At 39.5% G+C, this 72,089-nt stretch overlaps 1 protein-coding gene across 1 annotated transcript; it reads right to left on the minus strand.

Annotated features, from left to right (window-relative positions):
* Positions 1–22,344: 22,344 nt before the first annotated feature.
* On the minus strand, positions 22,345–23,810 carry LOC104089649 (homeobox-leucine zipper protein HAT22). Its single transcript, XM_009594594.4, has 3 exons — positions 23,161–23,810; positions 22,964–23,043; positions 22,345–22,876 (listed from the first exon to the last, which is right to left on the minus strand). The coding sequence occupies exons 1-3, from the start codon at positions 23,617–23,619 to the stop codon at positions 22,597–22,599; spliced, it is 819 nt and encodes a 272-aa protein (XP_009592889.1). The 5' UTR covers positions 23,620–23,810; the 3' UTR covers positions 22,345–22,596.
* Between the last annotated feature and the right edge of the window lie 48,279 nt (positions 23,811–72,089).

A 72,089-nucleotide genomic window follows, 5' to 3' on the forward strand; every position in this document is an offset into this window, starting at 1 on the left:
CTCGCCTGACGGGTGGTGATAGCTGGGTGCCAGTCACGTTTAGGGGGTAATTTGGGACGTGACAGGATCGCCATAGCTGTTACGTGCTTTAAAATTCTGGTGATCGAGAAAAATTCTAGTAAGCAAATTTTAAAATTATGATGGGGCTTTTTCTCCAAACTTTTATTAATGAGATAAAATAAAAAAAATCAATAGTGGTACCAAAATATCCTATTTCCGTCACTCTCCCTTAATCCAATTTGTTGAGCCCAAACAATTCTAAAAGCCAATGTAACCCAAGTTAACAAGACTCAATATAAACCCATTAGTAGGTGGTACTTTTTCTCAGAGCATTAATTCATCTCTTTCATATTGTATACAAGTTTGCATTTGCAAATTTGGTCAACTTTTAGAATCTACAACAGACGCAGGATAGTTTTTCCTCTAGTGCATCGGTAGATGATCAATTAACTTTGACCCTAAACTAAAACAAATCAAAGAGTACCCGCGAGCGAAATTTCAGTGAGGGGTGTGCAACCTTGTTTATTGAGGAGAAGTGCATCTTAGTTCTTACAAGTGAATCAAAAAAGTTACCATTTCATCTAAAGGTCTAAGTTATTAAATAGAAAGCACTTCTAATTAAAGTCGTTAAAATGGACTTGGCCCGTGAGGCCAGCCCAACTCAGCTCCCTACTTGGGTAGGGTTGGGTTAGGATTTTTTGAGTCTATTTAAAACTGAAACTTATAAGCCCGGCCCAAGAAAGCCTGCTGGTCCTTAAAAATTGACCGAGACTGGCCTTGGGCCAGCCCGTGGGCTAAAAATTAATTAAATTTAAATTAATTAACTATTAGATATTTATAAATAAAAAAAGCTAAAAAAACTATTAACTATAATTTCCATTCCCCAACCCTATATTGCTCATTTACCCTTCCATATCAACTAGGATTTAAATTTTTGACATGCATGTAATATGACAAAATTAGTTTTTCTTTCGCTTAATTAATAATGAACTCAAAAAGTTTGAGGTGGTCAATAATAATATGTTTACAAAGAAAATATTACTTTAAGCGGCCAATGATTGGTTTGGATTACTTTAATATATTATTAATATTTAAACTTCTCTTCAGTATAGAAAAAGATCAATTTTAAATACACACAAAAAAACAATTAACCACTAGTAAATTTTACGAATTTTAAAAGTTTTATGGACTATAATGATGAAATCAGCAAATGATGTTAATCCTAAATTTAAAAACCTCAGTATATAAACTTATTGAAGCAATCTCTGAATCTGAGAAGAATGAAAGAAAAGTATTAAGAAAATACTCATGTAACTTTAAAAAAGAAGAGCTAGAGATATATAGAATTTGCATTTCAATTACGAGATTTCTCGTCAAATATCAAGCTTTTTGTACGCCATCAGGAGAAACAATGAAGGATAATAAGCCAGCTCAACGTACTCTTTGTTTTTGTGATAGCTAATTGGTTTTTATATACCGATGGGATTGTTACATAAATAGTCGGTCAGATTCAGTATTTACTTTTTTCTAGCCGATATACATAAATTATATATTGAGTATGCGCATTTATAAATATATAATACATGAATTATATGTATATTAGTAAATTTGTCCGCGCTTCGCGCGGTTATAAAAGTTCTTATTAAATATATGACATAATTGTTTTAATTTTGGATATTAAAAAAAATTTCTAACACTTAGAGTTTTTCTCTATTAATTTTAAAATTCTTAATCTTATAGAGATACTTGTTTTTGTATAATCTATGACTGCTAAACTTTAATTGCAAATCCTCATGTGGTAAAACTATTTTAATAATCATTGGTTAAAATCTATTTATTACCGAGAACACAATACTGACCAAAAAATAAAAGTTGATGAACATCTCGTTTCAATAATTCACATAGTGCACCTGACATTATTTTTACCACACAAACCTTTCTTGACCCTTTCAACCTTTTGCTCCTTTAGTTAGCTAGCCTTCGATGAATTAATAAGATTCACCAGTTAAAAGGAGTATCAATTAAAACGAATTGGAAAATAAATATCAAAATCAAATACAGTCGATTTATTTTCCAGATATGTCCAAGAGAATAAAATCCAGACATGTCCCTTCATTAGTCCCATGTCTCGACAAAATATAAGAACCAATATCCTTTTGTGAAAGTTCTCACTGAGTTGCTCAAAAATCAATCTTATTAATTTGTGGAACACAACTTGATGTGAATAAAGTTTTATATGAAAATATCATCTAAACAATGAATTGACATTTTGAATAAAAGGTTTAAATATACATGAAAAATAAGAACTTTTTTCATCTGAAAATATTATAAATTATTTTAAATAGAGTATGTCGAATTAGTGCACACTGCACATTAATAGGGGGAACATAAATTTGTTTTGGGTTGGCATAGATGACCTGCTCCGAAAAATAATACTCACATTGCATCATATAGTCATCCTTTGTAAGAATTCTCCCAATCTCTAATCAGGGCCGGCTCTAACAGTATATGGGGTAAGGCAAGTGCCTTAGGCCCCCAATATTGGAGGGCCTTGGGGGCCTAAGGCACTTGCCTTATCCCATATACTGTTAGAATATATATATATATATATATATATATATATATATATATATAGTTTTCAATTTGATTTGATTTGACAATTCTACATTTTACTCTTCCCGAGTAAATCCCAACGTTACAATTTCATTTCACTCCTCATATATGATATTCCATATATTAGACATACCTTTTTCCTTCCTCTTTATTTATGCTCATATTCTTTCTACAATTCTACTAGATTTCTTTCTTTCTCCTACAAGCCAACAATTAGATATTTTGAAATCAAAGTCTTCAAACTTCTTGAATCAGGGTAATATCATTCTAACTTTCTAGTATTATTTTCATTTATTATTTATTATTTTATTAATTTTACTCCATACATATTGTTTAATTTTTTTTAGAATATAAATATGTCAACAAGAAAATATGAATCTGGTTATTCAAAAATCCAAAAGAAAAAAAAAGTTAAAAATTTAATAAAATCTCAAAAGGGAACTCTTGACAAATTTTTGACAAATAATAAAAAAAACTAAATCCCAAAATGGAGGAGAATGTTCTGTAGATGAACAAATCACTAACTTAGTTGAGTTAGACGATAACAATAATGATTGCAGAATGTTGAGAGTAAATAATAATAATTAAAAAAATTAAGGCATCACTTTTTATTTTCGCCTTAGGCCCCATATTATGTCGAGCCGCCCCTGTCTCTAATCAACTTTTATGACTATATTGAATAAATTGGAATTCATTCCTTTTTTCTTTCTTTTTTTTGTTTAAGTTGAATTCATGCACCTTGATTGACCTTTTCCTTGAAGGTAACTTGAAGTTCACACGCAAAAATTCGGGGTTTTCTACAAATCATGAGAGTCGAGAGTGCTGTTATATATTCTCAAGTATGTCTTCCTAACAATATTTCTATGCTTCACTTCTATTATTCTTTCTTCCATCCCTTATATATATATAACCAATCAGAATAGTCGAAAGAAGGAAAATGTCAATCTAAGGGATGAAAGGAAGAATAATAGAAGGGAAGCATAGAAATATTGTTAGGAAGACATACTTGAGAATATATAACAGCACTCTCGACTCTCATAATTTGTAGAAAACCCCGAGTTTTTGCGTGTGAACTTCAAGTTTCCTTCATACAGTTTTCTGTCACAAGTGGGTATTCTAATATAAAGAGAAGCAACATGATTCCTAGTCCTCCAAAAAGAGAGGAGATGAAAAGAAGTTGGTAGTTATTCTAAAGGGGCGGAATGGATTATAAAACGTTACAGATAGAGAATAAGAATTAAAACGGTGGCAATGGATCTGCAACCGTTACAAAAAGTGAGTAAGGCGTGCACTAAGACTTTAAAGGCGTGTCTTTTTCTTCTTCTTAATATAGCAAATAAATAAACTAAATGAGGAAAAGGGCAAAAATTCAGGAAAAAAGATAAATATGATTGTTGGCCAAATAGAGGTGCCAACTCATCTCTTATTGGCTCTCTTTTATATAGAGAGAGAGATTATATATTCCCCTGTTATTTTTAGTTTAAAAGATTAATTGAACGACTACTTAGTTTAAAATATCAGTTAATTTTAACATGTGATACTATGTTAGTTATTCTTTTTATCATATTACAATTAATCTTCATTAAGAAATTTATCTATAATTGTCTAATAGATGATTTAATTGTGAAAATATTTTTTACACCATCAGTGTATAGAAGTTAAACTCTAATATTAGTAGTCTAGGTTTTTTCTACATTTGAGAATGACTTTTCAATTTTTTCTTTTTTTACATTTCAAGCAATATCTCGGTGTTTGCTTTCTAAATTCCATTGGCTTTACTGTGTTTATTCTTGTGGGTATTTCAAAGTCTCAAGACAAGGTTGATAAGCTTCTTGCAGTTGTGGTGGTTGATTGTCCATTTGGTAGGAAGATCAAGATGGAATGACCAAGACCTCGAAACTCCATTAAAACTAGATCAGGCCTTCTATAGTTAGTACTGGGCTGTATACTTTCAACTGGGCTCTCAATTTGGGCTGGCTCAGAACCTTTATTATTGGGTTATTCAGCAGGCATGTTGCCCTGACATTCTTGTACTAATAGCACGAACTAGCCACTTTATAGCCATATAATTGAAAATTTGGCATTGTCATATAGTTTCAAATTACCAGGGTTGAAAAGTTGCTACAGGTAGAAGACTTCATAGTGTGAGCAAAACTATTTTAAAAAAATGTCTTTTTGCCGCAGAACAGATTTTTGTGTCATTTAGTTTGTTAGGACATATTAATTGATCTTAAAACTTAAATTTATTATCATCTGAATCTGAATAGTCAATATACAATAATATTATGCACTACACCAGGATAATTATGCTTGCCCAACATAAGTTTCAAATTGACTATTTATGGAGGAACAAAACATTTAATTATCAGTATGATAATGAACCGAACATACCACAAAGTTAGAAAGGTATCTTTGAACTTCCAGCAAGGGTTGCCGAGTGGGGTAGGATTAAATAGTGGGAAGGGAAAAGGAAAAGGAAAAGGAGAAGAAGCAAGGTTTGAGTAGATCATAGAAATATTACACCACTTTAAATACATTATTTTGCTACAACTGTTAAACTACAATTAGAATTGAGAGACCGATGCAGTTGCTTGGGAAAGTAGAAGAAAACAAGTGTAACCAAATTGCGTAATACAGAAGTTAGATTTCCAAATCCGAATAAACATTAATTACGTAATGGGATTTTTCTCCAACGTGTGGGGCATTGCCTTTGGATGTAAAGATCACTCACCTCAGAGCTCAGATCTCTGTCTGTCTATCAATCAAGATGACAAAAGCCTCACATATATGCACTCGTAAAGTTACGGAAATTTCCTATGGAAAAATTAACCTTCGCATGCATGCCATACACTGATGAGTGATGATGCAATTAATTGAATGTGTAAAATCCTCTATCTTCTGATGGTCAATAATGGAGAAAGATTATGACTAATCGATTCCACTTTAATTTATTAGTTACAGTGAACGAAATTGAGTGATCACGTCTAAGCTTTCTTGAAAAAAAGAATTCCACCAGGACAAAAGAAGACATTCTCATGTTACTCCTCATGTGAAACCTTATTATTGTACTCCACGTATTATATTTTAGGATGTGGACTGTTCAAGAAATGGTGGTGAACTGACGTAGATTAATTATTTCTTCTAAAATTGGTATAACTTATTGTGTATAAAACAGAAACAGTAAATGATTGGCCCCTTATCTAAGGCAAGAAATTACTAACAATACAGTACCTTCAGAAAAAGAAAGAAAAATCAAAATTGAACAAAATAATGAGACAAAAGATGTGGAGGGTCCCCATAATTTGTTGCATATATCGAACGTCCGATCCAGTTCAAAATGTGGACACTAGGAAAGCTACTGAATAAGAATCAGTTCTCATGTCGACACAAATCTTCTTAATTCTGTTACGTACGGCTGTTTGTGATTAGCATGTAAGTGTTCCTTGAACTTACCTATCCTCTTATCTACTCCTCCTCCACCCTTTTCCATACACTAACTCCTCAAGGTTTTATCTCCGACTTTTGACAGTCTCCTGATCTTTCCAAAAAGAGTAACCTTTTGATTTCTGGTTAATTTCCTCTTTCATACCTCATGAACAACCTTTAACAAATTACTCAACGGAGAATCCTGGTACATAGTTCAGTAATTAGTTGACAACTTGAACTTCTACCTTATTGATAGAGGTTCGATTCCTTACTTTGTAATTGCTTTCCCCATTTCCTTACAAATAAATAGTAAATTACTTATCTTTTCTACTTACTACTTTTTTTTTGGTAAACCATTTTTTTTTATTTTCCTCTTTTGCATGAAAGATGACAAGTCATGCAACTAGAAGCCGAGAAAAGCTCTCCCAACAGAATAACTTCAAATCAATGATGAGCTGTACTACCAATAATGAGGAACCAACTAATAATAATGATCGAAACAACATTGATTATGACGGCAACAGAATGACGAATCAGAGTTCGCTGCTTGTTACTGAATTTGGATTTGTAAGACCTGCCTTAAAATTAATAACGCCACTGCTAATCGGAGTCTTATAATTAGAATTTAGAGTAACAGAAGTCTTTATATCCCTCCTAAGCGTGGACAGTTAACAGCAACCGAAAATTATAAACTTAGATAATGGCAGACCCAACGATCGATCACTGTTCAATAGAACTCAATATTACGAGACTTATTTATATATGTGTGTGGGTGGAAAAAAGTTTAGAAAGAATTAATAGTTCACTTCAGTTCCACTTTTGTAACTCAAAACTCATAACAATTGAATTCTGAATCTGCCATAACCGAAGTAAAAACTTATCACTTCTAGATTAATTATTGGTGACTGAGTATTGTTCATTTATTTAAAGCCAGGCGGAGAGTCTTCATTAGTGATAGGGATGCTCCAAAACCAAGAAGAAGATCATCAAAATATGGTTATGGTCCCCCATAAATGTTCTTACAATAGTTGCTTTAATTATAGATTTATTCTCCACCTTTAAGATTTACACATCCGTGGACCTCCAATTGATTGATAGTACTTTTGACTATATATCTCAAGCTATTTTAATAAATAATTTTTAGGATGATGCTTTACATGAACAGCTGATTATGGAGAAGTTGACATTGGAGCAACAATTACAAGGCCTTATAGCACATTAGCAACACATATATACTTCTCGATGCTCAATTGTTTGAGATTTGCTTTTGTCCTTGTTGCATTCTTGGCAGATTATCTATGATAATGTTTTATGATAATGTCTCTACCAGAGAGGAAAAATAAATGATAATGAAACACCAGGAACGTAATTTATATTTAGTTAAGTTGATTTGAAAACCATAACCACAAAATTAACCTAAATAATTTTAGCACTATAAAACTTACAATATCATGATAAATAATTTTAGAATAATCCTTCAGTTGAGCATAGCATTCTCTTCTCTTTTTCCTTTTGCCCTTTGAACTATTTATTCTATCATTTTTCAACTCTTTCTCTCTCTGGAGTGAAATATCAAGAATTTGAATAAACAAAAAGTACACCCCACCAATGAACTCATATACTTATGCGTATGTACCAGTATTAATTAAGCTGTATATAGGCACATATTGCATATATGGGTATTAATTTATATCACGTAAGAGAAGTATGCCTTTTTCAAATGATAATTCTACATATATTATTTAGTACACCTATGATTTTCATGAAAGTCCTATCTTATTGTAATAATTATTACAGTATTATCTAATTGCATACCTAAACCTACTTATACATGCTGTTGAAATGGTGGATAGCCTGCCACTTCTTCAGCAATTATCTTTACGCAATTATTGCTTATTAGAGATAAGGGCATGCGCTTTTAGGCAACAAACATGGCTAAGCAATATTGTCTATTAACTAACAGAAAAATAAAAAAGAATCAAACGTATAATCAAACTAGTGAGTCTAGTGACAAGGCTTCCATAATTAGTACAATATAAAGTAAGATGTTGATTCAGGGAATTAATCAGAGTTTCAACTTTCATGTCATTAAAATTGCTTCCAACTAATCAGTTGCTTTCACCATGATTGATCAAACTATATATTTTAATACTAGTAACCAAATACAGCAATATTGGTTTATTAACATTTAACAATAACAATTTAACATTACGTTACAAGGACTAGGCAGGCCGACAATTTTGCCTACGTTTGACATCTGTCGACATATTTTGTTTGTTTCTCTAATTTGTTTTCTTTTTTGTACAGTTGCGTGTGCCTATCTAAGAAATACGAAATCTCTTATGTGTCTCAAAGTGGATATTGTTAAACATAACTGCACACATGTTTAACAATTCCAAAAGAAACTATCATATGCTATTTTCACCCAACGCATTGTTTCTTCATATTGTATATGGTCGAAATAGATTTCAGTCTTGGCACGTCCGATCAAGTTCGAATGATGATGTATCGAAGTAAGATCCCGAAGGGGGGACAAACTAACCTCGAACACTGGGAGGCCGGTCCGTGTCGACTTCGATATCATAATCAAACTCGAATAAGAATCGAACCATGATGCAGGGTAGACCTATCGTGCTGATAATACAGAGACCAACCAACATTGACCTCGAATCAATTCGAGGGCTCGAACGAGGATCGGGCTCGAACCAAGATCACAAGTTCGAGCCGAAATCAAGCTCAAACCAAAATCGAAGATTCTAAGCAAGATCGAGCTCGCAGACAAAAGCCGTTGCAATCCCACTAAAGAGAATCTTGGCAGAAATTATGGAAAAGCTGACTTGTCATGGGTCTCCCACTGAATGTTTATTTTATTTTGCTTGGAGCCAAATCCCTCCACTATAAAAGGGCTTGGTTATCATTTCTGTAGCACAAGTTTTTCTAAGGCTTACATTGTAATAAAAGTACTATATTCTTCTACAGTAAAAAATCGCTCTTTCAGTTTCTTAGATCGATTCTATTTGTCGAATCCTAAGATGCATTGTTCTTGATAACCTTATCTATTTTGCATTCTCTCCAATCTATATTTACATTTTTATTTATCCTTGCATTTTGTATCAAGTTACGTCACATATCCTCAGAACTGCGTTTAAATTCAACTCTATCCATTTTTCGGGTAAACAGTTTGGCGCCCACCGTGAGGCCGAGGATAACTGTGGTCATTTGATACAAATCTGAAAAAATACATAATTGTGCTTTGCACTTATTTCCGAACACATCTTGAATTTCAGATCATCTATGAATAACCACCAATCAAATGGCTTCACCGATCTATTACGAAGCCGGCCTTCAAGATGATACCAACAACTTGGCACCCGAGGCTCGAATCGAAGTACCCGAAATTCGAGCCGAAATACCATTGGATGTCAATTCACAAATAGCTTTGGAGGCGAACCAGCGTTCCAAACCGGAAAGAAGCATTCAGGGCGGTACTCGATCCGTAGCTCGAGACACCCAAAATACGGGGGAAATCGGGGCCAGCTTACGTATGATCTTCGAGATGTTGCAAGCCCAATAAGTAGCGATAGCTCAGCTACAGAGCCAAACTCGCGCACAAAGTAGGCCGGATTCCAATCCATTTCGAGAAGTCACCCCCAGAACAGAGTCTGCCATAGTGAAATCTAACGAGCAAGAATCAGGGACTACTCCCGGAATTACTAAATTGCTCGAGGAACTCACAAAACGATTCGAAGCCAACGACAAGAGGGTGGAAATGTACAATGCCAGGGTCGACCAAATCCCGGGGGCTCCACCAATGATAAAGGGGCTTGATTCAAAAAAATTCATACAAAAGCCTTTTCCGTCGAGTGCGGTACCGAAGCCAATCCCCAAAAAATTTCGTATGCCCGAAATTCTCAAATATAACGGTACGACTGATCCTAACGAACATGTCACCTCTTACACTTGTGCCATAAAAGGCAACGATTTAGAAGACGATGAGATCGAATCTGTGCTGTTGAAAAAGTTCGGGGAGACCCTCTCAAAGGGAGCTATGATCTGGTACCACAATTTACCGTCAAATTCCATCGATTCTTTTGCCATGTTAGCAGATTCATTCGTAAAAGCACATGCTGGTGCGATAAAGGTTGCAATGAGGAAATCAGACCTCTTCAAAGTAAAGCAAAGGCAGGATGAAATGCTGAGGGAATTCGTATCCCGATTTCAAATGGAATGCATGGAATTACCCCCAGTCACATACGATTGGGAAGTACAAGCCTTCACCCAAGGGTTGAATGAGCTAAGTTCGACAACATCACATCGGCTAAAACAAAATTTGATCAAGTATCCAGCGGTAACTTGGGCAGATGTGCACAACTGATATCAATCGAAAATTAGGGTCGAGGATGATCAGTTGGGAGCCTCGTACGGACCTGTTCATCAGAACAGGACAGTTATTAAAAATCAAAAAGAGATCGACAGAGAACTAAGTCGAACAGAGACCGATATTGACCGTACGTTGCAGATCGGGTGAACAACGGTTCAGCACGCAACGCAGTTTGGAACAATCAAAGGATTGATCGAGGGCAAAATTCTCAGGTGCTTATGAGTAAGAGCGGCTTCGATAAATATGTCGATCCTATAGAAGCACCTCGATTATCAGAATATAACTTCAGCGTTGGTGCATCCGCTCTCGTGTCAGCCATCGGACGTATCAAAGACACTAAATGGCCTCGACCAATGCAGACCGATCCTACCCGAAGAAATCCCAATCAAAAGTGTGAATATCATGGTACCCATGGCCACAGAACGGAAGATTGCAAGCAACTAAGAGAGGAAATAACTCGCTTATTTAACAAAGGGCACCTTCGGGAGTTTCTGATTGATAGGGCAAAGAGCCATTTTAGAAGTAGGGATTTCAGCAAGCAAAACGAGCAAGAAGAACCGCAGCACGTCATCCACATGATCATCGGCGGCATCGATACCCCTCAGGGACCAATGCTTAAATGCACTAAAACATCGATGGTGAGGGAAAAGCGATCTCGGACTCAAGATTACGCACCCATGGGGACTCTGTCCTTTGATGGTGAAGATGCAGAGGGGGTCATCCAATTCGTACTCGTGAATAAAACTAAAATTAAGTGTGTGTTAATCGATCCAGGTAGCTCGGCCAACATCATCCGATTGAAGGTAGTGGAGCAGCTCGGCCTACAGGATCAGATTGTACCCGCAACTCTGGTCCTAAACGGGTTCAATATGGCATGCGAAACCACCAAAGGTGAGATAGTCCTACCAATAAACGTGGCCGGAACCATCCAGGAAATAAAGTTTCACGTGATTGAAGGCGATATGAGATATAACGTCCTTTTCGGAAGGCCATGGATCCACAACATGAGAGCTGTGCCTTCGACCCTTTACCAGGCCCTCAAATTCCCGACGTTGGGAGGTGTCAAAATGGTGTACGGAGAACAACTGGCCGCAAAGGAAATGTTCTCCGTCGACGAAGCTAAACTAGTGTCCTCACTTTTGCCGATAAAAGGATCGGGCCCGGAAGGAGAACGAGACACCAAATAGCAATCACAGACATCGGCTTCAACCCAGCCAGACAACCAGAAAATCGAAGAGGATGATGATCAAAGGGTCCCTCGACCTTTCGTGATTCCCGATGACTCCGATGTCACCAAATCAACAATCGAGGAGCTAAAGCAAGTCATATTAATCGAGCACTAGCCCGAGCGAAAGGTATACTTGGGAACGGGGTTGAGCCCTGAACTCAGGAAGAAACTCATTCGATTTTTTATCGATAACATTGATTATTTTGCCTGGTCCCATTTAGATATAACAGGGATCCCGCCGGACATAACGACGCATCAGCTAAGTTTGGACCCCAGGTTCAGACCGGTGAAGCAAAAGAGAAGACCCCAGTCCAAAAGAAAGCACACATTCATAAAGGACGAGGTAACCAAGCTTCTCAAAGTAGGGTCCATTCGGGAGGTGAAATATCCCGAATGGCTAGCCAACATAGTTGTAGTCCCTAAAAAAGGGAACAAACTTAGAATGTACGTGGACTATAAGGATTTGAACAAAGCATGCCCCAAAGATTCCTTTCCGCTGCCCAACATCGATCGCATGATCGATGCCACGGTCGGCCACGAGATCCTCACTTTTCTCGATACCTATTCCGGGTATAATCAAATCAGATGAACCCGGAGGACCAGTAAAAGACTTTATTTGTCACCAAATATGGAACGTATTGTTATAATGTGATGCCTTTCGGGCTAAAAAATGCAGGGGCTGCTTACCAACGCCTAGTAAAGAGAATGTTCGAAGAACAAATAGGAAAATAAATGGAAGTTTATATTGATGACATGTTAGTTAAGTCCCTGCGCGCAGAGGACCATTTAACTCATTTGCAGGAAATGTTCGAGATTTTAAGGAAATACAACATGAAGCTCAACCCAGAGAAATGTGCTTTCGGGGTCGGGTCGGGCAAGTTCCTCGGCTTCATGGTGTCATATCGGGGAATAGAGATTAACCCCGATAAAATCAAGGCCATCGAAGACATCGTCGTTGTGGACAGCGTGAAGGTCGTACAAAGGCTAACGGGTCGGATTGCCGCCTTAAGCTGGTTCATCTCAAGATCATCTGACCGAAGTCACAAATTTTTCTCTCTAATAAAAAAGAAGAACGATTTTTCTTGGACCCCGGATTGCCAACAAGCATTAGAGGAACTAAAGCGATATCTATCAAGCCCACCACTACTTCACACTCCAAAAACAGACGAGAAACTTTGTTTGTACTTGGCAGTATCGGAAGTCGACGTAAGCGGTGTCCTAGTTTGAGAAGATCAAGGTACGCAATTCCCCGTTTATTATACGAGTCGAACCTTAGAAAAGGCGGAAACTAGATATCCGCTCCTAGAAAAATTGGCACTTGCACTGATAAGCGCCTCAAGAAAGTTAAGGCCGTACTTTCAATGTCATCCCATTGGGCAGGCCGAATCAACAAACAAAACTGTCATTCAAAACTTAAAGAAGAGGTTGAACGACGCTAAAGGGAGATGGAGAGAAATCCTGCCCGAAGTCCTTTTGGCATATCGGACAACGTCAAAATCCAGTACGGGGGTGACCCCGTTCTCCTTAGTATATGGGTCCGAAGCATTGATACCAGTTGAAGTTGGTGAACCCAGTGCCAGATTTTGATTCGCGATGGAAGAATCAAATAACGAGGCTATGAATACAAGCCTCGAACTATCAGACGAAAGACGAGAAGCTGCTCTCGTCCGATTGGCCGCCCAATACCAGCGAATCGAAAGATATTATAATCGAAGAACCAAGCTTCGCCATTTCAAGCCTGGGAACTTAGTGTTGAGAAAAATTACCATCAATACCCGAAATCCGAATGAAGGGAAGCTAGGACCGAAATGGGAAGGACCATATCAGGTACTAGAGAACATCGGAAAGGGATCGTACAGGATCGGTGTTATAAACGGCAAACAACTATCAAGCAGCTGGAATGTATCACATCTAAAATGGTACTACTGCTAAGGTACAACCTTTCCATATTCGTTTATATCTCAAAACTGACCCCTGCAGAAGTCCGAACAAGGGCTAAGACCGATCTCTCGCTTGAAAGCACGCGTTGCACTCTTTTTCTCTTAGACCGATTTTATCCCAAATGGGTTTTTCGGCAAGTTTTTTAATGAGGCAACCATTGATCGTGCAGCATTTACAACAATATCCGAGGTCCCGCAAGAAAGTTATTTCATAACAACAGGGACCCAATAGGAAAAACTGTAAGAGCCAAATGGTCGAAGCGAACTATGCTCATATAGATTGACCCGAACCCAAGCGTGTAATAACGTGCGAAGAAAGTTCTCTTCTTTATCGGCATCTTATATCCAATGAAAATTCCTCTATTCTGAGATTTATTGTGCAATCAGAATTACGATACACTCGACCATTAAGCCTACGGGCTACATTACTTCGAGTTCGAATCATTCACTCGACTAATCCTACGGGCTATTTTTATTTCGAGTTCGAGCAAACACTCACTCGACCATTATGCCTACGGGCTACATTACTTCGAGTTCGAATTATTCACTCGACCAAGCCTACGGGCTATTTTTATTTCGAGTTCGAGCAAACACTTACTCGACCATTACGCCTACGGGCTACACCACTTTGAGTTCGAATCATTCACTCGACTATACCTACGAGCTATTTTTATTTCGAGTTCGAGCAAATACTCACTCGACCATTACACCTACGGGCTCCACCACTTCGAGTTCAAATCATTCACTCGACTAAGCCTACGGGCTACATTACTTCGAGTTCGAATCATTCATTCGACTAAGCCTACAGGCTACATTAATTCGAGTTCGAATCATTCACTCGACTAAGCCTATGGGCTACATTTTCGAGTTCGAGCAAACACTCGCTCGACCATATTTCTTCAAGATCGAATCATTGACAACTAATAAGCCTAAAGGGCTACATTGCCCCAAGTTTGAGTAAATGCTCGCTCGGTTATAGAGGCTACAAGGTCCAAATTTGATTAAGTTGTTTAAATCATTGTGGAAACATTCATAAGGCGAATAAAGTCCTCACAAGACGGGAAACAAAAACAGAAGCAAGTCGGCAAAAGGGGAGATATGTCTATATACAAATTTATCTGCATGGGTGATTACAACGTAAAAACTAAGAACTAAACTTCTCGACCAGGAGCGGTCTCTTCTTTATCAGGTTCCTCCCCATTTTCGGATCCGCTCTTGCTCCCATCGTCATCGTCATTGCCATCAGAAACCAGAGCTTTAGCATCAGCTTCGAGTGCTTTGGCCCTTTTTATCTCTTCAGCGAGATCGAAGCCACGAGCATGAATCTCCTCGAGAGTTTCCCTTCTAGATCGGCACTTAGCAAGTTCGGCGACCCAATGCGCTTGACTATCGGCGGACTCGGCTGCCTCTCTTACCTAGACTTGGGCAGCTTCAGCATCGGCCCGATAGACGGCCACGAGCGCATCCGCATCGGCCTTTGCCTTTTCAGTATCAGATTCGTCCTTGGCAAGAACAAAGGCCAACCGAGCCTCAAGCTCCTCAATTCTTCTTGCTTGAACCAGGCCTTTTTCCTTCATTTTCTGAAGTTGGGTTTCGGACGATGATAACTGGGCTCGAGCAGTCTCTTTTTCTGCAGCAAAGCGGTCCATACCTTCTTTCCACCGCAAGGACTCCGTTTTTATCACGTCGACCTCCTCATGAAGCTTCCCGATCATCTCGATTTTTTGCATCGAAATGTTAGCTATCGTTCTGGTATCAAGCCCATAGGCTTTCAAAAGCATCATTACTGCTGAGACAAATCATTCTGATCTCGATAAGCCTTGGCCAGCTCAGCTCGGAGGTCTTTTATTTCCTCCTTTCTCCGCCCTAAGGAAAGTCTAAGGGAGTTCCTCTCGTCAGTAGCGCGGTGTAGGTCGGCCACATATCGATGTAGCTCATTCTGGGACAGAAAACATTGTTCTCGATGAACTGCTGCTGCCTACAAAGAAACAAGAAGCGAAGTTAACGAAAAACGAACATAAAGATAGTACCGACAAAATAATTTTAAAAGCTCACCTGATTCAAAGCCTACCGCAATCCATGAAAAAGATCTGATTTATCACCAGCACTAGCAACGTCCTTAATACCGGTAAACAGGTCACGAAACGGATCTTCTTCATCGTGAGGCATGTCTAGATCGAGGGCTCCCAGAGCTTGAGCTTCTCGAATCACCTCTGCGGAAAAAGCGGGAAAGGTAGGCGAATCCTCGATCGCTGCTGCCCCAAATGACTGGCTTGGAGCGTTCCCCTCGGTTCAGAGGGGTTCGAGGGGCTATTCGATCGTATCCCCTGCCGGTTGACTCCGATGAGAGGCATCTTTGATATCCGATAGTTCGGGGACTCTACCCAAATCTTTCTCCGGTATATCTTCAGTTCGAGCCGGAGCCTCGTAGAGCATCATCGATCCAGCTGGCGATGAGGCATCGGTGGCTCTCTTCGTTCGGATCGCCAGCGCGGACTTATTGTTCTCTTCTTCTACTTCTTCATCTTCATCCCTTAGACGCAGAATGTATTCCACGGTCAAAGGAATGACATTCTTGTTCGACTTAAGAGCCGTCCTCTTCTTCGATTTTGGATATTCGGGAACCGAGGCCTCTTCCTTTTATTTTCCTTCACCGGCTTTGGGACAGAGGTCGAAATATCCTCCTCATTGGATAGGGGCCTCAAGATCGCGTCTTTACCCAAACCTGCATATGGGAAACCTTATAAAACATATTTTGAGAAACGCCTCGTTCGGATCATCAGAGTCCGAGACATGAGCTTACCGTGATTTTTGGCCTCCCACCGACCCTTTGACAAATCATGCCATGAGCGCTCGACGTATGTGGAGGTCGAAACAAGAGCTCGTACCCAGTTCCTGAGATCGGGAACCGCTCCGGGCATCCAGGGAACTGCTACATCACAAAAGGAGGAGTGTCGATAAAAGAATAAATGGAAGAACAAAATAGAAGCAACAGCAAGATCACACTTACGTTTCATATTCCACTCCTCAGGAAAGTGCATCTTTTCAGTCGGAATCAGTTCCGAAGTCCTTACTCGAACGAACCTGCCCATCCAACCCTGGTCCCTGTCCTTGTCAATGCTCGAGAACAGAGCCTTGGTAGCCCGACGCTGGAGTTTTATTAACCCTCCTCAAAAAAGTCGAGGACGGTACAGTCGGATAAGATGATTGAGGGTGAACGGCATCCCCTCGATTTTGTTCACAAAATATCGGATCAAGATAATGATCCGCCACAAAGAAGGATGGACCTGGACTAGGGTTACCTGATATTGTCGAAAGAAGTCAATAATGACGGAATCGAGGGGACCTAAAGTGAAAGGGTAAGTATACACATTCAAAATTCCTTTTACGTAAGAAGTGATATCTTCGTCAGGGGTAGGAATTATTATTTCTTTTTCACCCCAATTGCAATCTTTCTTTAACTGATCGAGGTGCTTCTCGGTTATCGAACACATGTACCTCGATACCGTCTCACACCGGCCAGGGACCGATGAACCTTTATCGACCTTAAAATATGAAGTAAGGACACACGCCCCGGGAACACACTCCTCAGGTCGTGGTTCTGCCGATGTCTCATTGGCGACACACTGTGAAGATGAAGCCTTCTCTTTCTGAGGAATGGTTTGCGATGTTTTCGCCATTTTTGAATTCAAAAGTAAGGAATAGAAGAAAGTGACAGAGATTTGGTAGAATTGAGAAGGGGTTTTTGCGGAAAGAAATCACAGGTTTACTGGTAAGTTGGAGAGTACGAAGAAGAACTTGGGAAATTCTGGAAGATAGAAGATGTAAAAGTGGTAAAAGATAAAAGTAAGGGTTATTTATAGGTTCAAATGATGGCGGTTCAGTATCAGCAGTGGCCGACCACTGCCTGACATGCATTAAATGCCTTGAAAGACTAAACCAACGGGACAACTACCAGATGCGTCATGGTGGAAGCCGATGAAAACGACAGGATATAATCCGATCGAGCTGTTGAAAATCATATCGTTTCTCGCCATATTCTTTCTGAGAAACGAGGGGACTATCTGTATACGGTCGAAATAAATTTCAGCCTTGGCACGTCCGATCGAGTTCGAATGATGATGTATCGAAGTAAGATCCCGAAGGGGGGACAAACTAACCTCGAACCCGGGGAGGCCGGTCCGTGTCGAGTTCGATATCATAATCAAACTCGAATAAGAACCGAACCATGATGCAGGGTAGACCTATCGTGCTGATAATCCAGAGACCAACCAACATTGACCTCGAATCAATTCGAGCGCTCGAACAGGATCGGGCTCGAACCAAGATCACAAGTTCGAGCCGAAATCAAGCTCAAACAAAAATCGAGGATTCTAAGCAAGATCGAGCTCGCAGACAAAAGCCGTTACAATCACACTAGAGAGAATCTTGGCAGAAATTATGGAAAAGCTGACTTATTATGGATCTCCCACTGAATGTTTATTTTATTATGCTTGGAGCCAAATCTCTCCACTATAAAAGGGCTTGGTTATCATTTCTGTAGCACAAGTTTTTCTAAGGCTTACATTGTAATAAAAGTACTATATTCTTTAACAGTAAAAAATCGCTCTTTCAATTTCTTAGATCGATTCTATTTGTCGAATCCTAAGATTCATTGTTCTTGATAACCTTATCTATTTTGCATTCTCTCCAATCTACATTTACATTTTTATTTATCCTTGCATTTTTTATCAAGTTACGCCACATATCCTCGGAACTGCGTATAAATTCAACTCTATCCATTTTTCGGGTAAACACGTATAAACATATTTATATGATAATTCCAAAAGAAAGTTTCGTGTGCTACTACAGACGTCGTTCCGTTTCATGTGACCTAAATTGGGAACGGAAGTAATACTTAATTTTCCCTTTTGTATTTCTTTAATTGCTCAAATATATTAGCTACTCTCATCTTAATGTGAGAATTTTGAACTTTTGAATATTAGAATGTACTTCATCTCACTTTCATGCATTTGTAATGTGAATGCCAGTGTTAGATTGTGAAATTTTAAATGCTCCTAGGTATTATCACATAGTATTGATAAAAATTATAATTTTGAATTACATAAAGGGGACTGTGAGACTGTATCAAATAAATATGGTCTCATGCAAAACTATTTTCATGGAGTAGTTTTCTGCATATCTTTTGTCACTTGAAAAAATATATGTTTTCATGGATATAAATAAAATAAATTGGATATAAGAAAGTCAACTTTAATCAAATGCTAAAATGTGCATGGATTAATCAAATATAAGAAATATTACATGATAAAACGGTGAATTTTGTTTTTTTCAAAATCTAAAAGAGACAAAGAAAATTGACTATATCTAAACTCTTTGATATTTGTCACATATTTTAGACTTATACATTCTATTTCAAACCTACATCGGTTGATCGAGTTGGTTGGGTGAGTGATATTTTCATATAGAAGATCTGGGATTGATTTTCCTCACCAGCATCCTCCTCAACCAGAGCTCTATTGCACCGGGCTTGCTTAATGTGATTTACATCTTCAATATAATTTTTGAGGTATTACACTGTGAACATGTTACCCAATGCGCATTCGAAGGTAGCGGCTTCGATCCATGGGAATTACCCAAAAAATATCTATTTCAAAATATAAAATGCGAACCACTTAAATTTGTGTTGAATTTAAATATTTTGACCTTCGAATTTAAAGGAGGAGTAAGCGACTCTAATATAATGGTGATTATGTTCATGGTGATTAATTTAACCAACACACTATTTAAATATTAAGACCTTCTTAACTTTTTTTCCCCTTCCGTTAAATAGGGTTTTCTCAAAAGAATGCACAAACCAACATAGACATTTCTAGACAGACCAATAATGAAATTCAAAGGTGGACCGCAAAATAAGACATATGAAAGATCCTCCCAATGATTCAGCTTAGGACTTTGTCCAATGTCCATAACCAATCATGATTACGTGTCTCCTGATTTACACTTCCTCCACATGTTTTTGCTCCCTTGACAATTGCCCAATAAAAACCTTGACCATCCTCTCTATTTTTTCAATTTTCAACTTTTCTTTCTGTAAAAATCAACCCAATTTTCTTAAAAGTGAAAGTTTTAACTTTAACCACTCCAATTTATCAGTTCTGTACAATTAGTTGGTGCTTGGTTTCTAGACACTTTTGAAAATTAAACTAAAAGGACGGTGAGTATCAAAACCAACCTAGTTAATTGATCTTGGAATTGGAATTGGAATTGGAATTGGTTTTGGTTTCTATTTTTTGAAAATTAATTTTGGTCTCCACAGTTCAGAACGAAATTTGTTTTCGCTCACTAATTGCCTGGAATTTATATTCGCACAATCACTCTCCCTCATAAATACTATTTAAGGTAAGTTTAGTAAACAATAAAAATGTGTAGTTAATAAATTCGTAATCTTTGACCATTGAAAGTATATATGATGTTTTAAGGCTTTAGTGGTTTTTCTTTTTTCAAAATAAAGCTTACAACAAAATCCAAGTTTAAAACATTTTTTTTCAAAAATAATTCAAAACAAAGTCTTGACGAACCCCACCAACAAACACACACACATAAATCAAACACGCGTACTTATTTTTTTTTTTAAAAAAGAGTCAAAACTAACATTAATTTTCCCCAATTCAATACCTGAGACCGACTCCAAAATGGGGTAATTTACGGGTGAAATTCAAAAATAACAACATTTATAGTAATTGAAAAATAGTAATTGAAAAATAGTAATTGAATAATCGAAATTTAGACATTTTTTATATAAAGATAAATCTGAACGAAAACATTGTTCAAAATCCGAAAAATATTCCAGCATAATATACTAGACTTCCAGCATAATATGCTGGAAGTTAATACACAGGTGCTCCAATCTCCAGTATATTATGCTGGAACTTTCCGTGTGTTGGAGTTCCAACATAATATGCTGGAAGTTCATACACATGTGCACCAATCTCCAGTATATTATGCTGGAACTTTCCGTGTTGCAGTAAAATAGTAACTATTTTTCAATAACTTTGTTAACGCTGACTATTTTTTAATTACTAGTCCGAAAACTGGCTAGCTCATGCTATTTTCACGTAATTTACTTATGGAGTACTATGTATAAGCTGTAGTTTTTACTGTACTTCGCGTTGTCATAGAGCACTTCTAATTTAATTACTAAAAGTGATGATTCTCTTATTAATTCGTGAAAATAGAGAAATATAATTTCATATATTCAAAAAGAAATATACTCCTACTTATATTTTAGTAGAATTTACGGCACGGCATATTGGTGGTCCAACAATAAATAATGTATAAGGAACGACTCGGATTTTGTGAGTACTGTAGTAGTACAAAAAGAAAATAAATTAGTAGGAGGCAGCAAGGGATGGTTGGAAAAGACACATCAAAGAGGTTGAGGGAAGTAAGTCCACCTCAATGTTACTACATGGAAGTCTCGTTGTTCATAATTGTTAGAAACTTGGGCCAATGGGCGTACTCGGATATCACATGATGTGTGACTCACTGGTCCCCTTAAAGTTAGGGCACCTCAGCTTCCATCACTTTTGCCTCCCTTCACTTCTCTCTCTCACACACACGTTATCACAAAGTGAATTAGGTCGAAATTAGTCCGACCCATGCTGCATTCCGTATTCACTCAAAAAAGAATCACATCTCAAACGATAAATTATAAATAATTTATTTTAATATAAGTATTAGTGGCTACTATAATGACTCGAATCCGTGACCTGAATATCACATAGAAATAACTTTACCGTTACTTTAAAACTTCCATTCATTACCCATCAAACATATCATCACAAATTTGAATTTTTAGGTGCAGAAAATTCATATCATCTAATCTGTCCTATTTTGACCAAAATTTCAAGATCATATTAGTAGACGTTTGGACTTGAGTTGGTTGAATATTAAAAAAAATTAAGATTAAATTAGAAAAGTGTATTTATGTAGCATCTTTTCTTTTTGATTTATGTTAAATTATTGGGCAATTGGAATTTCTTTTATGTTTTTATTTATTGCCATTCCTTTCTTTATCTACACGGCTGTAGCAGGCAGGCAGTGCCCCCACTCTCCTTTATTCATGTTGACACTTTCTCTATCAATTAACTAACAAAACTAGAGACAGAAACACGTGAGCTGACCCCCACCTAGATACCAACCTTTTTTTCTCTTTCCCCACCACCTTACACATCATCTCATCATCATTAAACACCTCCAACTGAATTATCATTATCTTTCTCTTTTTTGTTTGCTAAAAGATTTAAAAAGATTTGGTATGCTATCCTTTTCTAACTATTCCCTTCTCTCTTTTTTAATTTTCTCTCTATACATGATGGATAATGCTTCAAGCATGCATCTGTCTAATCATTTATTATCAAGTGGTGCACAACATAATATTATTCAAAGAATACATTATCATCTTCATCTTCTATTCGGTCCGTCCACATTTAATTCCTTTCTGATAATTATACGAATATATATAATTCACACAGATATCGTTTGCGATAATACCCGAATCATCTTCTCTTCACATTTTTTTTTCCTTTTCTTTTTTAGCCTTTCTGCCTTTTTGCTCGAATCATGAGACACCAATAATTGAGAAGATCGCAGAGACACGAGAAAAAGAAAAAATGTACATTAGTTAAATTAAAAATAAGTAAAGAAAGAAAATGAAGGAATTCAATAAAAGATCACACAAAAAGATCAACAGATAAATAATAATCCATCCATATGTATTATATTCCTTAAATATTTACAGACTTATAATAGGATCATAAGAAACAAATTAAAATGATTGATTAGTTACCTTAATTCTAAATCTACAGATACAACTGCACTGGTCAGTTGATTTCATACAAGCCCTTAACCAAAAAAAGTGGCGGGTTTGGGAGATTTTCTAAAGATGATATTGATATCATATACTACTAGAGAGTGGAGTATTATTATTTATATATGGCCTCTAATTAACAAGCTGCTGATGGATTGGTGAAGGAATTGTAGAAGTAAGGCTTCTGAGCCAAAGTGAAAGGATTCTTCGATGGATTTTCTCCGACGCCGCCGATCCTCTCGCAAGAAGGACACATAGTCAAAGTTGCCGCCGGCAGCTGCATGTACAAAGGTTGCGCTATTTTTACAGCCTTCAGTTCTTGCAATTCCTTGTGAAGCCTCCTGTTTTCCTCTGTTAGCGTCTCGCAACATTTTTTCAGGAACTCACAGTCTACCTCTGTTTGCTTCAGCTTTGTCCTGTAAAAAGAAACGATTCCATCAATTTTATGTTTCCTTATTTTCTTCGAGAAAAATGTTACTATTAAAAAAAATCGTTAGTCCTACCTGGCTCTTCTGTTCTGGAACCAGACTTCAACCTGACGAGGCCTTAGATTCAGATTCCTGGCTAATTCCTGTTTTTGCTTCTGCATAATTATAAACGTACAGAAATGGATCTATATTAGATGTTACGTGTGCGTATACCCATCAAAAGAAAGAAAATATATAGGGGGATAATCAAGAAAAGTAGAAGGAGAGCTTACAGGATTGAGAGTACTGTGTTGCTTGAAGCTTTCCTCTAGAAGGGCAGATTGTGCTTTAGTGAGCCTAAGTTTCTTCCTAGCGTTAGAACCATCATCATCTTCATCGCTAACTCTTGAGGAAAGTCTCTCTACCTCTGTCGTTGTCTCTTCACTCCCAACATCTCTCTCCCTTTTCACGCTAGCATTAGAGTAGGAGGAAGCTGCACTATCTTGTCGATACAAATCAACCGATTGATGATCATTCGGTCCCCTTGTAACATTATTAACCTTCTTAACTGCCTCTTGTTTTTCATAAGTATGATCGCCGGAAAGGCTTAACCTTAGTGACGGTTCAAAGCTAAGAGATGGCCCTTTGTCCAGTACGACTGGTGCTATTTTTGTTGATTTCTGATCAGCCGTTGTGGAAAAACCTAATCCTAAAACCAGGCCTGTGCTAGAAATATCATCAAAACTACCCATCTAGGTGTGAAAAGAAGACCAGTGAGGAGAAATGTTGAATTGAAGAGAAAGAGAAACAAGTGTTAACTTTAGTTTTTCTTGTGAGGAATGGTGGAAAAGAGAGGAGTGGTGGGATATATATTGTAAGAGACTTGGGGCTAGCTAATTAGGCGTAGCTTGGGTTTGTTGAAATGTATAAAGTGAGAGTCTTTGAAGGGTAACTGAGGAATAAGACTTTTGTGTCTGTGTTCTGGGGTTGGATGTGTGGTGAGTTGGTGGGTGGGTGGTCTATCTATCTATGATTAATAATCAAAGGAGTGAATAAGTAGTGTGTAGGAATTATTAAAAGTCCATTTCTTTATCTCTTCATAGGTTGACCATTTGAACCCCACTACTGTTAAGTGTTATCTCTCTCCATTATAATATAATATAATACTGACCAAAAAGCGAGGAAACTAACCCACCCTCCCCACAATTTAACCAAACAAGGATACGCTCTCTCTCATTACTTGAACTTTTGGAATACCAAAAGAATAAATGCATAGAATGAATTACGTGGATTCACATGGAAATGGAGAATCATTCGTCTTCCCTTCGCCACCCATCACCAGCACCAGCTTTTGTTCTTTTTCTTACGATTCTTTCGCGTTTTATTCAATCTTTTTCTTCTTTTTTTTTAACTTTATCCATTATTTACTTATATCATCATATTTCTGATTATTAATAATACATGTATCAATCATGAACCAAGTTGTGTGTCAGCAGCCATGAGGCACCCATCACAATTGTTACTAATTAGGTATAGCCCCATAACCGTGTTAATTAATTATAATTCACCTAAGTAGTCTTAGAATTTTTCCAACTTGTATACCTGATCTTCTCCAAGATATTTATTTCCCTAGAAGTCCTTTAAGAACTCTTATGTTATTTAATTACCAACACTAAGAAATCATATTTTCAGTACTAAACTACTCCTATTAATTATTCAAGAACAAGATGCCGTCCCAGTACACAATGTAAGTGTAGCTGAGAAAATATGCTCGTCCATTTAATTAACCGACTGAAAAGTAAAAACCCCTTAATGTGTTTATCATTTCACAAGCTAGCAGGCTGAATTAATAAATCATATTTTTTCTTTGAGTTACTAATCAGGAAACTAATAAGAATAGAAAATTTGCGTGTGTTTTGCAGGTGGATATATAGTGATGAGGTTGGTTTGAAGATGAAATAGAGATGTTCACTGTGTAGTGTAGAGCATGATGTTTTGTTTGGTGTGAGAGGAAAGAGGCAAGGCAAGAAGGCAAGAAAAGTAGGTAGAAGACACAATGGGGAATTTCATAAGTGCAATAATGCTGCCAGAATATGATTCATCAACTAGAAAGTTGATGTACAGTGTTGCCTTATTGGCAAAAAATATGTTTAATAGGCATATATAGTGCGCATTTGGACATAAGAATTGTGAAATAAAAATTTAAAAAAAATTTTCAAGCGAAAATGGTATTTGAAAATTTGAGTTGTTTGGACATGAATATAATTTGATGATGTTTTTCAGTTTTTGTGAGTGACTGAAATGAAAATTTTAAAAAATAGTTTTTTGGAGTTTTTTAAATTTCTGAAAAATTTCGAAATTCAATTTTATTTCATGGGCAAACACTGATTTTAAGGGAAAAAAAAGTGAAAATTTTTCGGAAATAAAATAAAATAAAAATTATGGCGAAACGATCCCTTAATCGCTATGTAGTTTTATTTTAATTTATAATCATTAAAGTTATTAATTTAGTTTAAACATCTTAGTACAAATAAGTATTTAATTTTCTTATTATTTGAATATATCTGATCAGTGTGCCTGCGTGTGTATTCATGTATAGTGGGACCCCATACTAATTCAGCTGTATGCTTACAAACAGATATAATAATGCATTGTCGGCTAAGATGATGAGAAGTTAGGTCACCCATTAAACATGATTTGATCTTACTTTAATTACATCTCCCATTCTTGGTTCTGTTTAGATTATTCATTTAACATGTTTGGTTTGGAATTATTCCCCAATAAGGCATGGGGATGGTCCCTCCAAACCAGTCATCAGTCACCATTCACCAAGGTGTGGTGCACCCAGTTTTTCCCACAATTTACATCTTTTGAGTTTATCTACTTTCTTTTATCACTTCATTATTCTTTTCAATATTTGACAATAATAGAAATAAAATAAATAAAAAGTATCATGTCTCTTTTGTTCCATTTACACACAATTCTAATGTGTTCGAGTTCTTTCCGCCACCTCTCTAGTTGTCCTAATTTAAACTGGTCAATTTGTTTTGTCATCTTTGCATTTTACATGCAGCAGCCAGCAGGTAGGCATGCCTTATTCTTATTATTTTTGGTAAATATGCCTTATTCTTATTAAACCAACCAATTGGGATCAAAACTAAAATAATCAATCAAATGGCTATCTTCTATATGAACTACAACTTCTTCGTTAAGGAAAAGAAAGTGTATGCATGAAGTCAAGGAAAGACATCTGAAACTGGTACTAGTTGAGGAAATAACTATTGTGTTTACTAATACTATTCTTTTGTTTCTTCACGAGTTATATCTTGGGTAATAGAATTGTACACGTGGATTATTGACATAATTTGGCCTGTCACAGAAAATAAAAGTTGATTTGACCGTGTATCATACTGTTTGTGATTGAAGAATATATTAAAGTATTTGTTAAATAGTTAATTTGATAACGAAAACATATCATCAAATGGTAAAATTCTGACTGGTGAGTGAATTTAGACTCGTGAAAATTGTATGAGATAATATTATGACGACTAGAACTTCGTGTAAAGAAAGTAGACAACATTTTAAGGCAACTTGAAAAAGACAATTGGACAAGTAATTTTAGAAATGAATGTGAGTAGTAGTAGTAGAAATATTTTTTCCTTCTTCTTCATTACAAAAAAAAAAAAAAAAATCACGCTTCGATTGGACGTCAACTAACAGGATAATTAATCATTATACATGTATGTTTTCTAGTGAAGATGCAAAGCATTTTACTAAGGGATATATTTTGTTCAAAAGATTGCAGATAATATTCTAAAACTGAAAGATTCATACCCACTTACCATTAACGTGCGAAAGAGAGTGAGTGGCTTCCTGTTTTGAGTTTTTACTTGTGCCAATGCAATCATGAATGCACCACTTAGTACAAAAACCTAATCTTGTGCGTAATGGTTTAGCATCGATCTTATATGACTTGTTTAATGCGTGAAATTAAGGTATCAAGAAAGAAAAAAACTTATTAAAATGATTGTCATCCAAACCTTTTTGTCTCTAGTGGAGGAATACCAAAAACAACTTGCTAAACATTTGACTTTGATATGATTGGTAAGGCTTTAAATATTTCTATAATACAGATTCTAATCTATTCGTGCGTGTGTATATGTGTGATGTCTGTCCTAACTTGAACCTAATCAAAGATGATTGGGAATAATTGAGAACCCACCTAAATAATCAAGGAAATGGACAGGAACATTTTTGAAAAGAATAAAAGAAAGAAGAATTTAAATAAGAATGAAGTTGCTAATAAGCTAATGAAAGTACAGTCTCGAAATTTTGAGAGCTCGGATATAATGGAGTGGGGGGAGAATGTTTTTTTTTAAACATGATTGTATACGCTCAAAAATCGTACTTACCCGATTTTGTATGGTTAATCGAGATCGGGGGTGGCAGACCGAGGTTCAATCCCAAGTTATATTGGATCGTTGCATGAATAAATATTGCCTAGCTCATGATTCAAGGATCGATCGAGATCGAGACCAGCTAAGATCGAGACCGAGAAGGATATGGATCTAGCAAGATCGAAAGAAACCTGCTAAGTCGAATAACAGAAAGCCGAGGAATCCGTGACCGGCGAGAATTGTGGCGGAGATCTCGGCATATATCAAGTCAAGACCGGTTGATTAGCCAATCAGAAGATTTCCTTCTGTATTTAGAATTGTACCATATGTAGAACTCCTCAACTATATAAAGGGGGTTCCAATCATTTTGTAGGGGGGATTCACGCATAACAAAGCAATATATTACGTTTTCTCTCTTAAGCTCTCTTATTCAGTTGTTTAGTTCTTACTTCTCAATAATATACTCATTTGGTTCGAGGGCGACCTAGCTCGAGGGCCAAAGTTACGCGTTACATTGGTTTGCTTTATTTTACAGTTAATTTCTAACTTCAATTCTTATATTTCTCAGTTTGTGCCAAGTGAAATCACATATTCTTATAACCACTTACAAATTTAATTGTTATCCGATTTTAAGGGTAAACAGTTTGGCACCCACCATGGGGCTAAGGATAATAGTGATTGCCCGGTGATAATTTTTATAACATACACTACTTTACACTTGTTTTTGTAAGCATTTTTGATTCGAGGATCATCATGTCGAACTCTCAAGCAGTACCCACACACATCGATAATGGTCTTGGTTTTCATGGTGAAAACGACAACGTAGCCGCCCCAGGAAATGAAGTACCTCCAGTTGATCTCGAAGGAGTACCAGTTACAGACCCCATCGACGCCAGTTCCCATGTTGACCTGAATGCAAATCTGGGCGTCGACCCCGAAAATAGCATCCGCAGAGACGTTCGATTAGCCGGTCAGAACGCACAAAGAGGTGAAGAGGGCAGAATTAGCCTTCGAATAATATTCAAAATGCTGTAAACTCAACAAGTTGCAATAGCACAACTCCAAAATCAGAACCATGCACCGAGTAGGGTCAAACCCGAGCTATCACAGGAAGTTGTTCACACAACCGAACAAGTGCCGGAGAGGTCAAATGTGAATGAGTTAGGGACCGACCCTGCTATCTTGAAAATGTTCAAGGAGCTGACAAAGAGAATTGAATCGGGGGGTGAATCGGGGGAGAAGAAGATTGAAACGAATGACAAAAAGTGGAAACATATAACTCCCGAGTTGACTAAATTCCGGGGGCACCACCGATTTGGAAGGGTTTGGATTCAAAGAAGTTCGTACAAAAGCCCTTCCCCCCGAGCACGACTCCTAAGCCCATTCCGAAGAAATTTCGTATGCCAGAAATTCCCAAGTATAATGGAACCACCGACCCCAACGAGCATGTCACTTCTTACACATGCGGAAGAAAGGGGAACGGTCTAGAGGACGATGAGATCGAGTCCGTACTGCTGTAGTGTAATGACCAAACCGGCCATTTTGACTTTTAGAATCCCGTCCCCCTAAATAAAACTCCATGTATATGCTTTTATTAATTTATGACTTGCGGGGATGGTTGGTTCGGGATTTGGGAGTGTTCGGGTTGAAATAGGAATACTTGGTTCCTCAAGTTAGCCTTAGAATGCTAAGTTTGACTTCGATCAATATTTTGAGAAAACGACCCCAGAATCGGGATTTGACGGTTTCAATAGCTCCGTATGGTGATTTTAGACTTAGGAGCGTGTTCGGAATTTTATGTGGAAGTCCGTAGTTAAATTATGCTTGAAATGGCTAAAACAGGAATTTAAGTTTGGAAGTTTAATCGGGGAGTTGACTTTGATATCAGGGTCGGAATTCAATTCCGAAAATTTTCATAGATCAATCATGTCATTTATAACTTATGTGCAAAATTTGAGGTCAATCGGACTTGATTTGATAGGTTTCGACACCGAATGTAGAAGTTAAAAATTTTAAGTTTCATTAAGCTTGAATTGGAGTATCATTCGTGGTTTTAGCATTGTGTGATGTGATTTGAGGTTTCAACTAAGTTCGTATGATATTTTAGGACTTGTTGGTATATTTGGTTGAGGTCCCGAGGGGCTCGGGTGAGTTTCGGACGGCTAACGGATCTTTTTTGGCCTATGGGAGATAGTTGATAGCTGCTGGTATTTTCTTCTGATTTTCCTTATACGCGATTGCGTAAGTTCGTCTGCGCTCGCGTAGGGTAATTTGGGCAGCTGAAAATTTGTTCTATGCGATCGTGTGGACACGTCCGCGATCGCGTAGGTTGGGCGAGCTGTGTTATGCGAACGCGTGGCTAAGGTCGCGTTCGTGAAGAGGAACGGGGGAGGAGCTGGGCCACACGCTTAATGCTTCGCGATCGCGTGAGGAGGTTTGCGATCTCGTAGGTTTGCAGAGTTAGTGCTTCGCGATCGTGTGGGACTTTCTGCAATCGCGTAGAGTTAATTTTGGGCATTGTTAAAATTGTTCTATGCGATCGCGTGAGGAAGTTCGCGATCGCGTAGAAGAAATCACTGGGCAGAGAGTTTAAGTTCTGAAAATGGGACTTATTCCCATTTTTTATTTTTACCGATTTGGAGCTCGGATTGAGGTGATTTTTGGGAGATTTTGATAGAAAACAATGGGGTAAGTGTTCTTAACACAATATTGGTTAAATTACCCGAATCCATCACTGCTTTTATCATTTAATTGGTGAATTAAGTTGGAAAAGTTTGAAAACCCTCTTGGATAGATTTGAGGACCGAATTGTTATTGGAATTTAATAATTTTGGTATGGGTAGACTCGTGGTTGAATGAGCGTTAATATTTCGTAACTTTCGTCGGATTTCGAGATGTGGATCCCGCGGATGATTTTTGAATTAATTTTAAATTTTTATTGAAAAATATAGTATTTTCTTATGGAATTGATTCCTATAATATTTAGTGATTGTATCGAATTATTTTGGCTAGATTCGAGCTAGACAGAGTTGGATAATCGTGGAAAAGGCCTTTTAGTGGATTAAATTGGAGCAAGTTGAGGTAAGTCTCTTGTCTAATCTTGTGAGGGGGAAATTACCCCATAAGTAATTAAATTAATAATTATTGCTAATTGTGATGGGCTATGTACGCACAAGGTGACGAGAGTCCGTGCGTAGCAACTATTAATTCTAAAGTCCGTGTAGTTTATGACTCAAAGCATAAATTACTTGTATAAATTGTATCCGTTATTTAATTAAATTATTTGGTATATATTGTGAACAGTTAGAGAAATTATTAAAAGGTGAAAATGTCATATGCTTAATTATCTGTTTAAATTAATTAACTATTAAAGAAATTATTCATCCTCCCGAATTTATCTTATAATAAATATACTCTCCTTCCGGAGGTACATAAGAAAATGTCCTCCTTTCTTGTGGAGCGGGCCGAATGCCTCGGTAGGATAGATGCATCTATGGATCTCACCACACGTCCCTCGGCAGTGTACACGACACTCTGGATCGGGTCGTACGACCTCGGCAGAAATCGTGCCTAATAATAATAAATAATATATTGAGAATTACTCCATTTGAAAGAATTTAATTATTTCTACTGGTCAATAAAATTACTGTTAACTCTGTGAATCACGTTGATATAAATATTTCTATTTCATGATTATTTAATATTATTGACCCACAATGAGTATCAAAGTCGGTCATCTCGTCTCTACTACTTCGAGATTAGGCTTGATACTTACTGGGTACACGTTGTTTACGTACTCATGCTATACTTGCTGCACTTTTTGTGCAGGATCTGAGGCAGGTACTAGTGGAGGACCTATCATCGCATATCCACGTTATCGAGAGACGTAGTGATGAGCTGCCTTTCTGAGTCGTTCTGAACCTACCAATGCCTCTTATTGCATTTTTATTATGTCTATTTTTATTTCAGACAGTATTTGAAGTTTTGTATAATCTACTAGATGCTCATACACTTGTGACACCACGTTTTGGCACACACATTGGTAGAATTTGGAATTTGGTTTTATTTTCTTGGATTTAAGTTAATCAGTATCTTTTCAAATTTCTTTAATATTGCTAGAAAAATAATAAAATTACTTAGAAAATTATTCTGAAAATAATTGATATATGTTTAATTTATTTGTTGGCTTGCCTAGATGTAGTGTTGGGCGCCATCACGACCTATAGGTGAAATTGGGTCGTGACAATATGGTATTAGAGCACTAGGTTCACGTAGGTCTCACAGTTATGAGCAGGCCTAATAGAGTCTTGCGGATCGGTACAGAGACGTCTGTACTTATCTTCGAGAGGCTATAGGGTGTTAGAAAACTACCTTTCTTCATATTCCATTGTACAATTGATGTAGTATTAAATATTTTTCTCTTATTCTCTCACAAATGGTGAGAACGCGCTCTAATGAGGTTCCAGACCAAGGAAGAGCTACTCCCCCAGTTGCTAGAGGCCGAGGGAGGGCTCCAGCTCGTGGTAGGGGGCGAGGACGTCCCAGGACTGTTCGAGTTATGCCGCCAGTGGGTCCAACAGAGAATCCTATTATTGAGGAGCAGAGTGAGGTGCCTGTGGCAGAGCCAGCTCCGGTGGATTTGACATCTGCACCGGGATTCTAGGATGTCATGGGTCGTATGTTGCGGTTCATGGACACTATGACTCAGGCTGGTTTATTTCTGGCAGACCCAGCCACATCTCAGGCGGGCGGGGGAGCATAGACCCCTATCGCACAGGCTTATGGGCAGGCAGCTGCTATATATCAGACCCAGGGTGCACTACCCGTGGGTGGAGCCCAGCCAGTGGCAGCAGCTACACCTGAGCCCAGGCCAGCTGCAGCCGCTAATCCGCAGAAACTATTGGACAGATGGACTAGACTACATCCTCCTGTCTTTGGGGGTAAGCGACATGAGGATCCCCAGGACTTCATTGATCGGTGCAGGGACAGACTACACAACATGAGGATATTGGAGTCTCACGAGTTTGACTTTGCTACTTTTCAGCTAGAAGGCAGGGCCCGTAGATGATGGAAGTCTTATGTTCTTGGCAAACCAGCAGATTCTCCTCCCATGACTTGGGACAGATTCACTCGTATTTTCCTGGACAGGTATATTCCACCATCTCAGAGGGAAGAATTGCGGTTTCAGTTTGAGCAGCTCCAACAGGGTCAGATGTCAATGACCGATTATGAGGCGAGGTTTTCTGAGTTATCTCTCCATGCACTTATGATACTCCCTACTGAGGCGGAGAGAGCGCGGAGGTTTGTTGCGGGTTTACATACTGGCATTCAGGCCATTATGGCTCGAGAGGTTAAGAAGGGTACTTCTTATGAGCTAGTCGTAGAGATAGCCCGCAGGATTGAGGGTGTACATCAGCGTAGCCAAGAGCAGGTTACTAGAGATAAGCGGTTTAGGTATTCTGGAGAGTTCAGAGGTGTTACGTCTGGGGGCAGAGGTCGGTTCGTGAGAGGGCAGTCCAGCAGGCCCCCATATCCACCACCACCGCCTCCTCGAGATGCTCCAGTGCAACCCTATCTCAGTGTTATACTAGAGAGTTCTTATTGCCCACCAGCTATTTAGGGTCTTCCCAATGGGTATTCAGTTCCCCAGGGCCAGACTCTTATTGCCCATCCCACAGAAGATTTGTTACGAGTGCGGGGATCCCAGTCACATACGGAGATTCTGCCCCAGGCTCCGGGGTAAACTAGTGCAACAGGGTCAGCAGCCTATGATTACCGGACCAGTTGCACCACCAGTTGTCCGACCACCAAGAGGTGGAGGCCAGGTGGGTAGAGGTCGTATTAGAGGTGGAGGTCAGCTAGGTGGAGGCCAGCCAGTTGGCGCTCCAGCTCGGTTCTATGCTTTTCCGGCCAGCCCAGATGCAGAGGCCTCAGATGCTGTGATTACAGGTATTATTTCTATTTGCGGAAAAGATGCCTCCGTATTATTTAATCCATGATCTACATATTCATATGTGTCCTCTCTATTGGCTCAATTTCTAGGTGTTTCTCGTGAGTCCTTGAGTACTCCTGTTTATGTGTCCACTTCTGTGCGCGATTCTTTTGTTGTGAATTAGATCTAAAGGTCTATTATTATTATATTTTGTGGTTATACAACTAGATCAGATCTCCTATTGCTTGAGATGACCGATTTTGAAATTATTCTGGGCATGGACTGGTTATCTCCATATCATGATATTCTAGATTGTCATGCCAAGAGTGTTATTCCAGCATTGCCTAGGCTGGAGTGGAAGGGTTTGTCTGTTAGTGCATTTAATCGGGTTATTTCTTTTGTGAAGGCTCAACACATAGTTGAGAAGGGTCGTTTAGCTTATCTAGCCTATGTGCGGGATACTACTACAGAGACTCTGGCTATTAATTCAGTGCATGTAGTTCAGGAGTTCTCCGATGTATTTCCTTCATATCTTCCATGCATGCCACCTGATCGTGATATTGATTTCTGTATTGACTTGGCTCCAGATACCCAGCCTATATCTATCCCACCATATCGCATGGCTCCGAAAGAATTAAAAGAACAGCTTGAGGAGTTACTAGCCAAAGGGTTCATCAGACCGAGTGTATCGCCTTGAGGTGCACTGATATTATTTGTGAAGAAGAAGGATGGAACGATACGAATGTGCATTGATTATCGTCAATTGAACAAACTCACTATTAAGAAAAAGTACCCGTTGCCACGTATTGATGACCTATTTGATTAGTTGCAGGGTACTAAGGTGTTCTCTAATATCGACTTGAGGTCAGGGTACCATCAGTTGAAGATTCGGGATTCGGATGTTCCGAAGACTGCTTCCCGGACTAGATATGGTCATTATGAGTTTCTGGTGTTGTCTTTCGGTTTAACTAATGCCCCGGCAGTGTTTATGGATTTGATGAACAGTGTATTCAGGCCGTATATTGATTCGTTTGTCATTGTCTTCATTGATGACATTTTGAATTACTCGCGCAGTAAGGAGGAGCACGAGAACATATGAGAGTAGTGCTTCATACGTTGTGGGAACAAAATCTATATGCTAAGTTCTCCAAATATGAGTTCTGGCTAGAGTCTGTAGCATTTTTGGGGCATATTGTATCGGGCGCGGGCATTAAGGTGATCCCAAAAAGATTGAGGCAGTTCAGAATTGGCATCGTCCCACTTCAGCGACTGAGATCAGGAGTTTTCTGGGTTTAGCAGGTTATTATCGTCGGTTCATAGAAGGTTTTTTATCTATTGCAGCACCTTTAACCAAATTAACCTAGAAAGGTGCTCCGTTCCTATGGTATGATGATTGTGAGGTGAGCTTTCAGAAGCTCAAGATAGCATTGACTACAGCACCAATGTTAATGTTGCCTTCCGGTTCGGGAATGCATACAGTGTATTGTGATGTTTCACACGTTGGCTTGGGTTGTGTATTGATGAAGGAAGGGTGAGTTATTGCATATGCTTCACGTCAGCTGAAACCCCACGAGAAGAATTATCCAGTACATGATTTTGAGTTAGTTGCGATTGTTCATGCTCTTAAGATTTGGAGGCATTATCTTTATGGGGTGTCTTGTGAAGTTTACACTGATCATCGCAGTTTGCAGTATTTGTTCAAGCAGAAGGACCTAAATCTTAGTCAGCGCAGATGGCTTGAGTTACTAAAAGATTATGATATTACTATCCTGTATCATCCGGGCAAAGTAAATGTGGTTGCAGACGCCTTGAGTAGAAAGGCGGAGAGTATGGGTAGTTTGGCTTTCATTTCAGCAGAGGAGAGGCCATTGGCTTCAGATATTCAGTCCTTGGCCAACAGACTTGTGCGGCTGGATATTTCAGAGCCCAGTCGAGTTCTTGCATGTATTGTAGCTCAGTCTTCACTATTTGAACAGATCAAGGCTCTCCAGTATGATGATCCACACTTAATGGTTCTTCGAGAAACGGTACTATGGGTTGGTGCCAAGGAAGTTACTATTAGAGCGGATGGTGTTCTGCGACTCCAGGATCGTTTATGTGTTCCTAATGTGGATGGACTGAGGAAAAAGATCCTAGAGGAAGCACAGAGTTCTCGGTATTCTATTCATTCAGGTGCTACAAAGATGTATCGTGACCTGAGGCAACATTATTGGTGGCGAAGAATGAAAAAGGACATTATTGAGCATATAGCTAGGTGTCTAAATTGTCAGCAAGTTAAATATGAGCACCAGAGGCCAAGTGGCCTACTTCAGCAGATGACTATACCAGAGTGGAAATGGGAACGCATCACTATAGACTTTGTAGTTGGGTTGCCGCGGACCTTGCGAAAATTTGATGCAGTTTGGGTGATTGTTGACAGGTTGACCAAGTCGGCACATTTCATTCCGATTGTGACTACGTATACTTTAGAGAGGTTGGCCCTAATTTATATTCAGGAGATAGTTCGGTTGCACGGTGTGCCAATTTCTATCATATCAGATAAGGGCCATCAGTTTACTTCAAATTTCCTGAGAGCAGTAAAGATTAAATTGGGGACCCATGTAGAGTTCAGCAGAGCCTTTCATCCGCAGACCGATGGGCAGTCAGAGCGGACAATTCAGATTTTAGAGGATATGGTCAGGGCATGTATGATTGACTTTGGAGGTTAGTGGGATCATTTATTGTCTTTGGCCGAGTTTGTTTATAATAACAGTTACCAATCCAGCATCGAGATGGCTCCATTTGAGGCTTTATATGGTCGGCGATGCCGTTCGCCCATTGGATGGTTTGAGCCCAGTGAGTCTAAGTTATATGGTACTGATTTGGTGGAAGATGCCTTGGAAAAGGTAAAGTTGATTCAGGAGCGACTTCATACAGCACAGTCCAGACAGAAGAGTTACGCAGATCAGAAAGCACGTGATTTATCATTTATGATGGGTGAAAAAGTTCTCTTGAAGGTTTCGCCGATGAAGGGAATCATGAGATTCGGGAAGAAAGGCAAGTTGAGCCCAAGGTTTATAGGCCCATTTGAGGTGTTGAGATGAGTTGGGGAGGTTGCTTATGAGCTTGCATTTCCTCCCAATCTATCAGGAGTTCATCCGTTTTTTCATGTATCTATGCTCCGGAAGCATCAGGCTGACCTATCACATGTATTAGACTTTCAGCACATTTCAACTAGATAATAGTTTGGGCTATGAAGAAGAACCAGTTGCCATTATTGATAAACAGGTTCGCCAGTTGAGGTCCAAGAGGATTTCTGCAGTAAAAGTCCAGTGGAGGGGCTAACCAGTCGAGGAAGCGACTTGGGAGGCCGAGGAAAACATGCGGAGTAGATATCTACACTTATTCAGCACTCCGAGTACAATTTTAAAATGTTTGTTTAAGAGGTGGAGAATGTAATGACCCAACCGGTTATTTTGACTTTTAGAACCCCGTTCCCTAAATAAAAATACCTTGTATGTGCTTTTTATTAATTTATGACTTGCGGGGATGGTTGGATCGGGATTTGGGTGTGTTCGGGTTGAAATAGGAACACTTGGTTCCTCAAGTTGGCCTTAGAATGCTAAGCTTGACTTCGGTCAACATTTTGAGAAAACGACCCTGGAATCCGGATTTGACGGTTCCAATAGCTCCTTATGGTAATTTTGGACTTAGGAGCGTGTTCGAAATTTTATTTGGAAGTCCGTAGTTAAATTAGGCTTGAAATGGCTAAAAGAGGAATTAAGTTTGATCGGGGAGTTGACTTTTTGATATCGGGGTCGGAATCCAATTCTAAAAATTTTTATAGCTCTGTCATGTCATTTATGACTTGTGAACAAAATTTGAGGTGAATCAGACTTAATTTGATAGGTTTCGACACCGAATGTAGAAGTTAGAAATTTTAAGTTTCATTAAGCTTGAATTGGAGTATGATTCGTGGTTTTAGCGTTGTTTGATATGATTTGAGATTTCGACTAAGTTCGTATGATGTTTTAGGACTTGGTGGTATATTTGATTGAGGTCCCGAGAGGCTCGGGTGAATTTCGGATGGCTAACGGATCATTTTTGGCCTTTGGGAGATAGCTGATAGTTGCTGTTATTTTCTTCTGATTTTCCTTATACGCGATCGCGTAAGTTCGTCTGCGATCACGTAGGGTAATTTGGGCAGCTCAAAATTTGTTCTATGCGATCGCGTGGGAACGTCCGCAATCACGTAGGTTGGGCAAGGTGTGTTATGCGAACACGTGGCTAAGGCCGCGTTCGCGAAGAGGAACGGGGGGAGGAGCTGGGCCATATGCTTAATGCTTCGCGATCACGTGAGGAGGTTCACGATCGCGTAGGTTTGTGGAGTCAATGCTTCGCGATCGCGCGGGACTTTCTGCAATTGCGAAGAGATAATTTTGCGCAGTGTTGAAATTTTTCTTCGCGATCGCGTAGAAGAAATCACTGGGCAGAGAGTTTAAGTTCTGAAAATGGGACTTCGTCCTATTTTTTATTTTTACCGATTTGGAGCTCGGATTGAGGTAATTTTTGGAAGATTTTCAGATAAAACAACGGGATAAGTGTTCTTAACTCAATATTGGTTAAATTACGTGAATCCATCACTATTTTTATCATTTAATTGGTGAATTAAGTTGGAAAAGTTTGAAAACCCTCTTGGATAGATTTGAGGATTTGAGGGCCGAATTGTTATTGGAATTTAGTAATTTTGGTATGGGTAGACTCGTGGTTAAATGAACGTTAATATTTCTTAATCTTCACCGGATTCCGAGACGTGGGCCCCACGGACGATTTTTAAATTAATTTCGAATTTTTATTGAAAAATATAGTATTTTATTATGGAATTTAATTTTTAGTGATTGTATGGAATTATTTGTCTAGATTCGAGCGAGACAGAGTTGGATAGTCGTGGAAAAGGCCTTCTAGTGGATTAAATTGGAGCAAGTTGAGGTAAGTCTCTTGTCTAATCTTGTGAGGGAGAAATTACCCCATAGGTAATTAAATTAATAATTGTTCCTAATTGTGGGGAGCTACGTACACACGAGGTGACGAGAGTCCATGCGTAGCAACTATTAATGCTAAAGTCCGGGTAGTTTAAGACTCAAAGCAAGAATTACTTGTGTAAATTGTATCCGTTATTTAATTAAATTATTTGGTATATATTGTGAATTGTTAGAGAAATTATTAAAAGGTGAAAATCTCATATGCTTAATTTTCTGTTTAAATTAATTAATTATTAAAGAAATTGTTCATCCTCTCGAATTTATCTTATAATAAATATACTCTCCTTCTGGAGGTACATAAGAAAATGTCCTCCTTTTTTGTGTAGCGGACCTAACGTCTCGGCAGGATAGATGCATCTATGGATCGCGTCGCACGTCCCTCGGCAGTGTACACGACCCTCTGGATCAGGCCGTACGACCTCGGCAGAAATCGTGCCTAATAATAATAATTATAAAATACTTTGATAGTTTATTGCAACTTGTAAAGCTAATTGATAAATTAAAAGTTTATTGGAATTGAAGGATTTTAATTAATATATTGAGAATTGTTGCATTTGAAAGAATTTAATTATTTCTGCTGGTTAAAGAAAATTATTGTAAATTCTATAAATCATGTTGATCTAGATATTGCTATTTTTATTTTATTTATTATTATTGACTCTTAGTGAGTGTCAAAGTCGGCCATCTCATCTCTACCACTTCGAGATTAGGCCTGATACTTACTGGGTACATGTTGTTTACGTACTCATGCTACACTTTTTGTGCAGGATCTGAGGCAGGTACTAGTGGAGGACCTATCATCGCACATCCACGTTATCCAGAGACATAGTGGTGAGTTGCCTTTCTGAGCCGTTCTGCAGCTACCAGTGCCTCTTCTTGCATTTTTATTCTGTCTATTTTATTTCAGACAGTATTTGGAGTTTTGTATAATCTACTAGATGCTCATACACTTGTGACACCAGGTCTTGGTACACACATTGGTAGAATTTGGAATTTGGTTTTATTTTCTTGGATTTAAGTTAATCAGTATCTTTTCAAATTTTTTTAATATTGCTAGAAAAATAATAAAATTACTTAAAAAATTATTCTGAAAATAACTGATATATGTTTAATTTATTTGTTGGCTTGCCTAGCTGTAGTGTTGGGCGCCATCACGACCTATAGGTGAAATTGGGTCGTGACATGAAAACATTTGGAGAAACTTTGTCAAAGAGGGTGATGATATGGTACCATAATTTGCCACCTAACTCCATTAATTCTTTTGCCATGCTCGCAGATTCCTTCGTCAAATCACACGCCGGAGCAATAAAGGTCGAGACTAGAAAGTCGGACCTCTTCAAAGTAAAACAGAAAGACAAGGAGATGCTCAGAGAGTTCGTATCCCGGTTCCAAATGGAGCGTTTGGATCTGCCCCCGGTCGCCGACGATTGGGCCGTTCAGGCTTTCACTCAATGCCTAAACGTACGAAGTTCGGTAGCCTCACAACAATTAAAGCAGAACTTGATCGAATATCCAGTTATAACCTTGGCCGATGTGCATAATCGGTACCAGTCAAAGATTAGGGTCGAGGATGACCAGTTGGGGACTCCTTCTAGGTCCGTCTATCCAAACAGGACCATCGACATAGTTAAAAGGGATATCGACCGGGAACCACGGTCAAACAGAGATCGATATCAGCCATACGGTGGAGATCGAAGAAACAACGGGCCTGGACTTAACCCCGTTCAAATTGATAAAAGAAATGATCAAGGATAGAGTTCTCAAGGGCTCATGAGTAAGAGCGGTTTCAATAGGAATGTCGAACCCAAATAAGCACCATGACTATCGGAATACAACTTTAACATTGATGCATTAGCTATTGTATCGGCCATTGGGCGCATCAAAGACACTGGGTGGTCTCGACCTCTGCAGACTGATCTGGCCCAGAGAAATCCTTAATAAAATGTGCAAATATCATGGCACCCATGGTCATAAAACAGAAGATTGCAGGCAGCTGAGGGAGGAGGTAGCCCATTTGTTCAACGAAGGGCATCTTCGAGAATTCTTAAGCGATCGAGCTAAAAACCACTTCAAGAACAGAGATTCAAATAGAAAGAATGAGCAAGAGGAGCCACAACACGTGATCTACATGATTGTTGGAGGGGTCGATATTCGTCATGGTCCCGTATTCAAACGCACCATGGTGTCAATCACGAGGGAAAAGAGAACTCAAGACTGCGTACCGGAAGGGACGTTGTCTTTCAATAACAAGGATGTAGAAGGGATCTTACAACCCTACAATGACGCACTAGTGCTATCTGTCCTTATGAATAAAATTCAAGTTAAACATGTTTTGATTGATCCAGGTAGCTCGGCCAACATTATTCGATCGAGGGTCATAGAACAGCTTGACCTACAAGATCAAATTATGCCCGCAGCCCAAGTACTTAACGGCTTCAACATGGCGAGCGAAACCACCAAAGGTGAAACTACTCTGCCAGCGAACGTGGCCGGGACCATCCAAGAAACAAAGTTCCATGTGATTGAGGGTGACATGAGATACAATGCCCTGCGTGGAAGGCCTTGGATCCATAACATGAGGTCAGTACCCTCGACCCTTCACCAAGTTCTGAAGTTCCCGACATTGGAGGGAGTCAAAATAGTGTATGGGGAACAAACCGCCGCCAAGGAGATGTTTGCAGTCGATGAAGCGATACCGGTATCGGCGCTCTCGTCAATGAAGGGATCATATTCAAAGGGAAAGCAAGAAACCAAATAGCAACCACAGTTACCGGCCTCGACCCAATTACAGAAGCAAGGGATCGACGAGGATGACGACTACTGGATCCCTCGATCCTTCGTAATTCCTGATGACTCCGACGCCACTAAATCGATGGTCGAAGAGTTGGAACAAGTCACATTGGCCGAGATCAGCCCGAACGAAAGGTATACCTGGGCACGGGGCTAACCCCCGAGCTCAGGAAAAAACTTATTCATTTCGTAAAAGCTAACATGTGTTGCTTTGCTTGGTCCTACCTTGATATGACAGGGATCCCACCTGGCTGAGCCTGGACCCTAAATTCAGCCCGATGAAGCAAAAAAGAAAGGCCCAGTCCGAGGTCAAACATGCCTTCATCAAGGACGAGGTAACCAAACTTCTCAAAATAGGATCAATTCGGGAAGTAAAGTATCCTCAATGGTTAGCAAACGTAGTGGTAGTCCCTAAGAAGGGAAACAAACTTAGAATGTGTGTAGATTATAAAGACTTGAATAAAGCATGCCCCAAGTGTCGCACCCTATTTTCTCGCGAAAGTGGGTTTCGACATGTGACAACTCTTTTAAATAGAGGATTGGTATTAAAAGAGAAGAGTCGCCACCTAACGGTTTTTAAGGTGCGTTAGGGCACCTATTATGCAAATGACTCTGTTTGACTATTCAGCGTCACCAAAGATCAGGTAAGGGCTCAAATTACCTCAAAGAGAAGGTGTTAGGCACTCTTCGAGGTCCACAACTATGGGTCCCGGCCGAACTTAAGATATGTGGATTCCAATTAGGCTAAGTGATCAAATAAAAAAAGCGAATGTAAAGGTCAAAGAATTTCATTACAACATGATTAGTACAGATCTTAGTACGAATATAGGGATACAACTATTTGGATCTAATAACAACATATGAAAGAGGGGGAGGGGGGTCCTAAGTTTTTTTAGCCTAAAGGATCACCCCGTGCAACATAAATAATACTTTGCAACTCCCTTGAGATAGGGAGTTACTCATATTATTCAGTGGACACAGACTATCATCTCCCGTTACCCGATTACTATGTTAAAGTTGTTTACCTGAAGCGTGCTAATTCAATTCTATGTCGTGCTCTATGCGAGCACTATCCGTCCCATTTCTATGGTCCAGGAGGTATTGAACCTCTACTAGGGTGATTCTAGACCTTACTTAGGTGGCTCAGAAATATCAAAACTAGGCAACATATAAAACACATATTGGACTTCAAATATGGGCAGTTAAGGGCTAAAGTTAGCCTCCACACTTAAGCAACAAAGGTATGTGAAACAGGTTTTCATGTTAGGCCGTTTCAGAATTAAGAACCTTAAGCCCTATAGACATGATTTCTATGTGACTATGGATTAAAACATACAAGCAGCTTCAGAGGCTAGGCGCTGCTTATCTCCAAATAACTATACGATTGTTGCATGCTGATTTGAGATTGCAGATTTCCAGTTATTTAACCTATAGATATTGTGTCTAAGTGATTTACGCACTAAGTGACAATGAAATCTATTGGAGGAAAGCCCAGAGTTATTCATGCTTTTCGAGCAGCAAACAACATTTAGAAAATCAACACTTTTTGGCGAGTAGTAATACCCTATAGGCAGTATCTCTAACAATTGGTGATTGAAACCAATTATATTATTATACTTTAACCTTATAAGCATGTTTCTAGGTGAACAGTGCGATACAGTAGCGAATGAAATGATTAAAATCCTATAGGCATGATTTCTAGTGGATATGCTGCAGCGATGCAAATTGAAGGAAAATTCAATGATATTTATTTTCTATGGGCAAGTTTTCTAATAACATGTAGCAGCAGGGATAATTAAAGCATTTGAACTCATGATTTGCTAGTAGACAAGTAGTGTGAGTGTGTGATTCACTTAATGCCATGATTTCTACAGTGCACGTAGAGATTGAATGGCATATATAGCAGATGAATTATTGAATCCTATAGGTATGTTTTCTACCCTTGCATGCAAACATCAGAATTTACCCATCCCCCATTTTTACTAATATCCCAATTGTTTATTACAAAGTTATTACAGTCCCAATAATGAATATGATTACAAATATTATACAAATAATGACAGTAAGCCCACAGCAGGCCCAAAAGAAATACCCAGCACTGCTGGGCCTTCAACAATTCTCCCGTGGTATACCCAGATTTTCAACAAGGAACCATATTCATCAGAACAACTCAGAATCTATAGAAGAGCTCAAAGCCAAATCACACAACCGTAGATCAACCATATTACCCAGGCATTAAATCACTTAAACCAACCATCTTACATGTTCATTAGACAATAGGAAGAATGAATTGAGTGGGGTAATTCAGGTCTCAATAGTAGAGAAAGTAGCTAAAAGACCCCAAACCCTAGTGTGTTAGAGTTCACAAGGGTCTCAAATGGACCCCGAGCAGTGCTTACACTAGTGAGGTCAATAGAGAGAATCTTAGTGGCCTTGGCTTCCAGCCGGCCAAGAATGATAGATTCAGAATAGTGTAGGCAACAAATGAGAGAGAGAGAACAATGGTTAAGGGAGAGAATTTGAAGAGATGCACTTGTATTTTAGAAAGCAGACATAGCAAAGTTGTCTAAAACATAGAACATACTAGTGAAGAAGGTCAACAAGACTTAGAGGCAGGTTGCTATTATAGGTTTAACACTTAGCAAGAAGTAACATATTGCCAGAAAACACATTGAGATAAAAAAGGAGAGTCGAATTTCCTGAGATTGCAAGATTAACACACAAAGATGCGTAATACCAAACAAGTCTGAGTAAGGCACTAACTTAAAGGGTTAAAGCCTAAGGGTCCAAATCATGCTGAATATCCTCCACGACACCAGAAAGCACACATGCCAATTTATCAGTAAGACAAACAGTCTCAAATATTGTAAGGAAACATAGATTAAGATAGCCACTCTAAAATCTCAAATAATCACTAAAGGGACATGGAATTAAGTAAGTCAAAGACATGCTGAGTGATATAATAGCAGGGGAACATGTCACAGATTATAACACATTACAGATGTGAGGTAGTCATTGCAGGGATTCAAAGTAGAGTAGGAAAGCAGACTCATGTCAAACAGTGATGTAGACATTCAAGTACCGATACATTAGGCTAAATGATCTTAAGAGAGCCTAAATTATTGAGGTGAAGCATATTCAAATAACATATCTCAAAAAACTAGAGATTTTAAGTAAAAGGCCAAATGCTAAAGAGGTTCAAATTAGAATACGAGTGAAATGCTTGTAAAGTTACACATAGAGATGGTCTAAGAGCACATTTAGGTCATGAAATTCAGAGGCGTGAATATGCAGGACATGAACACAGAAGAATGAAACCGTAAAACTAAGCGACTTACAAGTTATCAGTTGAATAAACAAACAACAAGAAAGAACAAATTTCACAGTGCTCTAGATGTCAACAGAGAGAAAGAACCCAGATTCTTAATGCGTCAGAGTTCCCAAGGGCTTCAAATGAACCTCGGGCAGTGCTCGCACCAAGAAAAGTTAGAAATCAAATCCCAATGGCCTTAGAGTTCAGCCGGCCAAGAGTCAGAGTATAGAACAAGAGAATAAAAGAACAATAGAGTAATAGCTTCGATTTTTAGTGAATCCGGGTGATTCCCCCCGTCCCCTTCAAAGGGAAAGGGGAGGGGTTTATATAGTAGTAGGAATCAAGCGAACAAACAAGGAAAACAATCAATCAAATATAAATATGGAAAGAAAGTATCACGTGCTATCAGTAATGGAATGGGTAAAAGGAAAAGTATAAAATTCCGAGCCCTAATTCGACAGAAATCAAGGAATCGACCAAAGGTTTTGGTGAATCAGCTTCATATCGCCTTGCCATGAATGTATATAGACAGAATACCATCTAGATCTTGAAGATTTAAGACGGTTTTCACATGCCAAAAATAGGCAGTACTAAGTGAAACCGAAAATCATGTAAGTAACACGGAGATGAAGCATATATGGAAGGCAAATTGTGGAGAGATTCCATATTAGAACTGGAGTTGGGAGATTTAGAAGAGGCGACTGCTAGGGTTTGAGAGGAGAAAAGAGAACAGATGGAGGGAAATGGGGCGGCAGTCTTTAGGGAAATGGGGATTAGGGTTAGAGGGTTGAGTAATTAAAAGGGGTTAGTTTATTAGGGGTCGTTGATCATTTAAGATCAACGGCCAAGATCGGATTGGGAACTGGCGGGTCAAGTGAACGGGTCTGTGGCCGGGTTAAATCAGAGGGTTATTTGATTTGGTTGCTGAGGTGAATAGGCTAAGTGTTTGGGACACAATTGGTCCGGAAATTAGCCTAAAAATTGTGCCAGTTTTTAAATAGGAGATTAAAAGGGAAATAATTTGATAAAATAGTTAAATAAATATATAAAAATATTATTTATTCAAATTAATTCTTTAAAAGAATAGTAGAAAATTATAAAAAATGTAAGATATTATTTTGACCTTGAATAAAATGACAAATGCAATAAAAAAATGCAAATATAGGTTATTATTGCAAAATTTAGCAAATAGCTAAAAAAAATACTATTTTAATTATATAAAATGAAATAAAAGTATTTGAAACATGTATTATAGGTGCAAATAATAATTTTAGATAATTAAGTCATCACAAAATAATTTGAAGGAGTAATTAATAAATATTCAAGTAATTTAAATGCAAGAAAATTAATTCTAAAGTTCTAAAAATTATGGCAAATTATAGAAAATTCTTGTATAGATTTTTGTAAACTAAATAATGATGCAAAATGATGTTTTGAAAGGTATATATACTATTTGAGTTAATATGAGGGCAAAATTGGGTATCAACAACAGCCCCTCTTTACCTGGGAATGATGAAAGAGTTATCGGGTAAAGAAAATGATGACCAATTTTGGCCGAATTGAGTGAGGAATGATGTGATTTGAAAACAAAAGGGGGGCCGAACCCTGGTTCCTGAGTTGCCTACATATCCCTGGTGTTACGGGAATCAAGTCATGTATAGTTCTGGATCCAACGATGAATGAAACCGATTGAGTTGTTATAGGAGTGTTTGCATGTTTCGGAGAGGGTTCTTTCGGGTAGGATAGTATCCGATGAATTTATGCGGAGTCATGCATGTCAATCTAAAATGTTACGGATGTATCACAGAGCAAATATCTGAACGGTCATAGAGTAAAAGTGGGCAATTGCTGGTGGTCGGTTACGTTTGAAACAATTGAAGGATGTGAACGTTGTGAACGGAAACCGGAGCGAAGATTTCTCCCGTTTGTAGAACGGTTACCTCTTGGATTACCTGCAAGACTTAAAACACGGTGCATGCGATTATATATATGGATTATTGCGAAAATTTGAACATGATGCAAATTCCCTTCGGACCATGAAGGTTGTCTTTGGACGGTGAGGATGATATCCTTAGACCATGATGTCCTGGGCCATGAAGCGTGTGATAAGGGATTCGAAGGCCATGAAATGGTATCCTCAGGCTGTGAGGATGGTGCCTCTAGACTATGACGCCTTTGAATAATGGTGTGCAATTTTGAGAGATCCTCAGGCCATAGAATGGTGTCTCCCGGCTATGAGGATGATGCCTTCGGACTATGAAACCTTTGGACAAAATGGCGATGTTTCAGCCCATGAAATGCAAAGATATGATGCTTGGTCATATGCGAGGTCAAGACAAGACAAGACTTAGTCTTGTGTGAGATGAGGGTAGCGCTTAGCCCTAGGTGAAAAAAGAGATAGCGTAGTGGAGATAGTATTTAATCTTATGCAAGGAAAAAGCAATGCTTAGCCTTATGCCTGGGGGGGGGGGAGACAATGCTTAGTCTCGTGCGGGGAAAGGCAATACTTGGCCTTATGCAATTGGGCAGGAAATGCTTAGCCTTATGCGAGAAGAGGAGACAATGCTTAGTCTCATGCTGGAACGAAAATGCTTAGCCTTATGCGATTAGGGAGGCAATGCTTAGCCTCATGCGAGAAGAGGAAACAAAGCTTAGTCTCATGCAGGAAAGAGGAGACAATTCGTAGTCTCATACTGGAAAGGCAGTGCTTAGCCTTATGCAATTAGGGAGGCAATGCTTAGCCTCATGCAAGAAAGGTAGTGCTTACTCTTATGCAAGAAGAGAAGACAACGCTTAGTCTCATGGAGACAGTTTTTAGTCTCATGCGATTAGGGAAGACAATGCTTAGTCTCATGGAATTAGGGAGGCAATGCTTAGCCTCATGCAAGAAGATGAGACAACGCTTAGTCTCATGCATGGAAAGGAAGTTCTTAGCCTCATTCAATCAGGGAGGCAATGCTTAGCCTCATGCAAGAATAAGAGACAATGCTTAGTCTCATGCAGGTAAAGGCAGTGCTTAGCCTTATGCAATTAGGGAGGCAATTCTTAGCCTCATGCAAGAAGAAGAGACAATACTTAGTCTCATGCTGGGAAAGGCAGTGCTTAGACTTATGCAATTAGGGAGGCAATACTTAGCCTCATGCAAGATGAAGAGACAATGCTTAGTCTTATGCGAAGAAAGGCAATGCTTAGCCTCATGCAAGAAGAAGAGGTAGAGCTTAGCCTCATACAAATGATGAGAAGGCGGTGAGAAAGTAAAGTATTTCTTAGCTGGAGGTTTATGCGTTAGGTAATTTGTCGCCATGGAGGTAGTGACTTAATGTATCTGCGAATAATGTTGTTTTATCGTGCATGCATCCAAAGAAAAATCGTGAATTTTGTGGGGGGAAGGTTGGTTCGTGCTTTTGTCTTCTTTCTCGGTCTTTGCTCCTGTCTTGGGATCCCGTTTAAGTTACCCTAGGCAACATCTGGCTGTCATAAAAATAAAATTTTCAAAAAATGTGCAATGTATTTGATAAATATAGTTATTTGAAATGTAGTAGTATGTGACATCAAATAATTTAGATGAACCGGTGACTGTGACACATTTTAGAGGCATTGCGACCTCCTTGCCTTAGAATTTTGAGGGTCCCTCTTAAAATTCTGCCCCAATTTAAATGCATACTTCTAACAATACTTTTGGATGTTCCGCATATGACGAAGTTGGCTGAACTTCCGATCTTGCCCCAGTTTCTGATCGTGGGGAAAATGAAGATTTTATTAAAATGTGACCGAACCCATAGGGCTGCCTACGTATCCCCTCTTAAGTGGGAATCAGATCAAGCGTAGTTCAGTTATATCAAGTGAAGACATGTAAACAATCCTAAACATAGTGTCTCTTGAATGCATCCGAGTTGATAGGTTTTGGCCAAATCTCTCAGTCCATTTCTGCAAGTATGAGTGCTCCTCCGGTTAGTACTCGATGAACCATGTAGGGACCTTTCCAGTTGGGTGAGAACTTCCGCTTGGCTTTGTCCTGATGTGGGAAGATCCGCTTTAGCACTAACTGCCCCGGTGTGAATTTTCTTAGTCTAACCTTTTTGTTGAAATCTCTTGCCATTCTATTCTTGTAGATTTGACCGTGACATAACGCATTCATTCTTTTTCCATCGATGAGAGCCAGTTATTCATATCGGCTCTGTACCCATTCTGCGTCGCTGAGCTCAACTTCTTGTATGATTCTTAGAGAAGGGATTTCTACTTCGGCAGGGATAACCGCTTCCGTACCGTAGACCAGCAGGTAAGGATTTGCCCCAGTTGATGTGCGAATCGTGGTACGATACCCGAGCAGAGCAAAGGGTAGCTTCTCGTGACATTGTTTGTAATTGTCTACCATTTTCCTTAGTATTTTCTTGATGTTTTGGTCGGCGGCTTCTACAGCTCCATTCATCTGCGGCCTGTATGCTGTGGAGTTCTTATACTTGATCTTGAAAGTTTCACACATGGCCTTCATTAAATCACTGTTGAGATTGGCGGCGTTGTCGGTGATGATTGACTCTGGTACACCAAACCGACATACAATGCGATCTCGAACAAAATCTGCGACGACCTTCTTAGTTACAGCTTTGTAAGATACGACCTCAACCCACTTTATGAAATAATCTATGGCCACTAGAATCAGTCGGATCTATGTACTAATTTAAGGTGCTTTAGCACCCATTGACCTCAACATAAACTGTGTATAATTATATAAACAATATAAGAAACAGATATAATATGCTAGCAAGCACCGAGGAACAAAAAAGACTAATGGGTGTTGCGGTGTTGAGCTTGATGTAAAGGTGTGTCTGAAGCTAGAGGTGCGGGTTTGATTCTTACTTGACTTGTGACTAGAAGTCTTTTTTGATAATGATAATATTAACCATCGTTTTCTTATTAAATTTTTTCTCTGTTGCGTTCATATAGTTGTACACTTATACTATGTGGTTGGTAGCAAGTTTATGTTAAAGGAAGTGAGCACCCACGGCCTTAAAATCCTGGATCTGCCACTGACTAGAATGAACCTATGCCCATTTGAAGCAGCGGGTTCGATTGGACCGATGGCATCCATGCCCCAAGCGGAGAAAGGCCAGGGTGCACTTGTTACGTTGAGTTCATTAGGTGGCACTCGTATCATATCAACATGTATCTGGCACTGGTGACACTTTTGGACATACTTGATGCAGTATGTTTCCATAGTCATCCAGAAATATCCTTCTCTTAGTATTTTCTTGGCTAAGACAAAGCCATTCATGTGCGGTCCGCAGGTTCCGACATGTATTTTCTCGAGCAATCTGGATGCTTCCTTGGTGTCGACATACCGTAATAATCCCAGGTATGAAGTCCTTCTGTACAGAATTCCTCCGTTTTGAAAGAAATGGTTGGCTAACCTTCGGAGTGTGCGCTTCTGAGTATGAGTTGCATGTTCTGGATACTCTCCCTTTGCAAAGTATTCTTTGATATCGTGGAACCAAGGATTCCCGTCACTTTCTTCTTCAACATGAGCACAATAAGCCGGTTGTTTATGAATTCCTATTGGGATAAGATCGATGAAGTTCTTGTCTGGGTGTTGTATCATGGAAGACAAAGTGGCCAATGCATCTGCGAACTCATTTTGAATCCTCAGAACATGTTTAAATTCTATCTTCGAGAACCTCTTGATCAGCTTTCATACACAGTATAGATATGGTAATATTTTCGTATTCTTGGTACCCCATTCTCCTAAAACCCGATGCACCAAAAGATCGGAATCTCCAATCACCAGCAACTCCTGAACATTCATGTCAATGGCCAACCTGAGTCCCAAGATGTAAGCCTCATATTCTGCCATATTGTTGGTACATGGAAACCTGAGTTTTGTAGATACCGGATAGTGGTTGCCAGTTTTTGATACTAAGAGAACTCCGATACCCACTCCTTTAAAGTTTGTAGCTCCGTCGAAGAACTTTCTCCAACCATCATATGCTTCGGTGATATCTTCTCCTACGAATGACTCCTCTTCATCGGGAAAATACGCTTTCAATGGTTCGTATTCTCCGTCTACAGGATTTTCTGCCAAATGATCTACCAATGCTTTCCCTTTCATCGCCTTCTGAGTTACATAGATGATGTCAAATTCACTGAGCAATATCTTCCATTTTGCTAACTTTCCCATAGGCATGGGTTTCTGGAAGATGCATTTCAGCGTATCCATCCTTGATATGAGATATGTGGTGTATGCACAGAAATAATGCCTCAACGTTTGAGCTATCCATGTTAAAGCGCAGCAGGTGCACTCCAGCAAAGAGTTTCGGGCTTCGTAAGGTGTGAATTTCTTCCTCAAATAATATATTGCCTGCTCCTTTCTTACAGTTTCATCATGTTGTCCCAAAACGCAACCGAAAGCTCCATCCAGTAAAGACAAATAAAGCAACAGTGGTCTTCCTGGCTCTCGTGGGACCAGAAAAGGCGGTTTGGATAAATACTCCTTGATTTTGTCGAAGGCTTTCTGACATTCTTCAGTCCAGCTTGTTGCAACATTGTTTTTCAACATTTTGGAGATCGGCTCACAGATCACGGTTGATTGTGCTATGAAATGGCTGATGTAGTTGAGACGCCCTAAGAAGCTCATCACATCTTTCTTATTCTTCGGTGGTGGCAAGTACTGGATAGCTCTGATCTTTGACGGGTCCAATTCATTCCTTCGATGACTAATGAAGAATCCTAGCAATTTTTCGGCAGGGACTCCAAACGCACACTTTGCAGGATTCAGCTTTAGATTGTACCTTCGAAGCCGATCAAAGAATTTCCTCAAGTCTGCTATATGTTCTGTGCTTCTTCTGGATTTGATGATGACATCATCCACGCATACCTCTATTTCCTTGTATATCATATCGTGGAAAATGGTTGTCATGGCTCTCATGTAAGTGGCTCTAGCATTCTTCAAACCAAACGACATCATTTTATAGCAGTATATTCCCTATGGTGTGATAAAGGCTGTCTTTTCGGCATCCTCTTCATCCATCCAGATCTGATGATACCCCGCAAAGTAATCCACAAAGGACTGGAGTTCATGCTTGGCACAGTTGTCAATCAGTATGTGTATATTGGGCAATGGGAAATCATCTTTAGGACTCGCCCTATTTAAATCTAGGTAATCAATACACACTCTGACTTTCCCATCTTTCTTCAGAACCGGCACAATGTTGGCCAACCAAGTCGGATATTCAACCACTCTGAGAACCTTGGCTTTGATTTGCTTGGTGACCTCCTCTTTTATCTTCAAACTCATATCCGGCTTGAACTTTCTGAGCTTCTATTTTACCGGTGGACACATGGGATTGGTAGGTAGCTTGTGAGCCACTATGGATGTGCTCAAACCGGTCATATCATCGTAGTACCATGCAAAGATATCTGCACTCTTTTAGGAATCGTACATACTCTTCCTTCTATGATGGTGAGAGGTGAATGGTTATATGTGTTTCCTTGACCATTTCGGAGTCCCCTAAGTTAACTGTCTCAGTCTCGTCCAAATTAGACTTAGGCTTGTTTTTAAAGTTTTCCACTTCTCTGCAATTTCCTTAGGTATTACGTCGTCTTCCAGATCCTCTGAATCATTATCCTTATGTCGCGTTGCCTCATTACATGTCACAGTCGTAGGTTCATCGAGATAGGTAATAATAATGTTGTAGAGAGAGAAAATGTAAAGAATAATAATAAATACTAAAAATAGCAATGCATTAATAAAATTTGAAAAACGTCAACAAGTACGGCTCGATGACTCGAGCAATTATTTCAAAACAAAATACTGAAAATATCTTAGATGCTCAAAAGATTGCTTTAAAATAATTGATGCTAATTTCCAGGCTACCCAGGAACTCGACGGGCCCGGGATGGTGCAGCAGTCCAATTCTTGAGAGCAACTCCTTTTTCAACGGTCTGAATGGTAAGGTCTTCCTCCTCCTCCTTCTCAACTATCGCACTGCAATCCATGTCTTCGTCATCCAGAAATAACTTCCTTATGCCAGCTAAGGCTTCATCTTCCTCAGACTCCCATATCATGTCAGCTTGACGAAATGTCTGGTGCAAATGTGGTACCGGTTGTTTCAGCGGATAATAAGGACCGCACCATGGTGGCGACCAATCCTGGCACTCTTACCAAGTATATTCGTACCCAAGTCCAAAAGTTATACCATGATGCTTCGGTTGTACCGGTTTGGTGATCCCTTGGAGGTTCTTGCCGAGACCCTTGCCAAGTTCATACCCTGTCCATAGCAGTATGCTTTCTATCTTGTTCCTCCACCATTTGTCCTTTTCAATTGCATTGACACGCTCAATGCGATGGTATGTTTCTCCACCTAACTTCTTCCTATTCTCGATGACCGGAACAATCTGATTGTATAAATTGGATTACTTCCGTCTCCGTGGATGATCACCTCCTGGTGTTTCCATTCAAACTTCACGGCCTGATGTAGAGTAGAGGCCACTGCCCCAACGGCATGTATCCAGGGTCGTCCCAACAATAGATTATAGGTAGAAGATATATCCAGCACTTGAAACTCAACATCAAATCAGGTTGGGCCCATCTGTAGGCTGAGGTTAATTTCTCCGATTGTGGCTCTTTGAGATCCATCAAACACCCTTATATTCATGCTTCGTGCTCGTATCTCGTGCAGGCCTTTACCCAATCTCTTCAGAGTGGTCAATGGACATATATTGAGACTCGAACCCCCATCTATCAGTACCCTGGCGATGAGTTTATCTTCAAATTGCACTGTGATATGTAGTGCCCTGTTGTGACTTAGTCCTTCCGGTGGCAGCTCGCCTTCATGAAAAGTGATTTTGTGGCTTTCCAATACCTGCCCGACCATGTTGTCCATTTCCCCACTAGTGATGTTGGTGGGTACATAAGCTTCACTCAGTACCTTCATCAGGGCATTCCTGTGTGTCTTGGAGTTTTACAACAGTGATAAAATGGATATCTGAGCAGGAGTTTTGTTCATATGGTCAACCTGAGTAGGAGTTTTGTTTAGATGGTCAACCACAGAGTATTCTCTCGCTTGCACTTTTCTCCAAAGGTCGTCAGGGCCAGTCTCAATGACATGCGACTTAGATGTAGCTTATTTGCTTGTTCCTCCCAAGTGCTCGGGTGTATAAACCCTACCAGTTCTAGTCATGCCTTATGCTGCACCTGTTTCTTCCATTTTCGCTTTTCCTTTCCTTCTTGCTTCGCAACATAATCCCATGGTATAACATCAGACTTATAAGATGGCGTATGTGCTACCATCACGGTGAAGTGTGTGGTCACCTCGACTTCAAACGGCGCTGGTACGTCTACCTCAACTTCGATCGGTGCGTGGGTTTGTACCATGAAAGGCATGAGAGTGACTGGGGATGTTTTAGGATCATCCCCCTCCCAAATGAGTCCAATTGACCCTTCCGGATCCCATTCTTCATCGGTCTCTATCACATTTACTCCCTTACCTCTGTGATCCGAAAGAGGATTGTTACGAACATTGGGTGCAGACGCCTTTGCCTGTATGACTTTAGTGTCAATTAATGTCTGAATCTTGTCCTTCAGAGTGCGATACCCATCAATGGCATGACCCTTCATGCCTGAGTGATAGGCAGATGTCTTGTTTGGGATAATCCACTGAGAAGAGTTTTCCATAGAAATAACGAGAAGGGGAGTGACATAACCGGCAACCTTCAGTCTCTCGTATAGTTGGTCTATGGGTTCAGCAATCAGAGTGCATTGTCTGGGTGGTCTGCGGTCGAAATGTGGTCTTGGTTTTTGGTAATTTTGGCAGGCTGGTGGTGGTGAGTAGTAATATGCGGGTTAGGTGTTATAAGTGTGGTAGGTGGCAACGGGTTATTGGTATCTGGGGGGTGAAGGCTGGTATATGGGTGGAGGTGGTTGGTATGTGAGGGGAGACTTAGGACCCTAGGCCACCATTACAGCACCCACTTCTTTCTTCTTAGCGATACCTCCTGACTGCAAAGCTTTATTTGTGGCATGTAGTGCTTCGAAATTTGTCACCATTCCACTCTTAATTCCTTCTTCTATTCTTTCTCCCAGCTTGATGATGTCAGAGAATTTATGGTTTTCAATAACCATCAGCCTTTCATAGTACTGCGGGTCTTGAGCTCTGACGAAGAACTTATTCATTTGTTCTTATTCAAGCTCTTGCCTTGCCTTTGCAGCTTCAGATCTCCACCGAGTAACATACTCGCGGAAAGTTTCTGTTGGTTTCTTCTTGAGATTTTGAATGTAGAAAACATCTGGTGCATTTTCTGTGTTGAACCTGAATCTATCCATGAAATCTGACGCCATGCTCACCTAATTAACCCACTTCTACGGGTTTTGACTGATGTACCAAGACAAAGCATCTCCTGTGAGGCTTCTCATTAACAACTTCATATGAATTCGTTCATCTTTGCCAACCCCTACAAGTTTGTAATAGTATGTACTTAGATACACTTTCAGATCACCAGTTCCGTCAAACATTTCGAACTTGGGAGGTTTGTGACCCTCCGTCAGTTTTACATCTGGTTGAATGCACAAGTCCTCATAATTCAAACCCTTAATGTTCTTGCCACCTTCGACACTCTGAACTCTGCCAGTGAGCTTTTTGAGTTCTTCCGCCATGTTCTTGATGAGTAGGTCCTTCTCGGTGGATTCCTGTATATATAGGGTTTGTTGTAGGGTATGGGGTAAAGTTTCCACATATATGGGACTGCTTTGGTGGACTCTGGGAATCTGGGCATAATGGTGGTCATTGTTTGAGTTTTGGGGATCAGGAGTAGGTTGTGGTGCAATCTGAGTAGTGTGGTAAGTGGTAGTTTGTGGGTATTGAGTTGGATAGTGATGGTGTTATGGAGGAGTAGGTACCGGTGGAGGGTTATGGTTCTGAGGAGGCGTAGCGTATTGATGTGGTACGGGAGGGTTGGCGGTGGATTTTGGTTCTGTGGATTTTGGGAAAGTGCCGGGTTTTGAGCGTTTGGGTTTTGTTGGTTGACATCAGGGACGTTTAAGGTGAGGGAAAGGTTTGCTACATTCCGGACCTGCTCAAGTTCTCCTTGTAGCTCCAGTATTTTTTGTTCCAGGCATAGGACCAATTCGTTCTGTGTTGGAGTACACCGACCATCCGAAGTTTCAACATTTTCTACATTGTCCTTCCTAATACCACTTAAATCGTCCGTCTTTCCTTTCCCTTTGCTTCTGCCTTTAGGATCATTTGGTGGAGGAGGAGGTGGAGGACCTCTGGATCTAGAGTGATATGCGGATAATGCCAATATGCACGAACCAACCTTAGGGAATGGGAATAATCAAAAGAAAGAAAAACAAACAAAGATAACCAAGTCAGTAGGGATATTTGAAAGAATGCTTGTGGTATTTAAACATGTTTTGTAAAATCATGCAATAATTCGTGTCCTAATTGGGCACCTCATTGTGCCCGAGGTAGGCCTAAGCGACACATAGACTCGGAGAAAATTGATGCCAATATTGTGTCATTTCATTAATGTGAAAACGAGCCAAACTTTTACTAAATCAACAATAATAATGAAGTTACTAATGGCGTTTAGCCTTATTACAATCGAAATCTAAACTAAGCTAGAAAATAGTAAAGAACATCATTTGCTAAATCTATTTGGTCCTTGAGGGACCTTCTCCATGCTTGGCTCTCTTGACTCCGTCAATCAGGTTCCCCAGGTTGCGCATATCCAACAATAGGTAAGCCTTTGCTAGATTCCCTCCTTCATTGCCATCCGTGTTCTGACAATCTGAAAGCCTCTTCCTCATCTTTCCCTCAAACTCCATCAACCCTTGCTCCAATTGCCTCCATGTCCACTTTATGTTGTTCCAGATGTCTAGCTTCAGACTCAAAAATCCTTTTGCGAAGCCTTCTATACTTAACCTGTGCCTCGGCAGCATCATCAATGATCTTATTTTCCAAATTGACCCCCGGCTTGACGTCTCCCGCTATATCATCTACCAACCATGATGGATAAAAATATACATGACCGGCATGGTACCTGTCTAGCTCGATAGTCTCTCTTTCCACAATGACCTTCTGGTTCCACATATGTTGCGCCTCGAACTTGAAAGGAATGATGTCCCCTTTGAAATCTACCTTGTACTAGACCATGTTGGAAACCCGAGATATGACCTATTTTCTTCCTGCTTGTCTCATTACCCTTATAGGAGCATAAGGATAAATGTCTCGCAACCCAATCAATACCAAATGAGTAGTATCCCTCGACCTGATGATGAACTCACTGCTGGAAAACCACTCAAACATCCAATGTACCTTCTCATCTGTCAAATTGCTGAAGAAACATACCCAACTTACAACACCTCCGAGCTGTGCAAACCTATCTGGGATGAATGTCATTTTCTTTGGGTGATGGTAAGCTATGTAGTCATTCAACGGTCGTCGTAGAATCTCTTGGCGGTATTCTCCCCTATGAAAGTGTTCCAATAACCACACTTGCAATAATAGATTACAACATTCAAAATGTCTGAAACCCTGCTTGCACCGATCTAGGGCGCGATACAGTTCAGCTAGGATCATAGGGATGATGGTGTAGGTTTTCCCCTCGATGCCTTCCATTAAAGTTCTTGCAACCATAGCTAAACGAGTGTGAATCCTTCCCCCTTTCATTGGAAATATCAACAAACCCCATAAGCAAATGATGAATACATAAACTCGGCAGTGTGTACAACCTAAGGAGGTAATGCCAAGTTCCTCATGATGAAGACAATATGAACTAATATGCCTATAATGCTCATAAAGTAATTCAAATGGGATGTATGACTTCTTCAAACAAAGCAACTCATCATTTTTCTTGAAACCATGAATTTTTAGAAAACCAATTCTATTGTTATACTTTAACCTTATAGGCATGTTTTCAAGGTGAACAGTGAGATAAAATAGCGAATGAAATGATTAAAATCCTATAGACATGATTTCTAGTGGAAATACTGTAGCGATGCTAATTGAAGGAAAATTCAATGATATTTATTTCCTATGGGCAAGTTTTCTAATAACATGTAGCAGCAAGGATAATTGAAGCATTTGAACTCATGCTTTGCTAGTAGACAAGTAGTGTGAGTGTGTGCTTCTCTTAATGCCATGATTTCTATAGTGCACATAGAGATTGAATGGTATATATAGCAGATGAATCATTGAATCCTATAGGCATGTTTTTTACCCTTGCATGCAAACATCAGAATTTACCCATCCCCCGTTTTTACTAACATCCCAATTATTTATTATAAAGTTATTACAGGCCCAATAATGAATATGATTACAAATATTATACAAATAATAACAGTAAGCCCACAGCAGGCCCAAACCTTCAACAATTCTCCCGTGGTATAGCCAGATTTTCAACAAGGAACCATATTCATCAGCACAACTCAGAATCCATAGAAGAGCTCAAAGCCAAATCACACAACCATAGATCAACCATATTACCCAGGCATTAAATCACTTAAACCAACCATCTTACATGTTCATTAGATAATAGGATGAAGGAATTGAGTGGGGTAATTCAGGTCTCAATAGTAGAGAAAGTGGCTAAAATACCCCAAACCCTAGTGTGTCAGAGTTCACAAGGGTCTCAAATGGACCTCGAGCAGTACTTACACTAGGGAGGTCAATAGAGAGAGTCTTAGTGGCCTTGGCTTCCAGCCGGCTAAGAATGATAGATTCAGAATAGTGTAGGCAAAAAATGAGCGTGAGAGAACAATGGTTAAGGGAGAGAATTTGAAGAGATGCACTTGTTTATTAGAAAGCGGACATAGCAAAGTTGTCTAAAATACATAACGTACTAGTTAAGAAGGTCAACAAGACTTAGAGGCAAGTTGCTATTATAGGTTTAATACTTAGCAAGAAGTAACATATTGCCAGAAAACACATTGAGATAAAAGAGGAGAGTCGAATTTCCTGAGATTGCAAGATTAACACACAAAGATGCATAATGCCAAACAAGTCTGAGTAAGGCACTAACTTAAAGGGTTAAAGCCTAAGGGTCCAAATCATGCTGAATATCCTCCACAACACAAGAAAGCAGTCATACCAATTTATTAGTAAGACAAACAGTCTCAAATATTATAAGGAAACACAGATTAAGATAGCCACTCTAAAGTCTCAAATAATCACTAAAGGGACATGGAATTAAGTAAGCCAAAGACATGCTGAGTGATACAATAGCAGGGGAGCATGTCACAGATTATAACACATTACAAATGTGAGGTAGTCATTGCAGGGATTCAAAGTAGAGTAGGAAAGCAGACTCATGTCAAACAGTGATGTAGACATTCAAGTACCAATACATTAGGCTAAATAATCTTAAGAGAGCCTAAATTATTCAGGCGAAGCATATTCAAATAACATATCTCAAAAAACTGGAGATTTTAGGTAAAAGGCCAAATGCTAAAGAGGTTCAAATCAGAATACGAGTGCAATGCTAGTAAAGTTACACATAGAGATAATCTAAGAGCACATTTAGGTCATGAAATTCATAGGCATGAATATGCAGGACATGAACATAGAAGAATGAAACCGTAAAACTAAGAGACTTACCAGTTATAAGTTGAATAAACAAACAACAAGAAAGAATAAATTCCACAGTGCTCTGGATGTCAACAGAGAGCAAGAACCCAAATTATTAGTGTGTCAGAGTTCCCAAGGGTTTTAAATAAACCCCGGGCAGTGCTCGCACCAAGAAAAGTTGAAAATCGAATCCCGGTGACCTTGGCTTTCAGCCAGCCAAGGTTCAGAGTATAGAACAAGAGAATAAGAAAACAATAGAGTAATAGCTTCGATTTTTAGTGAATCCGGGTGATTCCCCCTATCCCCTTCAAAGAGGAAAGGGGAGGGTTTTATATAGTTGTAGGAATCAAGCGAACAAACAAGGAAAACAATCAATCAAACATAAATATGGAAAGAAAGTACCACATGCTATCAGTAATGGAATGGGTAAAAGGAAAAGTATAAAATTTCGAACCCTCATTCGACAGAAATCAAGGAATTGACCAAAGGTTTTGGTGAATCGGCTTTATATCGCCTTGCCATGAATGTATATAGACGGAATACTATCTAGATCTTGAAGATTGAAGACGGTTTTCACATGATTCAGGCCTGGTACTTGCCAAAAGTAGGCAAGTACTAAGTGATACCGAAAATCATGTAAGTAACACGGAGATGAAGCATATATGGAAGGCAAATTGTGGAGAGATTCCATATTAGAACTGGAGTTGGGAGATTTAGAAGAGGCGACTGCTAGGGTTTGAGAGGAGAAGAGAGAACAGATGGAGGAAAACGGGGCGGCGGTCTTTAGGGAAATGGGGATTAGGGTTAGAGGGTTGAGTAATTAAAAGGGGTTAGTTTATTAAGGGTCGTTGATCATTTAAGATCAACGGCCAAGATCGGATTGGGGACGGGCGGGTCAAGTGAACGGGTCTTTGGCCCCGTTAAATTAGAGGGTTATTTGATTGGGCTGCTGAGGTGAATGGGCTAAGTGTTTGGGCCACAATTGGTCGGAAAATTAGCCTAAAAAATGTGCCAATTTTTAATTAGGATATTAAAAGGGAAATAATTTGATAAAATAGTTAAATAAATATATAAAAATGCTATTTATGCAAATTAATACTTTAAAAGAATATTAGAAAATTATAAAATATGTAAGATATTATTTTGACCTTGAATAAAATGACAAATGCAATAAACAAAAATGCAAATATAGACTATTATTGCAAAATTTTGTAAATAGCTAAACAATATTATTGTAATTATATAAAATGAAATAAAAGTATTTGAAACATGTATTATAGGTGAAAATAATAATTTTAGATAATTAAGTCATCACAAAATAATTTAAAGGAGTAATTAATAAATATTCAAGTAATTTAAATGCAAGAAAATTGATTCTAAAATTCTAAAAATTATGGCAAATTATAGAAAAATATTTTATAGGTTTTTGTAAACTAAATAATGATGCAAAATGATGTTTTGAAAGGTATATATACTATTTGAGAAAATATGAGGGCAAAATTAGGTATCAACACCAAGTATTTTTTTCCTTTGCCTAATATCGATCGTATGATCGATGCCGCGGCCGGCCACGAAAATCTCAGTTTTCTCGATGCCTACTCCGGGTATAACCAGATACAGATGAACCCGAAGAATCAGGAAAAGACCTCGTTTATCACTAAGTATGGTACCTACTGTTATAATGTAATGCCATTCGGTCTAAAAAATGCTAGTGCAACTTATCAACGCCTAGTAAACCGAATGTTCAAAGAACATATAGGAATATCAATGGAAGTTTATATTGATGATATGTTAGTTTAGTCCCTGCGAGCAGAGGACCGTTTAAAGCATTTGCAGGAGACTTTTGATATACTGAGGAAGTACAATATGAAGCTCAACCCCAAAAAATGTGCATTCGGGGTTGGCTCGGGCAAGTTTCTTGGTTTCATGGTGTCCAATCGGGGAATCGAGATCAACCCCGATAAAATCAAAGCTATCGAGGATATCACGGTAGTGGATAATGTAAAGGTCGTGCAGAGGATGACTGGGCGGATTGCTGCACTAGGACGATTCATTTCGAGATCCTCAGATAGGAGCCACCAATTCTTCTCGCTGCTTAAGAAGAACAACAATTTTGCATGGACTCTGGAATGCCAGCAGGCCTTGGAGGAACTAAAGCAGTATTTATCGAGCCCGCTGCTGCTTCACACCTCGAAAGTGGACGAACAACTTTACTTGTACTTGGTAGTCTCGGAGATAGCGGTAAGTAGAGTCCTGGTCCGAGAAGAACAAGGTACGCAATTCCCTATCATTATGTTAGTCGGACCTTAGGTGAGGCCAAAACTAGATATCCATACTTAGAAAAATTAGCGCTTGCTTTAATAAGCGCCTCTAGGAAACTAAAACCATATTTCTAATGTCATCCAATATGTGTTGTAACGACTTATCCTCTTAGAAATATTTTGCACAAACCCGAGCTTTCGGGTCGATTGGCCAAATGGGCCGTAGAAATCAGTGGGTACGATATTGAGTATCGACCCCGAACCGCCATCAAGTCTCAAATCTTGGCGGACTTCGTGGCTGACTTTACGCCGGCTCTCGTACCCGAGGTTGAAAAATAACTATTGATAAAATCGGGTACATCTTCGGGAGTCTAGACCCTCTTTACAGATGGTGCTTCGAATGCGAAGGGGTTCGGATTAGGCGTCATACTAAAATCACCCATAGGTAATGTAGTTAGACAGTCTATCAGAACTACAAAATTGACTAACAATGAGGCCGAGTATGAGGCCATGATTGCAGGTCTCGAACTAGCTAGAAGCTTGGGAGGGAGGTCATAGAGGCTAAGTGTGATTCCCTCCTCGTGGTAAACCAAGTTAACAGGACTTTTGAAGTCCGAGAAGACCGAATGCAGAGGTACTTGGATAAACTACAGGTAACTCTACATCAATTTAGGGAATGGACCTTGCAACATGTACCTCGAGAATAGAATAGCAAGGCCGACGCTCTTGCAGACTTAGGTTCAACGGTCGAAGACGAAGAACTCAACTTGGGGACTATCGTACAACTCATAAGATCGGTAATCGAAGAAGGTCACGCTGAGATAAACTCTACAAGTTTAACCTGGGATTGAAGAAACAAATACATAGAGTACTTAAAGAGTGGGAAGCTTCCATCAGATCCAAAGGAGTCAAGAGCTCTGCGCACAAAGGCAGCACAGTTCACGTTGTCCGAAGACGTAACGTTATTTAGAAAGACGTTCGATGGACCGTTAGAAATATGTTTAGGACCAGGAGATACCGACTACATCCTGCGGAAAGTTCACGAGGGCGCTTATGGAAATCATTCTGGTCCGTTGATCCACAAAGTAATCAGAGCAGGGTACTATTGAACCGATATGGGGAAGGATGCAAGGGAGTTCATTCGAAAATGCAACAAATGCCAAAGGCATGCACCCATGATTCATCAACCCGGGGAACTACTCCACTCGGTCCTATCGCCATGGCCCTTCATGAAATGGGGAATGGATATCCTTGGCCCTCTCCCGTCGGCCCCAGGTAAAGTTCAATTTATTTTGTTTATGACTGATTATATCTCTAAATGGGTTGAAGCACAGGCTTTCGAGAAAGTCAGAGAAAAGGAAGTCGTAGACTTCATTTGGGACCATATCATATGTCGATTCGGGATGCCCTCCAAAATTGTATGTGATAATGGAAAACAATTCATCGGCAGTAAAGTAACTAAATTTCTCGAGGATCACAAGATCAAAAGGATCCTATCAGCACCTTATCATCCCAGTGGGAACAGACAAGCCAAATCGACCAACAAAACCATCATCCAATATCTTAAGAAGAGATTGACCGACGCCAAAGGAAAATGGAGAGAAATACTAGCTGAGGTTCTATGGGCATACCGCACAACATCGAAATCCAGCACCAGAGCAACACTGTTCTCGTTAGTTTATGGCGTCGAAGCTCTGATAAACGGTCGAGGTCAGAGAATCTAGCATCAGGTTTCGATATGCAATAGAGGAGTTGAATAATGAGACCATCAAAAAGATCCTAGAATTTTTGGACGAAAGACGTGAAGTCGCTCTCGTCCGATTGGCCGCTCAAAAACAGCGGATCGAAAGGTACTACAATCGAAGAGCCAATCTTCGACATTTTAATATCGGAGACTTGGTGCTAAGAAAAGTCACTCTCAACACCCGAAATCCGAATGAAGGGAAACTGGGTCTGAACTGGGAAGGACCGTACCAGGTTCTCGAAATCATCGGAAAAGGATCCTACAAGCTCGGCATGATGAATGGCGGACAACTGTCGAGCAATTGGAACGTATCACACCTAAAATGATACTACTGCTAAGGTACGGCCCCTTCCATTTTTATTTATATTTTAAACTAACCCTGGCAGGTGTTCGACAAGAAACAACGATGGATTCTTCTACACGAAGCCTTTAGGTCTGAAAGCACGCGTTGCACTCTTTTTCCCTTATACCAGTTTTGTCCTAAATCGGTTTTCCGGCAAGGTTTTTAATGAGGCAACCATTGATCGTGCTAACTTAGAACAATTCAATGGTATCCGAGGTTGCTTTACAATCAACCTCAAATACTGGGGGGGCATTGCCCTCGAATGTCAACTTTGATGAATAGAAATTACTTCATGGCAGCAGGGTCTTGATAGGAAAAATTTGTAAGGGCCAAACAGTCAAACGAACCGTGCCCGTGTAGTTTGCTTGAGCCCTGGCACAGAACATGTACGCATGTATAATCATTTATAAAGAGAAGTATTTTTCTTTGCCGATATCTCATGCCTTAGAATTATTTTTCTACTTTACAATTTTATACTCTCGATCTACTATGTAAACAGTCTTAAGGGCCGACCATAATCAGAGTTCGGATAATTACCCCCATGCTCGGGGACTACCGTCCGAAAAATAAATGAGATCGAATCATTAAAACTCCGAGATCATAAGACCTTTTAGGCAACCCTTGATTTTTCTTAGGCCACGGCCACCCCACTCGGGGACTGACACTTCGGGCAAGCTTGAAATAAAACGGGAAAATTAGCCCAAGGGACAAATCCCGAACTAAAAAGGCTACGGCCAAATTAATACGGTTTGGAGACGTCCGAATTCCGTACCAAAATAGGCCTTCGAATTCCCTCATAAAGCCGGTTAAAAGGGCTACCCCCAGCAAAATCATAAAAGGCTTCGATAATATCAATCCTCAAAAACTCTAATGAGTACAAAATTGTTCGAACTCCCGAACAGTTCCTTATTGCATGCTAAGGCATTACAAGTTTTGCAAATGCAAATGATAAAAAATATTTTCAACCCGAAAAGGGGAGAAAGCCATAAACAATCTTTTTACAAAGGCTATATCGGCCTAATACAAAAGCCTAAGGGCTGTTTTTTCTTTGAGTTCGAGAGACCATCCTCGCTCAAATAAAAAACCTAAGGGTTACCTTACTTCGAGTTCGAGCAAGCACTCACTCGATCGTAAAGCCTAAGGACTATACTAGACCGATTTCAATCAAATTGTCTAAATCTCAGACCCTAGAATACAACTTTATAATTTTATAAGGCAGAAAGGAAGAAAGTTATTATATATATACACGTAAAAAATCATTTACAAAGGCAACATGGCCCGATCAAATTTCACTACAAAAGACCAAAACGGTCTTAAAAGAAACATAAAAAATACTAAAGGACTTAGTCTTCTCCGGGAATAACATCTTCTCTCTAGAGGCCTTCTCCGCTTTCAGATCCGCTCATACTCTTAGAATCATCATCATCAGGAAAGGACAATACTTTGGCTTCAGCTTCGAGCTCCTTAGAACTCTCGATCTCGGCTGTAAGATCGAAGCCACGAGCATGGATCTCCTCGAGAGTCTCCCTTCGAGACTTGCATTTAGCATGCTCGACAACCCAGTTTGCTCGATCCTGAGCAGCTTCGGCAACCTCCTTTGCTCGAACCTCTTCAGCGTCAGACCGGTAGACGGCCACCAATGCATCGGCATTAGCCGTGGCCATTTCGACCTCTGATTTGGCCGCTGCAAGTTCTGTGGCTAGCCTCTCTCGATTGAAAGTTATTGAACCTAACCGAGACTGGAACTCCTCAATTTTCTAGGCTTGCACCAAGGCTTTCTCTTTCAAGCTTCGGAGTGGGGTCTCAGCCGAGGCCAAATGAGCTTGGGCAGCTTCCTTTTCTAAGGCAAGGCAGTCCATGTTCTTCTTCCACGCCTCGGCCTCCGCTTTCACTGCGTCCACTTCCTCACGAAGTTGCCCGATCACATCGAGCTTTTGCTGGACCTGTGGGACTGAACAGTTAGCCACCACAGCCGAGTCAGTTTCATTAACTTCAAAGATTCTTTTTACCTACTCGGCCAGATCATCTTGTTCTTTCTGAGATGCTTCTAGCTCAGCCCAATGTCCTTTTGCTTCCCCTTCTCTCTACTCACTAAGAAACTTGAAGGCATCTCTCTCCTCAGTAAGCCCTCGGTTTTCGGCTTCGTACCGGCTCAGCTCCTCTCGAGATCAGAAGAAAGCCTCGTTATAAAGCACATAAGCCTACAAAAATAGAAAGAAGGAATTATACAAGGGGAGAAAAGTACAAGTATGAAAATTGACAAAGAATATATGAACTTACCCGATTAAGGGCCTATTGGGCTTCGCTAAAAAGATAAGGCACTCCCATCTCATCTATTTGGGCTTGGTCTTCTTCTGTGACCAAACATCGGAGGTAGCCAGCCACCCCTACGGGGGCAGCAAGAACACAGGCATCCTCCGGGACCGTGATAACGATTGTTCGCTTACGCCCTGGATCGACACTGGGGGCCGAAAACCGATTGGTCAGTTTAAAACTCGAGGAAGCCTCGCCCGAGCTCTTCTTCAGAGACTCCAAGTCATTCAGACCGGTGACATCTACTACCCCAACAAAATAACCACGGAAAGGATCTTCCTCTCTGTGGGCTCCCTCCCCATGACAAATCTCGACGGCCTGAGCGACGCGTATCATCAACTCAAAAAATCAAGGAAACGAGGGGGAATCCCCGATCTCTATTGCCCCAAGTGGGTCTTTTGGGGCGCCGCCTCCGTCTTGGAGAGCCTCAAGCCCAGTTTCTCCACTGGTATCCACCGCCTCTTCAACGGTCTCTTCGCCCCGAGATAAAACATCTTCGGTTTCTCTCGGCTCGGGGACTTGGGCCGAAGTCTCCTCCTCGACCTCATCAAGCCTAGACTGAGCAGTATCAACTCCCACTAGTTCCGAAGATCTCCGAATCTCGGTGCTAGCTCATGGACGGGCCAGCAGCCCGGAATCATCTTCTTTCTCTTCTTCTTCTTCTTCTTCTTCTTCTTCTTCTTCTTCTTCTTCTTCTTCCCTTAGTCTTTGGACTGACTCCAAAGACAGCGGGATTGTGTTCCCCTTGGGTTTACGGGCTGTTCTCTTCTTGGGTTTTTGACCCTCGAAGTTCGAGGCCCTTTTCCTCTTATTCTCCGTCGCCGGTTTTGAAATAGGTGGTGAAACTTCTTCATCACCGGGTGGGGGTCTCATAGTCGCATCCTTTCCGAGACCTGCAAAATGAGAAAATAAGTAAACTTAGATACTTGAACGATAGGCAAATCGGCAAGTCAGGAATCGGCAAGTCAGGAAGAAGGCTTACCATGAGTACGAGCCTCCCACCGGCCCTTTAACAAATCACGCCATGCGCGCTCGACGTATGTTGACGTCGAAACTAGGCTCCTAACCCAGTTCTCGAGGTGGAGAACCGCACCTGGCATCCAAGCAACAGTTGCATCGAGAAAAACACTGATAAGAAAGGATGAAGAAGTAAAAACAACGAACAAAAATTAAAGACGGAATCATACTTACGCTTCATATTCTACTTCTCAGGAAATGGCATGCTCTCAGCCGGATTAGCTCTGTGGTCTTCGCCCGAATGAACCCGCCCATCCTGCCCCGATCTTTGTCTTCATCTATACTCGAGATGAGCGCCTTGACGGCCCAACGTTGAAGCTTTATCAGCCCACCTCGATAGAGTCGAGGGCTATATAATCTTATGAGGTAGTCGAGGGTGAAAGCAAGCCCGTCGATTTTTCTCAAGAAGAAACGGAGCAGTATTACGATCCTCCAGAAAGAGGGGTGAATTTGGCCGAGGGTCACCTGGTATTTCTTGTAGAAGTCTACGATGATCGGATCGAGAGGACCCAACGTGAAAGGATAAGTGTAAACACTCACGAACCCTTCCACGTGGGTGGTGATCGCTTCTTCTGGTGCCGGTATCACAACCTCTTTGTTTCCCCAGTTACAATCTTTCTTCACCTGGTCGAGCAGGCTTTTGGGTATCGAGCATATATATCTCGATATCGGCTCGCATCGACTAGGAACCGATGAGGTTTTCTTGACCCTAAAGTCAGAATTTATGACACACACCCCGGGAATAGGTTCTTCAGGGCGTGGCTCCACCACTGTTTTCTCGCCGGCTGGTCGAGATGAGGAAGCATCCTCTTTCTGCAGAACAGTTTTAGATATTTTGGACATTTAGTTTTTGTGGGCAAAGTAGAATGGAGACTGAAGTATTTGGTGTTTTAGGAAGATCAAGCAAAGAAACTCAAAAATTTAAAGATAGGAAGCTTTGAACAAAGCAAACAACTATGGAGATTGAAATGAAGAAGATTTGAAAGTAAAGTTAGAAATAATGAAGAAGGGGGTTATTTATCGTTTTCACAACGACGGTTCAAAACTGGTAGTGGCCGACTATCGACTGACACGTACTAAATACCTGGGAAACTGTACCGATGAGACATTTCTGTCACTTCTACTGCTTATGTCACGACGATTACGTCATGATCGAAGGCTCAAATCGTTTCTTGTCATTACTCTCCCAAAAACGAAGGGACTATCTGTATACGGTCAAAATCGTTCTTATTCGATTTTGTATGGTTAATCGAGACCGGGGTGACAGACCAAGGTTCAATCCCAAGTTATATTGGATCGTTGCATGAATAAATATTTCCTAGTTAGTGATTCAAGGATCGATCGAGATCGAGACCAGCTAAGGTCGAGACCGAGAAGGATAGAATTTAGCGAGATCGAAGGAAGCCTGCTAAGTCGAATAACAGAAAGCCGAGGAATCCGTGACCGGGCGAGGATTGTGGCAGAGATATCGGCATATATCAAGTCAAGACCGGTTGATTAGCCAATCAGAAGATTTTCTTCTGTATTTAGAATTGTACCATATGTAGAACTCCTCTACTATATAAAGGGGGATTCCAATCATTTTGTAGGGGGGTTAACGCATAACAAAGCAATATATTATGTTTTCTCTCTTAAGCTCTCTTATTCAGTTATTCAGTTCTTGCTTCTCAATAATATACTCAGTTGGTTCGAGGGCAACCTAGCTCGAGGGCCAAAGTTGGAATATTATTACATGCAAAGTTGGTTTTCCGATGGAATATTATTACATGCCAGGCAAATGACCTATATTATCATCCTTTTTCCCAAGTTGGTTGTATTTTTAGTTCCTCAATATATGAGATAAAAATTAAGTGCTAGCTATTTATGTTTATTATCGAAAATTAAATTCAATCATAATTGCTAAAATAAAGGAAAAGAAAAGCAATAAAACATGATGTAAGGAGCAAAGCATTTTCATCTCTCTAAGAAAAAAGTGTGAAACGATAGCGCCGCGAGCTTTGTTCCCAAAAAATGATGAAACTGATGAACGAGTTTTAGTGCCTATAAAGGGATAAAATATCGATCTTGCCTTTGACCTTTTCTTCGTCCAAAAAGTACGTAATGACATTGTGTCGACAATTCAAAACAATACAGAAATTTTCAAAACACTCAATAATTAGGCAATAAATGTACTTTGTTGAGTAATTTTATATGAAATTAACTTATATACACTATATAGTACTAATTAGTGTGCAAAACCTTTTACACTATTAATGTATTTTAGCTTATTGCATATATGAAGTTATTTATCATATTTTTATGTCACTAGTTTTCTGATTATGGGTTGTTACTTGTAAATTCCTCTTGCATGACATTAGAGTGTAAACAAAATTTTACGATATCAATGTATAAAATTTAAAACATTTTCCATATACAAACTGTCAAACCCCTTCTACTTCTTTTTTAATTCCTTTCCTAACTTGTAGACAAAGCGTAAATAAACGACAGTCTTGGTTTGTAGAACTCGATGGGTTCTAGAGGTAAAAATTGCATGGGGCGTCCTATTTGGACGTCACTTTTTAATTTATATCCGTTTTGTTTTTCTGTTTGTATCTGTATCTATTTTTTTGTTAAAAGTATTTTTAAAAAGATAATTTTGCCTTTCTTTAATAAAAGACTATTGACAAATTGCAGGACAAAAACTTAAGCATGTTTAGGCTAAAGTTTTAGCAAATAAACTAAAAAATTTCAGCGTGTTTAGACTGAAGTTTCAGATAAAACTCAGGACAAAACTGTAGACTGCGTTACAAAACTTCAGCATGTTTTGGTATGAAATTTTAGCAAATGAACTAAATAACTTCAGCATGCATTAGCAAAAACTCTTTAGAAAATTACATACTGCAAGACAAAAACTTAAGCATGTTTAGTCTGAAATTTTAGCAAATAAAATAAATAACTTAAGCATGTTTAGTCTGAAGTTTTAGCAAATGAACTAAATAACTTAAGCGTGTTTAGTCTGAAATTTTAGCAAATGAACTAAATAACTTTAGCATATTTAGTCTGAAGTTGTAGCAAATGAACTAAATAACTTCAGCATGTTTAGACTGAAGTTTCTGATACAATTCATGGCAAAACTGTAGAATGCAGGATAAATAACTCCAGCATGCATTAGCATGAAATTTTAGCTTCAATGTGAAACAAGTTCATGCTATATTAGCATGATGTTTTAGCTTCAACATGAAACAACTTCATGCTACATTAGCATGAAATTTTAGCTTCAAGGTGAAACAACTTCATGCAAGTGTGATTCTGAAGATGAATCTAGACAAGTTTCTGATTTTTTTATAAAGTTACTGAGCGGAGAGGAAGAAATCGTTTTATATCTTTTGTCAGGGGTGTAATTGTTATATTATTACTGATTTTTTATGAGATAGCTACCAAATCAATAATTTTAAAAAAATAGGGTACAGGTTAAAAGGTGGCTCAAATATAGAGTACGGCTACAAATTCCCCGTTCTAGAGCATGTTGCAAAGAGGCGGATCCAGAATTTGAAATTTATGGGTTCGTGTCGCAATCTCAAATTAATATACAATAATAATTGGGTTCACAGTTAAATATTTAATAAATTTTTTAATAAAAAATACAGGATCTATGCAAACGTTACTGGGTTTCCGGAAACTCATATACTATTCTCTAGATACGCCCCGCTGGTTACAATTGCTTATAAATTAGATACTTTCTCCCCTCTAGGGCCTTGCTCTAGTGATAATCATCTATAATTTTATTTTTTAGACATTTTCGCTATAACTTTCACATGGGACACATAATGGTTTTGAGAAATTTTATGCAGCTTGTAGATTTGAAAAATAGTCCATAAAGCTGAATGAATTTTTGAGTTCCTTCAATCATGGTATTAATAACTTTTTTCGTTTAAACTTATTTTACTTCTTGTTGCTTGCATTACTATTCTTTTGTGAAGAAAGGGAAAAATAGCAGTCAATCTTCCAAATTAAAGAATGTCCATGCAGAGAACTAACCGATATTATCCTAACCAAAAAAAAGTTTTTAAGCTGTCTAGCTCAAAAGATTTTAATACAAACAAAGTGACGACGACAACAACAACCACAACAAATTCAGTGCAATCCCACACAGTGGGATCTGTAGAAGGTAATGTGTACGCAAACCTTACCCCTACCTTATGAAGGAAGAGAGGTTATTTCCGACAAACCCCCGGACAATAAAAAAATCACAATAAATAAAAAATAACAATGACAAGAAAATAAGATAACAGAAACAAATAGCACAACTTGTAATAGCAAAGGAATACGAAGCTACAAGAGAAGTGTGAAAACTAGGGCCAATAATACCACATCGTCTAACAACAAGGAACTCGGAATAAGATAATATAAGACTAGTACTACTACTACTAGTAGTATGACTAGAAGAGACTCTCGACTACGTGTCAACCCACAACCCTAATCCTCGACCTACACAACTCCCTATCGAGGGTCATGTCCTCGGTAAGCTGAAGTAGTGGCATGTCCTGCCTAATCACATCTTCCCAATACTTCCTAGGCCTCCCTCTACCTCTCATCTGCCCCGCTATGATCAACCTCTCGCATATCCTCACTGGGGCATCGGTGTCTCTCCTCTTCACATGCACGAACCATCTCAGCCTCGATTCCCGCAACTTATCTTCCACAGGGGCCACACCCACCTTTTCCCTAATAACTCCATTCCTAATCCGGTCATTCCTGGTCTGCCTACACATCCATCTCAACATCCTTATCTCTGCTACTTTCATCTTCTGGACATGAGATCTCTTGACTGGCCAGCACTCGGCTACATACAATATAGTCGGCCTCACTACCACTTTGTAGAACTTGCCCTAAGTAATTGGTGGCACATCCCTATCATACAAAATACCAGACGCAAGCCTCCATTTCATTCACCCCGCTCTAACATAATGCATAACATCCTCGTTAATCTCCTTGTTCCCCTAAATAACAGATCCAAGATATTTGAAACTATCTTTCTTGGGGATGACTTGTGTATCAAGCTTCACCTCCACTTTTATTTCCTACATCCCCACACTGAACTTGCACTCCAAGTATTCAGTTTTTATCCTACTCAACTTGAAACAAAGTGAAAACCGCATAATACTCAAAATCAATCTGAAAATAAGTTCCTTCTCAAATTTTTGCTTAATCAAATTCATTTTGTTTTGTAAGTAAATTTTTCCATTTCACAAACCAAAATACCATTACAGCGCATCTATTTCTTAAAACTTGGACATCATGCCCCAAGTCTTAGACTCAAAAAAAACTTCTTCCTACTCTACCAGTGTGTTCTTGATGGAATACAAGTTAGGATATTCTCAACCTCTATGGTACCATTTCATATCTTGTAGTTTCCCAGCTAACTTCATGTTCATATTTCCACGACTATGGACATCCTGTGCTATCACTCGTATAATATTTTCCATTGGCCTGGCCTTTCCTTGGAATATCCTCAAATTTCTTTCCATCCATATATGATAAACACTCGCAGACA

This window comes from Nicotiana tomentosiformis, chromosome 2 (genome assembly GCF_000390325.3).
Source record: "Nicotiana tomentosiformis chromosome 2, ASM39032v3, whole genome shotgun sequence".
Classification (NCBI taxonomy): domain Eukaryota; kingdom Viridiplantae; phylum Streptophyta; class Magnoliopsida; order Solanales; family Solanaceae; genus Nicotiana; species Nicotiana tomentosiformis.

Bases quoted from the DNA above. Each gene is read 5' to 3' on its own strand.
- LOC104089649 (XM_009594594.4), bottom strand. From the start codon at position 23,619: ATGGGTAGTTTTGATGATATTTCTAGCACAGGCCTGGTTTTAGGATTA. The intron at 23,044-23,160 runs GTAAGCTCTCCT...ATAATTATGCAG, and splicing joins AACACAGTACTCTCAATCCT to AAGCAAAAACAGGAATTAGC. The intron at 22,877-22,963 runs GTAGGACTAACG...TTCTTTTTACAG, and splicing joins TTCCAGAACAGAAGAGCCAG to GACAAAGCTGAAGCAAACAG.